Source organism: Adiantum capillus-veneris, chromosome 13 (assembly GCF_014529385.1).
Source record: "Adiantum capillus-veneris isolate H3 chromosome 13, ASM1452938v2, whole genome shotgun sequence".
Taxonomy (NCBI): domain Eukaryota; kingdom Viridiplantae; phylum Streptophyta; class Polypodiopsida; order Polypodiales; family Pteridaceae; genus Adiantum; species Adiantum capillus-veneris.
The window spans coordinates 68079697-68151785 of record NC_140943.1 but is presented as its reverse complement, the minus strand read 5'-3'; the positions used below and the strand labels follow the sequence as shown (position 1 = coordinate 68151785).

At 41.4% G+C, this 72089-nt stretch overlaps 1 protein-coding gene and 2 pseudogenes across 1 annotated transcript; 1 reads left to right on the top strand and 2 right to left on the bottom strand.

Moving 5' to 3' along the window:
* Positions 1 to 42032: 42032 nt before the first annotated feature.
* On the top strand, positions 42033 to 43866 carry LOC147444207 (cytochrome P450 77A2-like; annotated as a pseudogene).
* Positions 43867 to 43991: 125 nt separating this feature from the next.
* LOC147444206 (uncharacterized) lies at positions 43992 to 44760 on the bottom strand. Its single transcript, XM_086526907.1, has one exon. The coding sequence runs from the start codon at positions 44709 to 44711 to the stop codon at positions 44451 to 44453; it is 261 nt and encodes an 86-aa protein (XP_086383033.1). The 5' UTR covers positions 44712 to 44760; the 3' UTR covers positions 43992 to 44450.
* A 3305-nt stretch (positions 44761 to 48065) lies between these two features.
* Positions 48066 to 48870, bottom strand: LOC147444205 (uncharacterized; annotated as a pseudogene).
* Positions 48871 to 72089: the final 23219 nt, after the last annotated feature.

Genomic DNA, 72089 nt, shown 5'->3' with positions numbered 1-72089 from the left:
CACATGTAACTTTGGTCCCATAGGTCATATTTGCCCACCGAGGACGATAATAAAATCTCTCTCTCTCTCTCTCTCTCTCTCTCTCTCTCTCTCCCCAACCCCAATAGAAGTAGAGCACTCCTAAGTTTGTTGAGCAAGGGCTAGCACCTCATGAAAAATCTCGTGAAAAATAATGTCTATGAGAATCTCCCAAGCTTGTTGTCGAAGAATAATTTGTGGAATCTTACATATATTCATGTTTGTTAGAATCTATCAAGAGATTGTGTCATGCATCACTTTCAGGAATGCACCAGATTATACATGTAGTAAGAGAGTGATATTGTTCAACTTCAAAGAGAAGATAGTCCTAAGAGAGTAGAGGTTATGTTTCTCTGGCCGTAGCAACGCCTGGGTCACATAATAGTGTGTAAATATTATTTATTGCACATCCCTCTACATGTTGCTCACTTGCTTTGAATTTAGAGACAACACATTAGGCATTGTAAACCAAACAATACATTTCATGCTACCTTTTGTTAGCAAGTGTCACCAGACATTGTGGATGTACCCTTGTTAGAGAGAATAAACCTTATGGTAGCTTCTTTCACTATTATTGGAGGTGTGTTTTACATTTTCAAAATGCTATTTCTTGCTCTCTCTCTCTCTCTCTCTCTCTCTCTCTCTCTCTCTCTCTCTCTCTCTCTTAACTTTCTAGAGGAGAAACCTTGTATTTCAATCAAGCAAAATAATGAAGGTTGGAAAAATAAATAAGACATGTTTGTTTACATGGACATTCTCCATGGTTCATTCAGTGGTGAAGGGTTTTCTAGCCAAAACATGTTGGGAGAAAGTAGCACATCCCTTGTACATAAGATATTTCTACATCTCAAAGAAAAATACATAACCACATTCACCACGGATACATCTTGCAATGATATCCTTGGGCATGATAGTTACTCTTTTGGCATGAATGGAACACAAGTTAGTGTGTTCAAATAGACCCACCAGATAAGCCTTGACTACTTCTTAGAGAGCAAGAACAACATGGATTTGAAAGCACAAGTTAGTCTTGAAATTGTGGGCATGCCTCTAAAAGGGTAGCTTGCAAATCAAGAGCTCCGTACTTTTCTTGTACTAGTGAGTTTCCATGAGGACAATATTACCAAGTCTAAAGAAATGACTCTTATTAACATCACCAATGGTGGAAGTAGACTTGAGAGCACCCTTGGTAGAAAGCTGCTTGTGGGAATCCTTGCATTTTATCAATTTGTAGGCTCTTTTCTTGGTACGTTCCATTTAGCAATCTCTCTCTCTCTCTCTCTCTCTCTCTCTCTGTGTGTGTGAACATTGTTATTCATGGAATTCCTGAAGAGAAGTTAGAGACACCTTCTTCTCTTGCCATTGTTATAGAGTGGGTAAGCAAGGAGCTCCTCGCTCGAGAGAATGGCCAATTGTATGCACCATGCCGGATGAGACCAAACAGAAGATTATCCTTGATAATAGTAGGATCTATTTGAGGGATACAAAATGTTTTGTATGTGAAGATTGCACTATTAAGCAACAAAATATGCGTCGCAAGGCATATGAGAAAAAGAATAAGAAAAACAAGGAGATCTCTCATGAAGAAAATGTGCCCAAGGAGGAGGCAAGTCCCTTGAGAAAATAGGGAATATATGCAACCTATGAGGTTGAGCTACAATTGAAAATATGCTTTTGGAATTGCAATGGATACCCATGGAATGCGGGGGTTGACATTGATGAACTAACAAGAAAAGCCAATGTTGTACTTCTTGTTGAAACTTGAGAGCATGATACACAAAGGATTAACGGCTTGGAGAATTACAATGTACATTCATTGATGTGGTCAAAGAATCTCAAGCAACGAAGAGGGCAAAGAGGGGTACAATGTATGGTTAAGAAAGAATTGGAATATTTTATATCAATTGTGAAAGATGACAAGTATAAACATTATGTATGGCTGAAAATTATGACACCAGAAAGAGCACCCATTTTTGTAGCCGATTGCTATATTTCTCATCATGATTCCCCCTTTTATGGTTGCATGTATAGAGATCATCCTTTTTTTTATTTAGAAGAGGATGTTGCTTATTTCAAAGGTGAAGGTGATGTTATTGTATTTGGGGATATGAATGCTCGCACAAAAACATTGCAACATGATACTCAACAATTTGATATGCCATAAATTCAAGGAAGTTGGAGGAAGTTCACTTGTACAATCGTACTTCAATGGATGAGAAAGAGCCGGATCACTATGCAAAGTTACTTTTACACATGTGTAATAGCATGGGTATGATCATTGCCAATGGTGTATTCTTGTGGAGTGGAACCAATGGATTTACATATAGAAAACATAATGGGGATAGTGTGATTGACTACATGCTACTCTCTGAAGCCATCATGTATCGCATAAAGAGTTTTATGTTTAGCCAATGGATCCCGGAATCATACCAGTGGACCTTATGTATTGACCTTGCATGTGGAGAAGCAACTAAGCATCAAAAGCAACTATGTATATATTTCAAATGGGCACCAATGTACATTAAAATGGTTGAGAAAAAGTTATGACCCATTCATCGACATTGAGCCTTTGGCTCTCATATGCTATGGCATGCTCTTCTTGAATCAAAATTCCTCCAAGGCAATCACCACAAGCATCACATTGGACCTCAAATGACTTTGAGAGATCCGAAAGCATAAGCACAGGTTGGGAGGTAAGCTTCTCTTTGAGCTTGTCAAAAGCACTTTGTTCTTTAGCAGTCCATGAGTACTTAACATTCTTCTTTGTTAAGTCATGCAATAGTCCTGTTATTTGATTTTTTTTTTCTATGAAGCGTTTATAGTATGCACACATACCAATAAAGCTTCTTAGCTCATGTAGATTCCTTGGATTAGGCCATGATTTTATTACCTCCAACTTTGATGGATCCATACTGTGTCGTGCCGCTCCGCTTCCACGATGGAAAAAAGAGTAAAGAGAAGCAAAAAAAGTCTATTTGAAGCTTACACATTTATTGAGCAGTGACCAGGGCTCGAGAACAAGCGAGGAGATCCAAAAAGTGTATGCTTTATGTGGTTATGAAGGCCTAAGTGTAGAGATTTTATGCTTGAAGAAAAGGTTTTACATGTGAAAAGGCTCTTAGGACATATAAGGAAACTTGAGTAGAGGAAGACATGTGTCAGTGGTAAAACGGAGAGTGTGTGAGAGACTTCACATCTTTGCATGAGGGAGACTGAAAAAGTCCTATTCTGAAATTTTTTTGTAAAACAGGTTTTTGGACGTTGGTAGAAGGAAAAGGGCTTTTTGAGCATTTTTGCATCTCACGCATAGAGGCTACCCACTCTCATCCAATCTTCCATAGCCAATCTAATCAAAGCCACCATAGCCCACTCTAATCCTACCATCTCTCTTTCTCTTGAAGCAGCATGAGAAGAACGCAGGAGAGGAATATTATCAAGGCAAGCTTGACAGGCCAATTAAGGTGAAGGGGAAAGCATAACAACATCATCATCATCGATCTCAACACTATCATCATCGAGCTAGTTGAAGTGTTATTTTCTCTATTATAATCTAAATTAAGGCAGATTAAACGGATGTATGGAGCTTAAACTCCTCAATTAACATTTGATTAAAGCAGCGATATTGTTAATGATAATCAAGCTTCAGGATCTTGTTCAAGTTGTCAGTTTTAAATTTGTCTACATTCATTGTGTCTGCTACAACTGTCTTCCATACACCTCTCACAGCCAGAGGCCCCGCGCCTTTCCGGCTCACCTTTCGAACAAAAATCCCCCGACATTCTTGGTGAACCCGACGCACAAGGAGCCAGGGTGGGAGGTAAAGATGGAGATGCCATAACAGTTGATGCAGTTTATTGAAGATTACAATTCCAATGGATTTGATAAAACTCTAGCAGTTGCAGATCTGCCAAAAATGTTGCAATTGGTTCAGGGATGTTTACAAGAAGTTAAAGCCATGCAGGTAAAAAAGCAGATTGATGATGCTGTAGAGCTAGCACTTGATGCTGTTCGGGAGCAGTATTATATTTTTCAGGGATATGATCCAGAATGTTTTATTGCATGTTATGAAGCTGAGATGAAGAGCCGAAATGTTCCAGAAGATCGGATGATTGCAACTTTTGAAGAGGCTGTAAACTTGGATTTTAAAAAGCAGGTTCAAGAACTGGCAGAAGAATATCCCACACGGTGGGAGTATTTTGCAGAGGAATTTATTTACGAAAGCTCAAGGATTCTAGATCGGGAAATAAAGGAGATCACTGAACGAAGTAAGGTTGTCTTCAGTAAAGGTGAAGGGGATCAGATGAAAATCCTCAACTATGATGAATTCTGGGAGCATATTTCTGCAAGAAGTAAAGCCAAAGAAAATGCTAGGCTGGAAGTAGCAGATTCAGCTTTAGAGGAGCTTAATTTGAGCAACGAAGAAAAGGTACACAATGAATTTAATGTTGAAACATATTTATATGATTTTTTTTCAAAGATTGCTTGCATGGACGCTACCTCTAATAATGGTTCCAGTGAAGACATAGACTGTGAAGCAAGTGGTTCGCAAGTTGTTGACCTTGACATGGGCTATTCTGAAGGAGTTCATCAAGTAGATGGGCCTCTACAGGATATTACTGAAACTATTTGCACTATAGCCGAGCAGGATAACATGTCTGCTACAGATGATTGCATAAATAAAGCTATTATATATACATTGGCTGATGAAGTGACTAAGATTGTGGACCCAACATAGGATGAGCCTGAGGATGTCAATGAACCTATGACTGCTATTAACCATATGTTTGCAGATGCTATTATCATGGAAGAAGATGCCATAATCGATCATTTCTTGTCTAGATCTGAAGGAGATGGTTATGACAGTATAGAAGAGCTTTCTGATGTGTGTACCTCTTCAAGGGGGGTGCCAGATGAGCCTTTGCAGTGCTATGATGTATTGCTAAGTAACATGGATGCAGATGAGGAAGCAGAGAATTATATGGATGAGTATGAAGATTGCTTAGATTATGTTGATTATGAACAGGATATTGACATGGATTTTACATCTATGCTTATATATGGGCTGCAAGAGGAGCCAACTCCTAAAGCTTTGTTGAATGTTGAGACTTCTAAGGGTGATTTTTCCAAGGATGTTATGGATGAAGATCTTCATGATAAAGCTATTATTCATTATCAACCTCTAAAACCAAGTAAAAATCTCTCTGATGATACAAGTTCAGGAAGTCCTAAGGTTTTTCGTGATGGCTATGAAGCTAGAGGGGGTGATGCTGCTAAATCATCCCTGATACAACATAAAGTGCATAGGATTTTTTGTTTTCTTGGGTAATGTGCCAAATGTAGTTGGATTTGGATACTATTCCTAGTAATTCTTATGTCAATGATGTCCTGGCTACCAGTAAAAGGGAGTCATAATTCTTTAATTCTTGCTGGTAATGACCTTAAGTTACCAAAAGTTTGTGAGATGTGGCTGTTGCAGTATGCTTCAGGAGAAGCTCTAGTATATTACGGAGGCCAACAATGCTATGTGATCTTAATGGTGTTTGATCTAGGAGATTCGACACATCTTCAAAGGCAGGTTCATTATGGATGGGTATTTTTGAGTATATATTGTGGTTTCTTTCTGCTAGATCCTAGAATAGCATATTTGGAGCAGAAATTCTTGAAGTTGATTGATACAGGATGTGTGTGCTTATGTGGATATTATGCTGCTCCATTATTGGGACAATTTCTTATTATCCCATTTGATCCTAGGAGCTATTGAAGAGCAACTTGCAGATTCAGAGATATCATTTATTTTCCTATAGCAGGTTACCTGGCACTAAACTTCATGTTGGCAGCCATGCGATCAAACCATGGTGTCTCTAGGATAACATCCTGATGTTGGAGAGGAGAGATGAAGAAGTCTTCTTTGTCTACATAGCTTTGGACATGAAGCCTCAACTTCCCAATCAAGGGAGTAACGGAGGCTTGTTGTCCCTTGAAAGCTGCATCAGTTGTTACTAAATCTTGAATGCCCAACTTGGTGGCCAACTCTATTGATATGAAGTTGAGAGTAGAGCCTGGGTCAAACAAGATGAAGGCATCATGCTCTCTTACCTTTCCCCACGCATAGGAAAGTGATGATCCTTTGCAATGAGCATCCTCTTTTGGAGCTTCGATGGTGGAAGCCCTAGGAGTCTCATTGTGAGTATTCTTCTTGGGGCAAGAACGATAGCCATGTCCTTGCTCCCCACACTTGAAACACTTATGGTCCTTGCGAAAAGCTTCAAGCTCTTCAGGAGAGAGTTTGTTTTTACCTTTGTAAACTCCCTTCTCCTTGGACCGATTGTTGTTGTTGGAAGTGCCTTGGGAGTTATTTTGAGCATTGGATTTCCCCTTTGCATCATTTTTATCTTTGTTTTCCATGGTCTTGACATTACGTCTAGCCCCTTCATGGAAATTGATGTGTGAAGCAACCATGGTGTGGTGGATTACTTCGGTAATAGTACCGGGCCGTTGAGAGTTGATGTATTCGGCCATCTCTTCAGGTAATCCCACACAGAATTGTTGTCTTTTCTCAGCAAAGTCTATCTTTTGAAAGACAGTAGCTTTGAGATGTAAATCCCAAAACTTGTCTACATACTTGTTGATAGACTCATGAGAGAGGAGCTTCAAGCCGCGCCATTCGGTAAGAACTTTATCTTTAGTATCACTTGAAGAAATTGCTTCATGATGGAAACTCATAGAGTTTTCCATGTCTTTGGGGCTTCTCCATTGCCACGAAGGCTAGCCCACCATTGACAAGCTGATTTTTGGAAGTGCATAGCTACATGGCGTAGCTTCGAGGACTCTGTGAAGCCCTCGTCCCCAAAGGCCACATCAAATTGCTGGATGAAGGCCAACACTTTGTCGGTAGCACCAAAGGTGCCATCATAGGTGATAAAAGAGATACTCTTTCCTCCCTCCTTGAACTTCTTTAGATTTTGTGACCTTCGCCATGCAGGAAATGATTTTCGATGTCCTCCCCTCTTGTATTCTCTAGGAGAATAGCCATAACTTTCATCGCAAGAGGAGGAAGGTGAAGAAGAAGGAGAAGAGGGTGACCTCTTCCTAGCCCTTTTCTTCCTTTGTTTCCTCTCTTGCCTTTCAGAGTGATGAGGAGAAGGACTATGGGTTGCTCTTTTCCTCTTGGGAGGAGTAGGCGATCGTCTAGACCGCCGTCTTCGTGGAGCCACATCTTCAGAAGAACTTAGACTGTCATTGCTTTCTTTCTCTTTGGATTCCTCCTCTCGAATGGGAGAGAGTCTTCTTTTGGGGGTCTCTTCAAGAGGCCTCCTAAGCTCTCTCTCCTCAGGGAGAGGAAGGGAAATTCCATAAGCACGAAGTTGTTGAGTAACTTCGGCTTGCAAAGCAGGGTTTCCCATAGCTTGTTGCAACCTAGTGACGAGATAATTCACAAACATGGGAGCATCATCATTAGCACCTTCATGTGCAAAATCAAAGCTATCAATGTTCATTCTACTCTCTTGATTATTGTCAGCCATGTTAACAAAATTTATGTTTATACTTAGTGTATGCTTTGGCAATACAAAACCTTAGTTGCCACTCCTCTTAGCCTTTGAAAATCGGCTCTTAAGTATCTACACCCACGGCTCAAAGTGGTTAATTATAGAAAGTAGAGGAGTAGGTCTAACATAGCAGAGTTGCCAAGGGCTAGCTCCTTTCGGACTTCTTATGGCTCAATAATGGTAAAGCCGTAGGCAAGTCTAAAAAGACTCCATTATTAAGTCCAAAGCTCCCGAGGTGTGCACCATCCCCCACATAGTGGGCTTAACAAAACCGATATTAGATCCCAGTTCCACTTACTCTATTATAATTAACAACATCAACCATTTATAGGCTACTTAAGGACCTCTCTTCTTAAGCAAGAAAAGAGAAACCAAATGCTCTGATACCAATGTAATGGAATTTGCCTATTCAATTTGAGAGTAGCGGAATTTAATGAGAGTACTTTCAAGAAATGATTTTGTGAGCATAGCGGGTTGACATAATTGAAGATAGCAACATAATCATAGCAATTAGTTAACTTGGCATAGACAATACTTTTGCAAGAGAGAGAATTTAGAGAACATGACAACAGTTGAGGACCGGATTTATGTGGAGCCGGTCCCCCCTCCAATAGGCATTTGTATTATGATTTCTCCCATAAAGAGAGACTTGTTACAATACATTCTTTGTGTTCCTTGTGACCTAGGTGAAGCAATGAAGATGGAAAGCTTCATGCATCACCATCATAGCATAACCTAAACTTGAAGAAAGCTTTAACTATACCAAGCCTCAGTCCCAAGACCTCAAACACCTTCGAAGGTGGAGAGAGCTAGCAGGGAATGAGGGTAGGGAAGAGGAAGAAGAAACATTTCATACGAGAAAGAGCTAGTTCCTCACTTATCATAACTCTTGTGCTAGCATACATAATAGCATAGTAATGAAGAAGAAATAGATGGCAAGCTCAAGCATTGAAGCATGGATCTTGGATGGATTTGGACTCTATAGCCAAGAGTGTTGGTGTAGGCTCTCAACCTCTACTTGCTTGGAAAAAGAGAGGGAGCTCTTGCACTTTGCATAGTACACAATGAGAGTGTCTGTGAGTGTGTGTGGGTGAGTATACCCCCTAAGCACCCCCCTAGCTTGCTTGGGTCGACCCCCCCTTGTAGCTCACGCTTGAAGCTCATTGGACCCCTCCAGGCCTAGCCAATCACAAGCGGGAGCCATTACAAGCAACAAGGATAGCCTTGGAACAAGTGTCCCCCTTTCCCCTTTGAGAGAGAGGACTTGATAAATGCAAAATCAATTAATTAAATATCCTTTATTATCATTGGACCCCTTGGGTGGCGAACCAATAGGTTTCATGAACACCATGAGGGCAACATGAGGAGGAACTTGACAAGTGTCCTTGCTGCCTCTTCAAGCTGGGGCTTCCCTTGTGTGTGTGTGGTCTCTCTCATCCCCCCCCCCCCTTGTAGGCTCGCCCCCCTCCTTGTAGGGATCTTTTTGACTTTGGATGAGCAAGCCCCTTAGTCATCAAGCATGACTAAGCACTTGAAGTAGGGGGTGTTCCCACAAGCATCTCAGGCAAGCTTCTCAAGGCACCTCAAGCACCTTAATCATGCACCAAGTCAAGCACCTCAAGCATGGAGCCAGTCAAGCACCTCAAGCATCTTAATCAAGCACCTCAAGCATGACAAGCACCTCAAGCACGACAAGCACCTCGAGTTTGGGCCGGGTTCCCACCTCAAGCTCAACCCTAGCTTACCTAAGGTCAAAGGACTTTTACACACATTATTGGAGGTCTTCAATGAAGCTAACCCTAAGGTCTTATGCTCCATTGGTTAGCCTTGCTCTTGATAGACCATCTCCCATTTGGGCCCCTTTACTATTGGCCCCGTGTTGAGATAGATCTATAAGCACATATCTATATCTTAACACTTGTTCCCGTTTATTCTCCCACATTAAGTGATCAATTTAATATGAGAAAATCATTTGGGTTGGTTAGATATTAGATTTTATGACAGGCGCTCTTAGCTCTCAAAAATACGATCCAAGAATTTTTTCATTCTCCAAAAGTTCACTTCATTATATCCCTAGCCTCTCTCATCCTTAACCACCACTATCTCTCTTTTAAAGGAGAATTTTGGCACCAAACCAAAGGCACGGCAATGAGATCAAATTTTGCATTCGTTTATGCGTGCCTTTTTCTTTGTTCTTTAGAAGAAGGCATGAAGCTTCTCACCTCCCCTTCTCTTTTGTACTCTTAGAGGTTCATAGATGACGCTTTTGGCATTTGGAATGGCCCTTCTTCTAGTTTAAAATAGCTCCTTCAAAGCTATGGGCACCCTCTCCAAGAACATATCAAAATCTCTTCTTCCATCTCCTCTCAAGAGGCTTTTGTCTTGGATATCCATTTCTTCAAAGGAGACTCATTTACTTCATATGGTATACTTGACTCGCATTGCCACCAAAAAAACCTCAATTCCTACAACTACATACCTAGGTAGTCTTGGCATCCAACACACCAAAAGATTGCTTTCATTCTTTCGAAACTCAAAAGGTAGAAAACTCACTTTCGGGCTTTATCACTATTCATAACCTCTTCTTCACAAGGCTTAGAGCAAAAGGCTATCCCCACCCCCTTTTGGAAGCTTGCTTCCTTTTTGTCTCTTATGAAACTAGACCTTCTCTCCTTCAAAAATTGCAAGAAACCAAGCTTTCACCAACCATTGTAAAAATTTTCTTCTGCCCCCTTACCAGCACTCTAAACCTTTCCCACTCCATAAGCAAACCCCTCTTCTAACTTCTCGAAGATAATTCCGAGCTTGCACACCTTCCTAAACCGATCGTGCGTTGGCTTAATGCTCCAAAACTTGGAACCCTCCTCTCAAAAAAGCTTGATCCTACCTAACCCTTCTGTACCAGGGTCTCCTCCACCCCGCTTCTACCCTTCATATGTTTCCCTATCCTTTCCTAATCCTGGAAACCTTACAAGTCTCATTAAAGCTTTTTTTTTACTATCTCTTAACCAAGGCCCACAAAATCTTTAACTAGCCCATAATATCTTGTACTTCAACCCTTTCTTCTCACCTAATTCCTTTCCCTCCCTTTTTTGCATGTACCTCCTAGAGTTATGGAGAAATAACTCACCATCAAAACTAACCCTCTCCTCCCTCACTATAGTACTTTGTACAGTTTCTTGAACCAATACTCCCTACTTATATCCCCTCCCTCCCTCTTTTGTTTACACCATTGATGAGCTAATATAGTGAAACATGTTTGGTATAAACTTGGTATATTTGCCATTTTCCCCTTCCCCCTTTCCTCTCCAGTCCCGCCCCCGCCCCCCCAAAAAAAATAATTATCTAGCCTTTTGTCAATTACAAGTTTACCTCGCTTTTATTTGTTAAAATTTCAAGCCCATGGAAAACAAGGATCAAAATGAAGCTAAAGGAAAGAGAAATGCTCAAAACTCTTCCCAAGGCAACACCAACACCAACAACAACAAGGCCAAGGAGAAAGGATCTTACAAAGGTAAATATAAGCTCTCTCTCAAATAAATAGAGGCCTTTTGTCAAGACCATAAATGCTTTGTGTGGGGAGCAAGGACATGGTTATCGTTCTTGCCCCAAAAGAAATGTACTCAATGACATTAGAGCTTCCATGGTTGAAGATCCAGAAAAGGATACTCATTGCAAATACTCATCACTCTCCTATGCTTGGGGAAAATTAAGGGAGCATAATGCCTTCATCTTGTTTGACCCTGGCTCTACTCACAACTTCATATCAACGGAGTAGCCCACCATGTTGGGCATTCTAGCTTTTGAGATGGGAGATACTGTAACTGTAGACACAGCTTTCAAGCGATAGCAAGCCTTCTTCACTCCCTTGATTAGGAAGTTGAGGCTTCATGTTCAAAGCTATATCTTTTCTTATCTCCCCTCTTCAACATGAAAATGTTATCCTAGGGGCACCATGGTTCAACTGCATGGCTGCCAACATGAAGTTCCCTGAAAGGAGAATCTATTTCACCTACAAGGAAAAGAGCATGTATGTAGATGCTAATGATTCGAGGAACACCATATCCCTGGTAATACGCTTGCTGTTGATAAGTCAATGAAAAGATTTATTTTTGCATATATGATTTTTGTTAGAGAATCTATAAATGATTCTAATGTTTTCACAAGTAGCAATAAAGGGAATCAAGAGGAATTAATGTTTTCTAATTTCCTAAATGGATTCCAAGATGTTTTCATTAATGAAATCCCTAGTGAGCTACCTCCAAGATGAGGGGATGATGACCATGCAATAGAGCTTCTACTAGGAAGCTCACTGCCAAATAAACCTCTTTATTGAGTTTCACAAGCTCAACAAGAGGAGATCATGAGGCAAGTGCATAAATTGGTGGAAAAAGGGATGGTGAGGCCTAGCTCCTCTCCATTCTATTCACCAGTAATTTTAGTGCAAAAGAAAGATGACACATATCACATGTGTGTCGATTATAGAGCACTAAATAGGATCACTATAAAAAAGATTTCCTGTGCGCGGGTAGAAGATCTATTTTGATAAGTTACAAGTTTTGGCTTGACAAATGCTTTAGCTGCATTCGACCTCATGATAAACAAAAATCTTCAGGCCACTCAAATTCTCTTGAGGAGTATAAGTGACACCTCCAAGTAATCTTTCACGTTGTGAGAGAGAATAAGCTTTTCATTAATCAAAAGAAAAGTGATTTTTTCTTACAAGAGATTCAATATTTAGGTCACATTATCTCTCAAGATGGTATCCATATGGATCCATCAAAGTTGGAGGTAATAAAATCATGGCCTAATCCAAGGAATCTACATGAGCTAAGAATCTTTATTGGAACGTTAAGTACTCATGGACTGCTAAAGAACAAAGTGCTTTTGACACGCTCAGAGAGAAGCATACCTCCCAACGAGGCCTTATTCTTTCGGATCTCTCAAAGCCATTTGAGGTCCAAGGTGATGCTTGTGGTGATTGCCTTGGAGCAGTTTTGCTTCAAGTATGGCATGCCATAGCATATGAGAGCCGAAGGTTCAATGCCGATGAACGGGTCTTGGGCATATATGAAAAAGAGATTTTAGTTGTTCTACATGTCCTAGACACATGGAAGCATTATCTCTTGGGGGCTCCATTCATCCTACGAATGAATCATAAAGCTTCAAGAAATTCATGATGCAAACCAAGCTCTCCGCCAAACAAATGAGGTGGAAAAATTTTCTTTTGCAATTTAGATTTCATGTTGCTCACATTGCTGGCAAGCACAATCAAGTGGTCAATGCACTTTCACAACGGCCAAGGGTAAATGTGTGTCTATAGCAACTCACAATGATCTATCTTTTATGATAGATGAGTATGCTAATGACCAAGACTTTAAGTAGGTGATACAGCTTTTTCATTAGGGAAGAAAAAAATAACCATTCACCTTGGAGGATGGTTATCTTCCAAACGACAATAGGTTATGTGTTACTCACCCATACAATAAGAAAGTCAAGTATGAATCCCATGTGTGCGCGTCTATCGCACGTGTCAATGCAAGGAACTTGCCGATACACTGTGTGCGAGCCACAAATGGCTCTAAGTACGCAACTAACCTAAACTAGTAAGCTCAAATATGGCGATGGTGTGTCACTCGCCGCTCTACGCTTGCTATCGTGGAGGATTCCTCGCCACAAAGAACAAGGAGCCACTGTTGCACCGCACTCAACCGCTTCTCCGCCGCCGTGTCATCGTCGCAATGCTCTATCGCACACACACACACACACACACTCTCTCTCTCTCACACACACACATACACACACACACAAGGAGATGAAGAAGAAGAAGATGGAGATGGAGCAAGAGCACTCTTCAATTGCACAAATGAGAGAATGAGTGAATTTTAGGTTTAGTTGACTTTTATATGAGCTTGCCCCATTCACACTTGGGCACCCATGCTTAGCCAACTAATCCCTTGAATGTTCCAGTTAGAGTGCGCCTCTCATCGGCGATCACTCTTACCATTTTCCTATTGGACCGACAAGCCCGATACCTAACTCTACCAAATAGATTCCGTCCTCCAAAGCTATTGAGTTGAAGCTCGTTTGTTGAGGTGGAAGAGCATTTGAGATGAATGTCCTTAGCCTTCTTCAGTCTCACTGCAAAATCAAACAACATTGGCATAGTAATTGCATTCTCCTATACAATTAAAAAGCATATGCAGTTTTAGGCAGACAAATTGATTGGTAGCATAACTCTAAACCATTTTTCAGCAATAAACATTAAATTGCAATATAATCAAACGCATAAACCGTTGGGAAGGTAAAAAACTAAACAACTTCAAGGTCGCTAATTCAACGGTCGAAAGGCACTAAAGACCGACAATTAATACCATGGGTAAGCTTCTTAATTTTCTCTGGTCAATGAAGTTGTTTAATCATGAGAGCCAAGTATTTCATGTTCGAGGGCTGACTAGAGGCTATACCTAGAAGACCTTGTAGTTAAGCTACGATAAAAGGAATTTCTCATGAAATCATCGCCTTACTGATTACCTTTTCTTTGACCCCCAAAGTCTTTTCACAGTGATTCAATTTTGATGTGTGTGCTTATTGTTGGGATTAAAGCCCAAGTGGTCTCTTATGCGGATATGGCCGGCCGGCCGCCTAACTCACTTACCTCTAACTCTTTGTATATACTAACTTATACTTTGTGAATACTAAGGAATTGGGAGATAACCCTTCTAACAGTTCTCTGCATACTGTACTGTGTAAGCTCACTGTGTGTGTGTGTGTGTGTGTGAGAGAGAGTCGACCCACGCTCCGCTCCGCGACTTCAATTGGTATCAGAGCCTTGGTTCAGTGCGGATTTGCGCAATCGTGCGCGCGCGCACTTTTCCGGCAGATTCTGGATCCGGAGTTCGAAAATTCACACTCGGCGTTCCGGGAGCGTTTCCACAAGGTGACCTCAGGTGACCTGCGGTTTTACCCCCCTTTCGAAGCCGTTTATGCCCTCAGAATTTCGTTCTGAGCACTACAGCAAAAGATAGATTTCAGCCGCAAAGAAATCCGTCTTGTGTAGATTGGCAAGCAGGAGGTGGTCGACATCAATATCGGCATCGACATACATCAGAGCATCATCTATAGACCAAGTACACATATATATCATCAGATATATATATTACAGTCTGCATTGTTACTTCTTGTGCTTGCCAGGTTCCAGGGGAGGTGTGGCCATACGACGGCTTGACACCATTGGCATGTATTGCAGATTGATGTACTGTGATTGTGGGTCTGCTAGTTGTGAGTCACGCTAGCAGACAGACCGCCGCAGCGGTCATAGGACAGTGATTGGTCTATTATAGGATATATGCTAGTTCTGGGCAGTTTGCTGAGCCATCTGAGAGGGTCGTGTGTGAGGTTTTTTGAAGCCAAGCACTGGGGGCTGGGTTACCCAGTGTGAGGTGGATTAGGTTGCTGGAGTTCCCCTCTACACGCATCCTCTTCGGTGACTTTTATCCCTTAGGATGTATGACTTTGTGTAGACACTGGATTGCATCTTATGCGTCAGGCCGTTGAGGCATTGCTCAGGGTTCAGTCTTGAGACAGATACAGGTTCTGTCATCGCCCAGAGAGGAGACAGTGTATGCTTACAGGATTTGTCACTGGTCAGCTATTTATGACTGTTTTTTGAGCTATCTTTTGGTTCCCAGAGCTCAGTTTACAGGGGAGACTCTGTCAAAAATTTTCAAAATACTGACAGTTCCTGAGGAGAGGTGTTCAGCTTGTTGATTACAGCTTGTTTACTGTGTACAGAGGCCAGTTTACAGGGGAAACTCTGTCGGATTTTTCTCAGGAGTAAACAGTTTGGCAGATATGGCATCTTCTCAAAGTGAGACTCTTTACAACATAAAGAAGCTGGATGGCACAAACTTTCCATTCTAGAAGAAGCAGATTTGGCAGGTTTTGGTGCAGAAAAAAACAAGTGAAGCCACTGAAGCTCAAAGGGGAGAGACCAGAATTTATGGCCGAAGATGAGTGGGAAGAGCTTGACGAGTTAGCTTGTTCCACAATCATGCTGACACTGGCAGAAAATGTTTACTTCAACGTAGCAGAAGAGACTACAGCGTATGGCGTATGGAAAAATCTATGTGGTATGTACGAGAAACAAAGTGCTGCTTCTCAGATTTACTGGCTCAAGAAATTGGTGGATTTGAAGATGAAGGAAGGGACAGCCATGTCAAATCATCTGAATGAATTTCACACAACCAGTTAACAGCACAGGAGATAGTCTTTCCAGATTCAGTGAAGGCTATGTTTCTCTTAATCACTTTGCCAGACAGTTGGGATACTTTTCGTACAGCGTTAAGTAATTCTGTCGTGCCAGAAGGTCTTACAAGTGCCAATGTAGAAGGCAGCTTGCTCATAGAGGAAGTGAACAGGAAGAACATTGACAAAGGCAAAGGCAATAGTGCTTTGGTCGTTCGAGGGAGACAATAGTTTAAAGAGAAGAAGGGTAAGAAGGCACAAAACCGAAGTAAGTCTCGTGATTCGAAGTCAAAGGATGACATAGAATGCTACCATTGTGGCAAGAAGGGTCACATGAAGCGAGACTGTACGAAGTGGAAACAAGAAAAAGGAAAAACAAAGAGTTCTGAGCAAGATAAAAAGAAGAGTTCAGTGAAGATTGAAGAGGTGAATGTCACAGGATCTGGTTCAGACAGTGATTCTGCTATAGCAGCTGGTGACATCTTCCTTACAAGCAATCTTGATTCTGTTTTCTTGACTGCAGAGGATGGACATGCTATGAGTGATTGGATTATCGACTCAGGGGCATCTTTACATGTTTCTCCGCACAAAGAGTGGTTTACATCATATGTGGCTACTAAAGATTATGTCAGACTTGGCAATGAGCAGGTTTGTGACATACTTGGAGTGGGAGATGTGCAGTTGAAGTTGCAGAATGGCTCTTCTTTATGGCTCAAGAATGTCAGACATGTTCCAGCAATCCGAAAGAGCTTGATTAGTACAGGGAAGTTGGATGATGCGGGTTATGTGACAGTTTTTGGGAACAACGCTTGGAAGATCTCCAAAGGTTCGATGACTGTAGCACATGGCAGCAAGTCAGGAACTCTGTACACTTTACATGTTTCAGAGGTTAAAAACCATGTAATTAATGTGATTGAGCAGCCAAGTGTGTCACTGTAACATCGTAGGTTGGGACATATGTCAAAAAGAGGAATGTAAATACTTTCTCATTATGGTTATTTTCCTGGCTTTTCATTTCAAGATTTCGAGTTTTGTGAGCATTGTGTTTATGGTAAGCAAACACAGGAACCGCACAGATCAAAGAGGAATCGTAGGGACGAATGGTTAGCTCTTGTACACAGTGATCTATGCGGACCAATGCCTAGTTTGTCACTAGGGGGAGCAGCGTACTTTTGTACATTCATAGATGACTATTCTCGCAAAGTATGGGTTTACTTCTTGAAGCACAAGGATGAGGTGCTCAAGGTCTTTAAGACATTCTTGCAGCTGGTGGAGAATCAGAGTGGTCAGAAGCTGAAGTGCTTGAGAACTGACAATGGTGGAGAGTACGTTTCCAAAGCTTTTCAAGACTTTTGTGAAGCAAAAGGGATTAAGCGGGAACTTACTGCACCATATAATCCTTCACAGAATGGGGTTGCAGAACGTATGAATAGGACCATACAAGAGAAGGTCAGAAGCATGTTGTCAAATGCTGAGTTGCCTGATGGATTTTGGGCGGAAGCAGTGGCTACAGCAGTCCATTTGATCAACAGGTCTCCTAGTAGGGTTTTGGATAAGAGTGCAGTGGCCGAGATGCTATGGACAGGCAAGGCACCTTCGTATAAGCATCTCAGAGTCTTTGGTTGTGAAGCTTATAGCCATATTCCTAAGGAGTTCAGAAATAAGTTAGAACCAAAGAGCAAGAAGTGTATATTTCTTGGCTACGGAGAATCGGGCGAGATGGGTTACCGGCTTTGGGATCCTGAGTCCAGAAAGCTTATTCGTAGCAATGATGTGCATTTCAATGAAGCCAAGTTTCACGCTAAGCCAGAGAAGACAGAGGAGATCAGAAGAGTTGTCTTCAGGGAAGATGGACCTAGTGCTAGCACATCAAGATAGCATGGTCAGGCTCAGGAACAGCCTATAGTGGCTAGAGAGGCAGAATCAGTTGTGGTGAGACGTTCTAAGCGTGTCTCCAAACCACCTGATCGTTATGTGCCATCTCTAAATTATGTCATGCTCACAGATTGCGGAGAACCATCTTGTTACAAGGAAGCATTACAAGTGGTTGACTCGAAAAAATGGCAGTTGGCCATGCAGTCAGAGATGACAGCTCTGCATAAAAACCAGACATGGAAGTTGGTTAAATTACCACAGGGCAAAAAGGCTCTACCTTGTAAACGGGTTTACAGGTATAAGATCACCGCTCATGATAGTCAGCCAAAGTACAAAGCAAGGCTTGTTGCCAAGGGCTTTAAGCAAGAACAAGGCATTGACTTTGATGAAGTCTTCTCTCCAGTGGTCAAGATGACTACATTGAGATGCTTTCTTGCATTGGTTTCTATATTGGATTTGGTGTTGCACCAAATGGATGTCAAGACAGCGTTCTTGCATGGTGATTTAGATGTGGAAATTTACATGCAGCAGCCAGAAGGGTTTGTTGAGAAAGGCATGGAACATTTGGTATGCCAGTTGTTAAAGAGTCTTTATGGCTTAAAACAATCACCGAGGGCATGGTACCATAAGTTCCACCAGTTTATGCTTTCTCAAGGCTACAAACGTAGTGAGTTCGATCACTGTCTATATACAAAGAAGGCTAAGGATGGCAGTTGGCTGATCCTTATTTTGTATGTGGATGACATGTTGATTGCTGGCAAACACTTGGAAGAAATTTCAGCTTTGAAGTCAAAGATGGCAAAATCGTTTGACATGAAAGACATGGGTGAGGCAAGTCATATACTTGGTATGCGCATTGAGAGAGACAGATCAAAGAAGTTGATTTGGTTATCTCAAACAGAGTATATTGACAAGGTTTTGCAACGTTTCAATATGGAGAAGGGAAAGGCATTGAGTGTTCCATTGCCACCATATGTGAAACTTAGCAAACAAGATTGTCCTGTGTCTGAGGAAGAAAAGGCTGAAATGGATAAGATTCCATATGCGTCTGCAGTGGGTAGTTTGATGTATGCAATGATTGCTACACGTCCGGATATTGCATTTGCAGTGGGAGTGGTTAGCAGATATATGTCAAATCCCGGCAAGAAACATTGGGAGGCAGTGAAAGGTATCATGAGATACTTAAAACATACAAAGAGTATGCACGTATGCTATGGTAGTCAGGATTTCAGTGTCAAAGGATACACTGACTCAGATTATGCAGGAGACTTGGATAAGAGGAGATCTACATCAGGCTATGTCTTTACATTGGCTGGAGGTGCCATATCATGGCGATCTCGATTACAAGATTGTGTTACGCAGTCTACTACAGAAGCTGAGTATGTTGCAGCAAATGAGGCATGCAAAGAAGCTATTTGGCTTGGTAGATTGGTTGCAGACTTGGGAATCAATGCAGATATGCCAGAGTTATATTGTGATAGTCAAAGTGCTATACAATTGGCAAAGAATCCAGTGTTCCATTCGAAGACTAAGCATATTGATGTCAAATATCACTTCATTAGGGAAGTACTTGAAGACAAGCAGATACAACTGCTGAAGATCCACACCAAGGACAATCCTATTGATCTACTCACAAAGGGACTTCCAGGAGAGGGCTTTGTGCATTGTCGTGAGTTATTGGGCATTGGATAGATGGCAGCCATGTAAATCTTTGTACATTTATGTTCATAGATTTACAGTTACTTAAAGTGCCACATTGGACTTTAAGTGGGAGGTTGTTGGGATTAAAGCCCAAGTGGCCTCTTATGCGGATATGGCCGGCCGCCCGCCTAACTCACTTACCTCTAACTCTTTGTATATACTAACTTATACTTTGTGAATACTAAGGAATTGGGAGATAACCCTTCTAACAGTTCTCTGCGTACTGTACTGTGTAAGCTCACTGTGTGTGTGTGTGTGAGAGAGTCGACCCACGCTCCGCTCCGCGACTTCACTTATTTTGTATGCCTTGGGTTTTTTGCTTTTCAAGGAAAAGCGCCCACACTGGGAACCTCTAGGGCTCTAGTACCATAGGCGATACATGTGAGTGAAGTACCCAGTCAAACTGAGATTTCTCTTCCAGCTTAAGATTTTACATTGTGGCACTTTGATTTTTTTTTTTGTTCGTTTTCAGCATTTTAATTTTGTAACTTTGGGGGGTCATATAACACTGTTACACCTCCCCAGGCTCATCACACTAGTAAACTCCCTTTATAATACTTAAGCTAAAGGTCAATAGGGACTAAGCCCACTAGAAATCCCTAGTACATTTCACACAATGCTGCCTAAATCGGATTAAGAACCTAAGTAACCATTGGTTATTAGGAAGGCATTCCCCATTGTATCAAGAGAAGATCTCTAACACCTAGCTTGGTCAAACTAGCTTAGTCGGACTGCTTGATTTTTAAACCTAGACAAGTGATATGACAAAAAATTACATTGAATTTATTGTTTGATACTAAGCAAATGTGTTGAATATTATGCTACCAATCACAATTAAAGCAGACAAACATGGATGCAAAAAGAGAAGGGGAAATGCTAATGGACAAGAAACACCTGCTTGTGTTGATGGTCATGCTTGATTTGAAGTGTGAACGAGAGAAATATTCCATGAAATTCCAAATCCTAACAACGGGAACACGTTCCTGTACACACTAGGAAACACAAAGAATACCTCTAGGAGGCACATCAGTGAGGGAAGAAAGAACTTTGCTATGCACTAAACTCTAAAACAGAAACATTCCTATCGTACTAATCCTACCTACCCTCCATCACTCAAGTGATGAGGATCAAAGGTGTTTTATGACATAGGTTTCTGCTTCACTGTACGGGATGTGAATGTGCAGGTCTTGGTCAATGTTTTGACTTTTATTGTGCATACTAGTTTACTAATTGCTCTTGCTCTTTATTATTTTTGTTTTTTGTGAGTATAAGGCTTTATATATAGATTCCCTAAGATTGGGAGATTGAGAGGTCAAGGAGGAAGGTTGAGAGGGAAGCAAGTGAATGATGGATGTCAACAAACACTCCCCCCTTCCTTGGGTAGATCATACCTTTTGGAATGATGTCGTCAACTTTTGAAACCAATTGTTCCAAGTTGTTATGAGTGAAGGCTTTCACCAATAGTTTTTGACTGCCCTATGCATTTCATCTAGTTGCAAGGGTGGTAAGGTACTATCCCATGATTTTATTTGCAAAATTGTTGTAGGTGGTGAACTTACAAGGGGAGGTGCAAACTCTTCCTTGCTTGTATGGATATGTACAATGGTAGGTGGAGGTTGTGTTGAAGCTTCTACTTCCGTATAGGAACTACACGAAGAGCAAGAAGCTTCATTTGTTTTCATTGTTCCTGAGCTAGGTGGAACAAATCGTCCTTTCTTCTGTACCCAAACTAGCTCTGGAGTGGGTGTGTAGCATCCTGTGATTTTTTTCTTTCCATAATCGTCAATTTGTTTTGGAGCTACAAGATTGGGCACACATGGGTCAGGTGACAAGTAAGAACATAATCTATGTTTTGGCACCCAGATTTAATCATTTCCTTGATAGTAGCCTTGGGCTTCCAATAGTCGTTTAGGAATCCACCTCCATGTTTCCTTACTTTTCTTGGAGCGAGTGGGACATTTCTTACAAGGCTTCTGTTTTTTAGCATCAACTATGGTCGCTAAAGAAGCTTTAGGGACCCACTTGTATGTTTTCTTCGTCCTATTAGGATGAGTCTTGTCAGAAGCTATATGCATTGCTTGTAGCATATTTAAGGGTACGGGCATTTCATCCCCCTCAGGTGTTACCCAGGTCGTCTCCCTATTTCTCCAAGTGTCTATGGTTGCTACTAGGTGGATGGACCCAATCCACATTGTCCGACTCAGTCATCCCAAGTAGTACATCCATATAAGGAGAATCTTCCCCAACATCAGCGTCCGCTTTACACGTGTAACAATACTGCAATGGGGCCATGTGAACTATTGTGTCAGATCTATGATCAATTATAAACCTATTTCCTAGAGGATGTGCTCAACCAGTCACAAGATCCACTCGAATGACAGAATCTTGGAATTGCAAGTAGACATGGTTTTAGACCAGTCATGCACCATTTTTGCTTCCCTCATGAAAGGACGTCCTAAGATCATCTCCGATGCCATAGTGTGTTTGGAGAAATTCATAACAATAAAGAAAATCCTTATTTTATGTCCAAAGACATTGATCTTGAGATCTTCTAGCATCCCAATAGGTTTAACAATAGACCCATTGGCCATCTTCACTACTATGGTTGTGGTTGCAAGGTGAGGTCTTCCCATAGTTTCCCATCAATTTTTAGTCACAATGCTAACCCCAGTGCCACCATCAAGGATTCCCTTCACAGTTAATCCCTTAGTAGTGATTGGTATGGACGCATTGGATTGATCACCCTCAAAGTATTGTCCCAACTTTTTAACAGGTATTTCTATAACAAGGTTCTCATCTAGGTTGGGTTGTGGATCCAAGTGTTTCTCCTCTATTGGCATCTCCCCAACTCCATCCATATGTGAAAATTGTGGTAGCCCAAACTTCAGTTCTCCATTGAGGAAGGCTCGAAGAGCTGAGACTAGCTCAGGGTCTTTATATAGTTTGGACATGATGGTGGTTCTAACTTCTGAAGACATGAAATCCATCAATTTAGCAATGTTTAACGGAACCTTTTGGGCTTCAGTCCCTTGACGTGGGGAAGATGGGATCTCCATTTCTTTGATAGGATCAAGTAGTCCCTCTGTAAACCTTTTTTTCATAAAGAAGTGAGTACGCCCACTTTCCCATGACTTTAAGTCACTTTCTTCTTGGATGACACTAGGTATGGCTAAGGGTCTATGGACTTGGTGAGGTGGTTGTTGCGTAGGGAACACGGTGTCTACAATCTAGATCTGCCTAGGTGCTAATTCTACATCCCTTTGGATATCTTCTACCAAACTCCTTAATTGCTTGACTCGCTCAATCTCCTCTGTAGGGTTTGGATAAGTTCCTATCTTCTTCTTGGATCCTGGTCATTGTGGCTCATGAAGATCTTTCTTGTTGGTTTCTATCTTAGTGGTCATTTTGGTCTCCATGGTTTCACATGAATCAGAATCCTCTTCACCGTCGTTCATATATACGGGGTCTTTACCAGTCCCTATGTTGGTCTTTGAATTGGGGTCTGACTTCGCTTCTTTTTGCAATCTCTTCCTTCATATTTTCTTCTTTTTTTTAGGTTGGGCAATTGATGCCGTGTCTCTTTCCTCAAGAATACAATTTTGTTTTTGGAGCATCGATGTGTGAGTACGTTTACTGGTACCACAAGTGTACTTTGTGATGGCTCCTCGGTAACTTCAATCAAGTTTAATGGCGTGATCTTTGGTGCATTTGGATTATTTGGACATTGGGCAATCAAATGATCTATGCCACATCCATTACACAGGAGTATTGGCATTGTAGACGTGCTCGCTTGATTGGTTTGCATTAGTGTGGCGTTCTTTTGTAGCCTAATAGGACACTCGGCTACACGATGTGGACCTCCACACTCATAGCATTGAAGAGGTGGTCTCTTAGCAGTGTAATTGATATTTTGGCCTCTTTCCGCAAGAGTAGCTACTTGATAGATAGGTTTGACTTGTCCCCAATAGTCCTCCATGTAGTATTGTGGACTTTCTTCAAGCACATCCATCCCATAGGCAATATTAGGATCCATATCTTCCTCATAGCCTTCCAAAAAAGCAATAGATGACTCACAGCCCACTTGATTCACAGAAGTGATTCTCGGATGTGGTGGTTGCGGTCCTAGCACTGGAGGTGGTAAGGGTTATGTTTGAACACCATTTTGGGCCCTAGGGACCATGTGTTGTGCTGTTTGTTCAAGAGGTGGGGCCGGCATCAATGCAGGCACTCGAGGTGCGTCTGTCCATGCTAAGGTTTGTCTATTGGCCATCGCGCGCTTAAATACTATGCAATCCTTAGCTTGATGACCATACCTCCCACAGGCATTGTAGTTCCCATTGAATTTTACTCTAACAGTAGGGCATTCATTGGTACTATACGGTCCATAGCATACTGAGCACGATTGTTGGTCTCTTCTTGGATACATATGATTGTTTTGCGGAGCATGATTGTCTCTAAGGCTCTCTTGAATAGCCTTGGTGAGATCTGATAAAGTCATATCAGATATCTTTGGCTCCTTAGCAATAGGCTTTAAGGTCATTGGTTGATGCCATGATGCTTGCGAGCTAATAGATTTAGGCTCAACAGACACTCTTTCTCCTTGAATCATTAAATTATCCTCCAATTGGATCACATTGGTGGTGACTGCTTCCCAAGTGCTGATACCTCTAATGACTAAGCCATTGTAGATAGCCTCATGTCGTAATCCCCTAATGAATCTATCAAGCAATTGGTTATTGTTGAAGCGTACATTTGGATTACAATGATAATTCAAATGCTTCAAGCGACTAATAAAATCTCTCACCGACTCTCCTTCCTCTCGTTGGGCTTTTTGGAGCTGAGAGGCTACACCCCAAAGCACTCCCTCTTGTATGTATTATTTCAAGAACAGTCTCCTAAGAGTAGGGTAAATCGTTTTTCTTCCACCCTTAGGGTTCTATACCAATCCCTTGCCTTCCCACTTAAGGTTAGGCTTGAAGCATTACTCTTATGCAGGTCATTGTGTTCTCCTAGAGAATCGCATATTTGTTCAAACACTTTGATATGCTTTCTCACATCCCCCTCTCCACTAAATTTTTGTGTGAGCTTGGCTATTTGTAGTGCCTTACTTCTAGTCTCTCTATCAGGCGTGTTACGCATATTCTCAGCAGTAGATCGACCAATAGCTTGAGCAAATGTTGCCAAGTCACCTAAGTGAGCAAGCACCGTGGGTGAAGGTGCTCCAGAGACTATATGTGGAGTAGGTATTGGCATTGGGCTTGGCGCATAGGAAGCCCTTGGGTTCCACGTTTGGTATGGTGTTGTGCCATGTGGTGGCCAAAAGTTCATATGTGTGGCCCTAGGCATAGCAGACGTCGGATGTGACATGCTAATGCTAGCCGGTATAGTCCCATGGAAATAAGAGCTTGGGTGTTGTGGTTGTGGAGCATAGGTAGTTGAAACAATGGGAGGGGTAGGGACTACATGAGTGCGATGACCCATAGGTGCATACGATTGGTACACACTTGTAGGTATTGTTGCACGCATTGAGCTACCACGTAGTGGTGCTTTACTAACAAATGAGGTCCATGGCGTGTTTCTCGGCATGCCCATCATTGGGGTAGGCATGGTACTCGTGGTGTCATCAAGAGAAAGATAAGCTAGACTTGGAAAGGTAAAGCTATCACTTGTGGGCTCAGATTTCACCAAGACCCCTGGCAAAACAACATATGGGGGATCCATCTGACTTACCGAGGGAGTCTCCATTTTTGATAAGGTCGGTTAGCCTTTCCTGTATCCAAAAATCTCATGAGACCCGTTGGAGGCATGTTGATCCCCTTGTTCTGTCTCTCTAACTCAATGACCCTATGGATAACCTCACAAACTCTTTCTTGTTGATCCTCCATACTAGTAGCACCCATTGTGGATTGTAGGAAATCTAACCAACCCACGTGATAGGTGTGACTTGTGTATAGGTCGGTGAGATTTTTGGTTTGTAGTTCGTACTCCCAGTTCTCATTTAAGAATGCTCCATCTAGAATTGAGGTGCTAGGGGTGTCCTTTGAGCTAGATGCAATGTTTCTTTCTAGTCAGGAGCACTCGATTGCTCTCTTAGCAAGGATATTGACACACGGGCTTTCGCTTTTAACTCTCTTTGTTGCTCCGCCTTGCGTAATCTCTCGACTTCCTTATGGCTGCTAATGTAGCTGAGACTTACAAGAATGTTTTCCAAAGATTAAAAAGGGTATATCCATCTCATAGAAAAGGCAAAAAAGGTTGCTGCTAATAAGCACAGAAGAGCCCTAGTCTTTAAGGGAAATGATTGGGTCTTGCTAAATTTTTGCAAGGCTCGTTTAAGGCATACTATGGGCAAGAATCCTACGGGCCACCAAGAGTATTATGCTAAACTAGCAAAAAGATACTATGGTCCTTTCTTTTAAAATTCTTAAGCCAATCAATGAGATGGCTTATTAGTTAAAGTTGCCCAACCATTGGCTCATTCACAATGCTAACCATGTGAGCCTACTCAAGCCTTACAAGGAGAGCCACAAAAAGAACCAATAATGAAGGACTCGCTAGAAATTGAAGATCAAGAAGAGGTGTTGTAGCCCGAATCAATTCTTTGACACGCAAACAAGGTACTAAGAAACGATAACGTTATCCAATGATATCTTGTTAAGTTTAAGAATTATCCTTTTAAAGATGCTAGATGCATGCAAGGAACCTAGCTTAAGGATAATATGAACCTTGTCAATGCTTACAATGCTACACTAGAGTAAGCAAATGAAAATACATTTTAAATGAACAATGTTTTTGTCTTATAATACTCATTCTCTTTCTTTTATTGTGCATAAAATTTAAGAAGTATGCATGCTTAGGATCATGTTTGTGGTGATGATGTCTCCCAAACACCAAGTAGAACTTGTCACTTTACTTTGGAAGTATGATATGGACTAAAGAGCATACATGCTTGCGGTAGCTAAGTCTCTCGAGCACCAGATGGATTAGTCACACATTCTAGAATGATGTTGTAGGGTAAAAAGGGATCCTCTGCCCGCTAAGAAACATGGACTAATTAATAGGCTTTATCTTCTCTACCTCATAATCAAGGATAACTATGATTTCAAGAGAGAGGTAATGTCATAAAATATAATATCTAACTTTACCAAATGATTTTCTCATATTAAATTGACCATTTAATATGGGAAGATAAAAGGAGAACAAGAGTTAGGATATAGATATGTGCTTCTAGACCTGTTTCAATAGGAGACCAAAAGGAGAAATGGTTGCATTACAATAGGGGTCCCAAAGGAGACGGTCTACCAAAGAGCAATGTGAAATAGTGCTTCTAGATTTACCTCAGCAAGAGACCAAGAGGAGAGATGGTTACATCTCAATAGGGGTCCAAAAGGAGGTCATCTATCAAAGAGCAATGTGCATCTAATGGAGCTTAAAATACCTTAGGGTTAGCTTCATTAAAGACCTCCAAAAGTTAGTGTTAAAAAGTCCTTTGACCTTAGGCAAGTTATGGCTGACCTTGAAGTGGGAATCCTACCCAAGTATGAGGTGCTTGTTGGCTTGCTAACTAAAGTGCTTAAAGTGTTTGTGGGAACCTTGCTTAAAGCTTAAGGTGATGTTTATGCTTAAAAATGACTAAGGTTCTTGAAGTGTTCAATTCAAAGATAAACTCTCAAGAGGCATGAACGGTTTCCATGCTTCATTGAGTGTTCAATTCAAACCAAAAGACTTAAGCATAAAAGACGCATGGAAAAATTCTCATGTGGCCCTCATGATGTGATTGAATCCTATTTGATAGGCTTTAAAGGGGTTTGATGAGAATTTAAATGCATAAAAATAAATAATTAAGTTCTTTCTCTCAAAGAGGAAAAAGAGGACACATATCCCAAATGATATAGTTAAATATTACTAGAGAGAGAGAGAGAGAGAGAGAGAGAGAGAGAGAGAGAGAGAGAGGTGGGCCGAGCATGAGAGGGGGGTATAATCTCCCACACACACACACACACACATTCTCTCATTGTGTGGAGTGCAAATTGCAAGAGCTCTATATCCTTCTCTAATCTTGTTGAGAAGTGAAGAGCCTACACCAACACTCTTGGCTATGGAATGCAAATCCAACCAAGAGCCATGCTTCAATGTTTAAGCTTGCCATCTTCTTCATCTTCATTACTTTGCTATTATGCTATGCTAAGCAAGAAAAGTGATGATAAGTAAGGAACTATTTCTTTCTCCTATGGATAATTCTTCTTCCTCTTTCCTACCCTCATTCCTTGCTAGCTCTCTCCACCTTCGAGGGTGTTTGAGGCCTTGGGGCTGAGGCTTGGGATAGTCGATGCTTTTTGCAAAAGTTTATGTTATGCTTGTGATGCATGAAGCTTTTCATCTTCATAGCATCACCAAGGTCACAAGGAACACAAAGATTGTAGTGTAACAAGTCTGTCTTCATGGGAGAATCTATAATACAAATGCCTTCTGGAGGGGGAACCGCCGGCTCCAAGTAAATCCGGTCCTCAACTATTCTCATGTTCTCTAATACTCTCTCTCTTGCAAAAGTATTGTTCATGCCAAGTTAACTAAGTACTATGTTTATGTTGCTACCATCAATTAAGTTCACCCCCTATGTTCTCGAAGTAATCTCACATAAATGCTCACTCTAATTCTCTTAATTCCGCTATTCTCAAAGTTCATAGGCCATTTCCATTACATTGGTATTAGAGCAGTTGCTTTCTCTTTTCTTGATTAAGAAGAGGTCCTTAAGTAGCCTATTAATGGTTGATTTTGTTAATTATATTAGGGTCAGTGGGACTAGGATCTATTACCGGTTTTGTTGAGTCCACTGTGTGGAATACGGTGTACACCTAGGGAGCTTTGGTATTAATAATGGGGTCTTTTTAGACTTTCCTACGGCTTTACCGTTATTGAGCCATAAGAAGTCCGAAAGGAGCTATCCCTCAGCAATTTTGCTATGTTAGACCCACCCCACTACTCTCTATAATTAACCAATGCGAGCCGTGGGTGTAGATGCTCAAGTGATTATTTTCAAAGGCTAAGTAAAGTAGCAACTAAGGTTTTGAATTGACAAAGGATACACTAAGTAAACACATAAGTATAATTAGCATGGCTGACAATAACCAAGAGAGTAGAACGTCGAACATTGATAACTGTGATTTTGCACATGAAGGTGCTAATGATGATGCCCCATAGTCCTTCTCCTTGTCACTCCAAAAGGGAAGAGAGGAAACAAAGGAAGAAAAGGTCAAGAAAAAGGTCGCCCTCTTCTCCTCCTTCTTCTCCTTCCTCCTCTTCCGATGAAAGCAATGGCTATTCTCCTAGAGAATAAAAGAGGAGAGGACATCGCAAATCATACCCTCCATGGCGAAGATCACAAACGCTAAAGAAGTTCAAAGAGGGAGGAAAGAGCATCTCTTTTCTCACCTATGATGGCACCTTTGGTTCCATTGACAAAGTATTTCCTTCATCCAACAATTTGATGCAGCCTTTGGAGAGGAGGGCTTCATGGAGTCATCCAAGCTATACCATGTAGCTATGCACTTCCAGAAATCTACTCATCAATGGTGGGATAGCCTTCATGGCAATGGTGAGGCCCCAAAGACATGGAAAACTCTACGAGTTTTCATCATGAAGCAATTCCTTGTAAGCAATGCAAAGGACAAAGGGATTACCAAATAACGGAGCTTGAAGCTGCTCTTCAACGAGTCTATCCACAAATATGTAGACAAGTTTTGGGATTTACATCTCAAAGCTACGGTCTTTCAAAGAATAGACTTCTAGGAACAAATGTAACAATTTTGTGCAAGATTACTTGAAGAACTAGCCAAGTATGTCAGCTCACAACGGCCTAGCACTATCATGGAAGTCATCCACCACACTATGGTTGCTTCAAGGATCCATTTCCAACAAGGGGCGTGATGAAATTTCAAGCCCATGGAAAACAAGGATCGAAATGAAGCTAAAGGAAAGAGCAATGCTCAAAACTCTTCCCAAGGCAACACCAACACCAACAACAAAAAGGCCAAGGAGAAAGGATCTTACAAAGGTAAAAATAAGCTCTCTCTCAAATAATTAGAGGCCTTTTTTAAAGACTATAAATGCTTTAAGTGTGGGGAGCAAGGACATGGTTATCGTTCTTTCCCCAAAAGAAATGTAAATGACACTCCTAGAGCTTCCATGGTTGAAGCTCCAGAAGAGGATACTTATTGCAAAGTCTTATCACTCTCCTATGCTTGGGGAAAAGCAAGGGAGCATAATGCCTTCATCTTGTTTGACCCTGGCTCTACTCACAACTTCATATCAACGGAGTTGTCCACCAAGTTGGGCATTCAAGATTTTGAGATGGGAGATAGTGTAACTACTGACACAAATTTCAAGGGATAGCAAGCCTCCATTAAACCCTTGATTGGGAAGTTGAGGCTTCATGTTCAAAGCTACGTCGACTAAGAAGAATTTTTTTATCTCTCCTCTCCAACATGAGGATGTTATCCTAGGGGCACCATGGTTCAGCCGCATGGCTGCCAACATGAAGTACCCTGAAAGGAGAATCTATTTCACATACAGGGAAAAGAGCATGTGCATAGATGCTAATGATTTTGAGAAACACAATATCCCTTGTAAATACGCTTGATTTTGATAAGTCAATGAAAAGCTCTATTTTTGCTTATATGATTTTTGTTAGAGAATCTGTAAATGATTCTAATGTTTTCACAAGTAGCAATAAAGGGATCAAGAGGAATTAGAGTTGTCTAATTTCCTAAATGGGTTCCAAGATGTTTTCATTGATGACATCCCTAGTGATCTATTTCCAAGATGAGGGGATGATGACCATGCAATAGAACTTCTACTAGGAAGCTCGCCGCCTAATATACCTCCTTATTTAGTTTCACAAGCTCAACAAGAGAGATCATGAGGCAAGTGAATGAATTGGTGGAAAAAGGGATGGTGAGGCCTAGCTTCTCTCCATTTTGTTCACCAGTACTTTTAGTGCAAAACAAACATGGCACATATCACATGTGTGTCGACTATAGCGCACTAAATAGGATCACTATCAAAAAAACGATTTCCTATGCCGCGGGTAAAAGATCTTTTTGATAAGTTACAAGTTTTGGCCTCACAAATTCTCCAGTTGCATTCAAACTCAACATGGACAAAAATCTTTAGGCCACTCAAATTCTCTTGAGGAGTACAAGGGACACCTCCAGGTAATCTTTGACATTATGAGAGAGAATAAGCTTTTCAATAATCAAAAGAAAAGTGTTTTTTTCTTACAAGAGATTCAATATTTAGGTCACATTATCTCTCAAGATGGTATCCGTTGTCGGGGGATTTGTGTTCGAAAGGTGAGTCGGAAAGGTGCGGGGCCTCTGGCTGTGAGAGGTGTATGGAAGACAATTGCAGCAGACACAATGAATGTAGACAAAGCTTAAAACTGACAACTTGAACAAGATCCTGAAGCTTGATTATCATTAACAGTACTGTTGCTTTAATCAAATGTTAATTGAGGAGTTTAAGATCCATACATCCGTTTAATCTGCCTTAATTCAGATTATAATAGAGAAAATAACACTTCAACTAGCTCGATGATGATAGTGTTGAGATCGATGATGATGATGTTGTTATGCTTTCCCCTTTACCTTAATTGGCCTGTCAAGCTTGCCTTGATAATATTTCTCTCCTTCGTTCTTCTCGCGCTGCTTCAAGAGAGAGAGAGAGATGGTAGGATTAGAGTGGGCTATGGTGGCTTTGATTAGATTGGCTATGGAAGATTGGATGAGAGTGGGCTATGGAAGCTGGCTTGTGATTAGAGTGCTCAAAGCTTTTGGCTTCCTCCCTGCTAATACAGCAGAGCATGAAAACTTGAATATCTCCTAATCAGTGCAGAATTAGCCTTTGTGCGTGAGATGCAAAAATGCTCAAAAATCCCTTTTCCTTCAACTTCTAAAGCCCGTTTTGTCTAGAAACCTGTTTTTTTTTTTTTCAAGAATAGGACTTTTTCGGCCTCCCTCATGCTCGTGTCTCCAAAGCATTCAATTATGAAAAACTTGTTTAGTGAACCCTACCAGACTCAAGTGCTCCAGTTAATGATGCACACGACTTGACCATCAAGCTCTCTTTAGGGAACCCTGTCAAGCTCAATTATGCCTTACTCTGTCTGCACACGGAATAGCTGTCAAGTCCTTTACTTCAAGTTCTGGTAGCAGAACCAACTCAAAAGGTGAAGATACTTTATCAAGTGTCCAAAGATGTCAACTAGAAGCTAGTCGTATAAGATTACTGACCACCAATTCCAATACTCTTTACTTGATAGTATAAATCCAAAAACACCTGAAAGGAGAATTTACTTCACCTACAGGGGAAAGAACATGTATATAGATGCTAGTGAGCGTGGTCGCACTATTCCACTTGTAAATCCTCTTTCTTTTGATAAATCAATGAAGAGCTCAGTTTCTGCGTACATGATTTATGTCAAAGAGTCCCTAAAAGCTAATAATGTTTCATCAAATGAAAATGATAGGAATCAAGAAGAGTTAGACTTGTCTACTTTTCTAAAAGGATTCCAAGATGTGTTCATCGATGATATCCCTATGGACCTACCTCCAAAACGAGGGGATGATGACCATCGTATTGAGCTCCTTCCAGGAAGCTCACCGCCTAACAAACCTCCTTATCGAGTCTCACAAGCTCAACAAGAGGAGATTATGAGGCAAGTACAGGAATTGGTAGACAAAGGGATGGTGAGGCCTAGTTCCTCTCCCTTTTGTTCTCCAGTCCTTTTAGTGCAAAAGAAAGATGGTACATACCGTATGTGTGTGGACTATCGAGCACTAAACCATATCACTATCAAAAACAGATTTCCCGTGCCTTGGGTAGAAGATCTGTTTGATAAGCTACAAGGCTCTACCTACTTCAGTAGGATTGACCTTAAGAGTGGCTATCATCAAATAAGGATAGTGGATGAAGATATCCTAAAGACCGCGTTTCGCACAACATTTGGTCTTTATGAATATCTAGTCATGCCTTTTGGCTTGACTAATGCACCAGCTACTTTCAATCGTCTCATGGAGAAAATTTTTAGACCATATCGTAAATTCACTGGAGTGTTCTTTGATGATATCATCATCTACTCCAAGTCTTTGGAGGAACATAAGCAACATCTCCAAGTGATTTTTCAAGCCTTGAAGGAGAACAAACTTTTTCTCAACCAAAAGAAAAGTGAATTCTTTCTTCAAGAGATTCAATATCTAGGTCATATTATCTCTCACGATGGTAGTATGGATCCATCAAAGTTAGAGGTAATAAAATCATGGCCTAACCCAAGGAATCTACATGAGCTAAGAAGCTTTATTGGTATGTGTGCATACTATAGACGCTTCATAGCAAAATTCTCTCAAGTAGCAGGACCACTACACGACTTAACACAGAAGAACGTTAAGTTTGTATGGATTGCTAAGGAGCAAAATTCTTTTGAAAAACTCAAAGAGAAGCTTACTTCCCAACCAGTCCTCGTGATTCCGGATCTCTCAAAGCCATTTGAGGTCCAATGTGATGCTTGTGGTGATTGCCTTGGAGCGGTTTTGCTTCAAGAAGGGCATGCCATAGCATATGAGAGCCGAAGGCTCAATAGTGATGAACGAGTCTTGGGCATTTATGAGAAAGAGCTTTTAGCTGTTCTACATGCCCTAGACACATGGAAGCACTACCTATTGGGGACTCCATTTATCCTACAAACCGACCACCGAAGTCTCAAGTATTTCATGACGCAAACCAAGCTTTCCGACAAACAAACGAGGTGGGCAAATTTTCTTTCGCAATTTAATTTCCATATTGCTCACATAGCTGGTAAGCACAATCAAGTTGCCGATGCACTTTCACGACGACCAAAAGTTAATGCGGTGTCTATAGCTACTCACAATGATCTATCCTCTATGATAGATGAGTATGCTACTGACCCTGACTTTAGAGACATAATGTCAACCCTTGCTTTGGGGAAGAAAGAGGAACCATTCACCTTGCAGGATGGTTATCTTCTCCACGGAAATAGGCTATGTGTTACCCATTCCCTTCGTGAGAAGGTTATGTATGAATCCCATGCTCCTCCATATGCAGGGCATAGAGGTATTCAACCTACACTCCGAGGAGTAGAGATGTATTTCTATTGGCCTACCATGAAAGTGGACATACAAGAGTATGTTTCAAAATGTGTAGTATGCCAAAAGACCAAGTATGATAGAGGGAAGCAACCTGGATTACTCCAGCCATTGCCTATTCCAAATTCACCATGGGAGAGTATATCCATGGATATCATCTTTGGATTACCCAATTCTATCCATGGGAATACAGGAATATGGACAATAGTCGACAGGTTTAGCAAGCAAGCACATTTTATTCCTGTCAAAAAGACTATTAAGGCACATCAAATGGCAGCTCTCTTCATATCTCAGATTTTTAAGAACCATGGATTACCCACATCCATCGTGTCAGATAGAGATCCTAGAATGACCAGTAATTTCTGGAAAGGTCTCTTTGAAAATCTAGGAACAAGATTGAATTTCTCTTCGGCCTATGACCCACAAACGGATGGCCAAAGTGAGATAGCCAATCTTACGATACTCGATCTACTCAATACTTATGTTACCGAAGTAGATCAACTCTCACAATGGGAAAAGTATTTACCTCTAGTAGAGTATGCCTACAATAATACTGTCCATACTTCTACGGGGAAAGCACCTTTCGAGATCATAGAGGGAAGACCTAAAAGTCCCTTGCTACTCAAAGTACATGGGAAGATCTTCGCCGCCAATGAGTATAGCCGTGACCTACAAGAATCTTTTCAAAAGATTAGGGAGGCTATAGCCATCTCTCAACAAAGGCAAAAAGATGCTGCTGATAAGCACAGAAGAGCCTTAATGTTCAAAGAAAATGATTGGGTCTTACTCAAGTTTCCTAAAGCTCGATTAAGACAAATGACGGGCAAAAATCCTACGGGCCATCAAAAGTATTATGCTAAACTAGCAAAAAGATACTATGGTCCTTTCCAAATATTGAAGCCCATCAATGAGACGGCTTATCAACTCAAGTTGCCCAACCATTGGCTTATACACAATGCCTTTCATGTAAGCCTACTTAAGCCCTACAAAGGAGAGCCACCAGCTGAACCAATTATTGAAGACCCTCCCAAAGTTGAAGACCAAGAAGAGGTGCTACAACCCGAAGCTGTCCTTCGGCATGAAGACAAGGTACTACGACATGGTAAGATAATCCGACGGTATCTTATTAAGTTCAAATATTATCCTTTTGAAGATGCTAGATGGATGCAAGGAGTACAACTTAAGGATAGTATGAACCTTGTCAATGCTTACAATGCTACATTAGAGTAAGCAAATGTACAAATTTCTTTTAAATGACTCATGTTTTTGTCTTATAAGACTAGTCCTCTTTTTAATTGTGCACAAATTTAACTAGTATGCATGCTTAGAATCATGTTTGTGATGACGACGTCTCTCAAACACCAAGTAGAATTTGTCACTCTACTTTGGGAGAATGAAATGGACTAAAGAGCAGACATGCTTGCGGCAGCTATGTCTCCCAGGCACCAAATGGATTAGTCATCCATCTTGGAAAGATTAGGGTAAAAAAGGGATCCTCTACCCGCTAAGTACGATTGACTAATGACTAAGGCTTTATCTCTTCTACCTTATAGTCGAGGACGACTATGATTTCAAGAGAGAGGTAATGTCATAAAATCTAATATCTAACCAACCCAAATGATTTTCTCATATTAAATTGATCACTTAATGTGGGAGAATAAACGGGAACAAGTGTTAAGATATAGATATGTGCTTATTGATCTATCTCAACACGGGGCCCAATAGTAAAGGGGCCCAAATGGGAGATGGTCTATCAAGAGCAAGGCTAACCAATGGAGCGTAAGACCTTAGGGTTATCTTCATTGAAGACCTCCAATAATGTGTGTAAAAGTCCTTTGACCTTAGGTAAGCTAGGGCTGAGCTTGAGGTGGGAACCCGACCCAAACTCGAGGTGCTTGTCGTGCTTGAGGTGCTTGTCATGCTTGAGGTTCTTGTCATGCTTGAGGTGCTTGATTAAGATGCTTGAGGTGCTTGACTTGGTGCATGATTAAGGTGCTTGAGGTGCCTTGAGAAGCTTGCCTGAGATGCTTGTGGGAACACCCCCACTTCAAGTGCTTAGTCATGCTTGATGACTAAGGGGCTTGCTCATCCAAAGTCAAAAAGATCCCTACAAGGAGGGGGGCGAGCCTACAAGGGGGGGGGATGAGGGAGAACACACACACACACACAAGGGAAGCCCCAGCTTGAAGAGGCAGCAAGGACACTTGTCAAGTTCCTCCTCATGTTGCCCTCATGGTGTGCCTGAAACCTATTGGTTGGCCACCCAAGGGATCCAATGATAATAAATAATATTTAATTAATTGATTTTGCATTTATCAAGTCCTCTCTCTCAAAGGGGAAAGGGGGACACTTGTCCCAAGGCTATCCCTGTTGCTTGTAATGGATCCTGCTTGTGATTGGCTAGGCCTGGAGGGGTCCAATGAGCTTCAAGCATGAGCTACAAGGGGGGGTCGACCCAAGCAATCTAGGGGGGTGCTTAGGGGGTATACTCACCCACACACACTCACAAACACTCTCATTGTGTACTATGCAAAGTGCAAGAGCTCCCTCTCTTTTTCCAAGCAAGTAGAGGTTGAGAGCCTACACCAACACTCTTGGCTATGGAGTGCAAATCCATCCAAGAGCCATGCTTCAATGCTTGAGCTTGCCATCTATTTCTTATTCATTACTATGCTATTATGTATGCTAGCACAAGAGTTATGATAAGTGAGGAACTAGCTCTTTCTCGTATGAAATGTTTCTTCTCCCTCTTCCCTACCCTCATTCCCTGCTAGCTCTCTCCACCTTCGAAGGTGTTTGAGGTCTTGGGACTGAGGCTTGGTATAGTTAAAGCTTTCTTCAAGTTTAGGTTATGCTATGATGGTGATGCATGAAGCTTTCCATCTTCATTGCTTCACCTAGGTCACAAGGAACACAAAGAATGTATTGTAACAAATCTCTCTTTATGGGAGAAATCATAATACAAATGCCTATTGGAGGGGGGACCGGCTCCACATAAATCCGGTCCTCAACTGTTGTCATGTTCTCTAAATTCTCTCTCTTGCAAAAGTATTGTCTATGCCAAGTTAACTAATTGCTATCTTCAATTATGTCAACCCGCTACGCTCACAAAATCATTTCTTGAAAGTACTCTGATTAAATTCCGCTACTCTCAAATTGAATAGGCAAATTCCATTACAGCGCCTCCATGATGGGGATGCTAGGGTAGAGAGATTCAATGTCAAAAGAAAAAAGGATAATATGGGGAGGAAATGGGGTAGAACTGAGGTCCAAGAGAAGGGAGTGGGAATCTTTGAGGTGTTGGTTTTTGGATAGGAGAATAGGGTAGAGTTGTGCAAGGAGCCACTTAGAGACATTTTCCAAGATGTAGCCTTTGTAAGAGAAAATGGGGCTGCCTACAAGGGATGGTTTATGTATTTTAGGTAGGAGAAACAAGGGGCAAGGTTTCGGTTGGGAGGTAAGCTTCTCTTTGAGCTTGTTAAAAGCACTTTGTTCTTTAGTAGTCCATGAGTACTTAATGTTCTTCTTTGTTAAGTCATGCAATGGTCCTGCTATTTGAGAAAATTTTGCTATGAAGCGTCTATAGTATGCACACATACCAATAAAGATTCTTAGCTCATGTAGATTCCTTGGATTAGGCCATGATTTTATTACCTCCAACTTTGATGGATCCATATGGATACCATCTTGAGAGATATTGTGACCTAAATAATGAATCTCTTGTAAGAAAAAATCACTTTTATTTTTATTAATGAAAAGCTTATTCTCTCTCACAATGTGAAAGATTACTTGGAGGTGTCACTTCTACTCCTCAAGAGAATTTGAGTGGCCTGAAGATTTTTGTCCATCATGAGTTTGAATGCGGCTGGAACATTTGTCATGCCAAAACCTGTAACTTATCAAGTAGATCTTCTACCTGCGGCACGGAAAATCTTTTTTTTCATAATGATCCTATTTAGTGCTCTATAATCGACACACATGTGATATGTGCCATCTTTCTTTTGCACTAAAAGTACTGGTGAACAGAATGGAGAGGAGCTAGGCCTGACCATCCCTTTTTCCACCAATTCATGCACTTGCCTCATCATCTCCTCTTGTTGAGCTTGTGAAACTCAATAAGGAGGTTTATTTGGCAGTGAGATTCCTAGTAGAAGCTCTATTGCATGGTCATCATCCCCTCATCTTGGAGGTAGCTCACTAGGGATGTCATCAATGAAAACACCTTGGAATCCATTTAGGAAATTAGACAACTCTAATTCCTCTTGATTCCCTTTATTGCTACTTGTGAAAACATTAGAATCATTTACAGATTCTCTAACAAAAATCATATACGCAAAAATAATGCTTTTCATGGACTTATCAAAAGCAAGCATATTTACCAGGGATATGGTGTTTCCCGAATCCTTAGCATCTATGTACATGCGTAGGTGAAATAGATTCTCCTTTTAGGAACTACATGTTGGAAGCCATGCGCTTGAACCATGGTTCCCCTAGGATAATATCCTTATGTTGGAGAGGAGAGATTAAAAAAATCTTCTTTGTTAACATAGCTTTCAACATGAAGCCTCAACTGCCCAATTAAGGGAGTAATGGAGGCTTGCTATCCTTGAAATCTGTGCCAACAGTTACAGTATCTCTCATCTCAAAATCTTGAATGCCCAGCTTGGTGGCCAACTCCATTGATATGAAGTTGTGAGTAGAGCTAGGGTCAAACAAGATGAAGGCATTATGCTCCATTACTTTTCCCCAAGCATAGGAGAGTGATGAGTCTTTGCAATGAGTATCCTTTTCCGGAGCTTCAACCATGGAAGCTCTAGGAGTGTCATTGAGTACATTTCTTTTGGGGCAAGAACGATAACCATGTCCTTGCTCTCCACACTTAAAGCATTTATGGTCTTTACGAAAGGCCTCTAATTATTTGGAAGAGAGCTTATTTTTACCTTTGTAAGATCCTTTGTCCTTGGCCTTGTTGTTGTTGTTGTTGGTGTTGCCTTGAGCATTGCTCTTTCCTTTAGCTTCATTTCGATCCTTGTTTTCCATGGGCTTGAAATTTCGTCACGCCCCTTGTTGGAAATTGATCCTTGAAGAAAACATAGTGTGGTGGATGACGTGATAGTGCTAGGATGTTGTGAGTTGACATACTTGGCCATTTCTTCAGGTAATATCGTACAAAATTGTTTCTTTTGTTCGTAGAAGTCTATCCTTTGAAAGACGTTAGCTTTGAGATGTAAATCCCAAAACTTGTCTACATATTTGTGGATAGACTCGTTGTCAAAGAGCAGCTGCAAGTTTCGCCATTCGGTAGCACTTTGTCCTTTGCATCACTTGTAAAGAATTGCCTCATGATGGAAACTTGTAGATTTTTCCATGTCTTTGGGGCCTCGCCATTGCCACGAAGGCTAGCCCACCATTGACGAGCAGATTTCTGGAAGTGCATAACTACATGGTGTAGCTTGGAGGACTCCGCGAAGCCCTCCTCTCCAAAGGCCGCATCAAATTGTTGGATGAAGGACCAAAGGTGCCATCATAGGTGAGAAAAGAGATACTCTTTCCTCCCTCTCTGAACTTCTTTAACTTTTGTAATCTTTGCCATGCAGGGTAAGATTTGCGATGTCCTCTCCTCTTGTATTTTCTAGTAGAATAGCCATAGATTTCATTGGAAGAGGAGGAAGGAGAAGAAGAAGGAGAAGAGGGTGACCTCTTTCTTGACATTTTCTTCCTTTGTTTCCTCTCTTCCCTTTTGGAGTGACGAGGAGAAGGACTATGGGTTGACCGTTTCCTCTTGGGAGGAGTTGGCGATAGTTTAGACCGCCGTCTTCATGGAGCCACATCTTTAGAGGAACTTAGGGATTCACTTATTTCTTGTTCTTTGGATTCCTCCTCTCTTATGGGAGAGAGTCTTCTTTAGGGAGTCTCATCAAGAGGCCTCCTAAACTCTCTTTCCTCTTGGAGAGGAAGGGAAATCCCATAAGCACGAAGTTGTTGGGTAACTTCAACTTGCAAAGTACGGTCGCCCATAGCTTGATGCAACCTAATAACAAGATAATTGATAAACATGGGGGCATCATCATTAGCACCTTCATGTGCAAAAATCAATTTTCGTTCTACTCTCTTGGTTATTTTCAGCCATGCTAATTATACTTATGTGTTTACTCAGTGTATCCTTTGGCAATTCAAAACCTTAGTTGCTACTCCTCTTAGCCTTTGAAAATAAGCACTTAAGCATCTACACGCACGGCTCGAATTGTATGGCTCAATAATGGTCGTAGGAAAGTCTAAAAAGACCCCATTATTAAGACCAAAGCTCCCCAGGTGTGCACCATATCCCACATAGTGGGCTCAACAAAACCGATAATAGATCCCAATCCCACTTACCCTAATATAATTAACAAAATCAACCATTAATAGGCTACTTAAGGACCTCTCTTCTTAAGGAAGAAAAGAGAAACCAAATGCTCTGATACCAATGTAATGGAAATGTCCTATGAACTTTGAGAATAACGAACTTAAGAGAATTAGAGTGAGCATTTTTCTGAGATTACTTTGAGAACATAGGGGGTGAACTTAATTGATGGTAGCAACATAAACATAGTACTTAATTAACTTGGCATGAACAATACTTTTGCAAGCAAGAGAGTATTAGAGAACATGACAAAAGTTGAGGACCGGATTTACTTGGAGCGGGTCCCCCCTCCAAAAGACGTTTGTATTATAGATTCTCCCATCTCAAGAGAGACTTGTTACAATACAATCTTTGTGTTCCTTGTGACCTTGTGATGCTATGAAGATGGAAAACTTCATGCATCACGAGCATAACATAAACTTTGTAAAAAACATTAACTATCCCAAGACTCAGTCCGAAGGCCTCAAACACCTTTGAAGGTGGAGAGAGCTAGCGGAGAATGAGGGAAGGGAAGAGGAAGAAGAATCATCCATAGGAGAAAGAAATAGTTCCTCACTTATCATCAATTTTCTTGCTTAGCATAGCAGAATAGCATAGTAACGAAGATGAAGAAGATGACAAGCTTAAGCATTGAAGCATGGCTCTTGGTTGGATTTGCATTCCATAGCCAAGAGTGTTGGTGTAGGCTCTCCACTTCTCAACAAGCTTGGAGAATATCGAAGGAGATGCAGCTTTTGCACTTTGCACTCCATACAATGAGAGAATGTGTATGTGTGTGTGGGAGAGTATACTCCCTTCTCATGCTTGTTCCACACCTCTCTCTCTCTCTCTCTCTCTCTCTCTCTCTCTCTCTCTCTCTCGTAATATTTAATTATATCATTTAGGATATGTGTAGTCTTTTTTCTCTTTGAGAGAAATAACATAATCATTTATTTTTATGCATCTACATTCTCATTGGACCCTTTTAAAACCTATCCAATAGGATTCAAGCACATCATGAGGGCCACATGTGGAGAATTTTGCCATGTATCTTTTATGCTTCTTAAGTCATTTGGTGTGAATTGAATACTTCAAGCACTTAGTCAATCAAGCATGAAATCTTTTATGCCTCTTGAGAGTTTATCTTTGAATTGAACACTTCCATAACTTTAGTCATTTTAAACATAAAAATCACCTCAAGCTTTGGGCAAGGTTCCCACAAACACTTTAAGCAAGTTAGAAAACCAAAACGCACCTCATACTTGGATAGGATTCTCACCTCAAGGGTAGTCTTAACTTGCCTAAGGTCAAATGACTTTTTAACACTAACTTTTGGAGGTCTTTAATGAAGCTAACCCTAAGGTCTTTTAAGTCCCATTAGTCTCTGAAGGTGGCCGAATGTAATGTTGTAACACCAGGTTTGATGGCCACGATACACACGAAATTACAAACGAGCAAGTGGTGCAGCCTCCGTCTCAAGCGCTGACTGTTAGACTTCTACGCCCATCATTTCTCTTAGCGTGTGAAGTTTTGCAGATGGCCGTTGCCTTGGGAAGTTGGCCGAGGATGTGGAACCCCCCCTCTGACAAAGGCTGTAGGCCAAGTTTCACTTTTCCCTCCGCAAATGAAACGTCGTCACCTCAGCATGACAAACATTTCTCCGCCCCCCTGGGGACTATCTAACACAGGCATTGAGGGGGTGGGATCTATGGTGGGATGAAGGAGAGCCGTAGATCGTGGCAAAGTAATCTCGGGCGCGGCAAAGTAATATCGGGTACCCGAGATTACTTTTGTAATTTCGGGTACACACCCGAAATTACTTCGCGGCCGACCCTCGAACCCTTGACCTCACCTTTGCGACTCTCATGTCCTATCCACCAGCACCCGCGGGTTTTTTGTGATGGTATGGGCCCGAGATTACTCTTATACCAAATGTGACCAAAAGTAATCTCAGGTACAAAAAGTAATCTCGAGTACCCGAGATTATTTTTTGTGGTGCCGACAAGATCTACGACGCTCGATGCTCTTACCATAGATCCCATGCCTCCATGCCCGTGTCCTATAATCTTGAGGCCCCACCCCCTTAGTCCCATGGGGAAGCCTTATCCATCACACACTAATAATTACAGCTGCGTTTTCCACCAGAGCCATGGAGTCAGCTTTGTTGGAAACAAGAGAGGGCCAAGCAGTTGGAGTGCTGGGAGTGCTGGGTGCGCTTGTGGTAGTCGTTCTGTGTCTTCTCGCTCTGCTTCTACGATGTCGTCAGGGCATGCTCCATTTGCCTCCCCGCCCTTTCACGATACTACCTCTCCTCGGCGATGTCCTTCATCTTTGTTGTAGCCAAATCTCTACTTCCATACAACGCCTTCGCAGTCAACTCGGCCCCATCTTTACCCTTCATGTCGGCAGTACCCCCATGATCTTCATCACCTGCACCACCCTTGCCCACGAAGCGCTCGTTGAGAAGGGTCTCCTCTTTGCAGCTCGCCCTCAGTTACCCTCCCGTGCCCTCTTCACCAGCAACTTTCGTAGCATCAGCTCTGCAACATATGGTCCTCATTGGCGCATCATGCGCCACAATCTCGTCCATGAGATGCTCAGCATGCCCAAAATCCTGTCTTTTGCGCCGGTTCGCAACTGCATCCTTCACGGACTAGTTTCCCGCATCTCTGCTGAAGCCCAGCAAAATGAAGGCACGGTTGAGTTGTATCCAAACATTCGAATTGCCATGTTCGGGCTTTCATGTGTTTCGGCTTTCAAATACCCCTGGATGTACTCCTCGAGATCTCAACTTTCCTAGATGAGTTGCTTGTGCTGTCAGTAGGGGATCTGGCAGGAGTATATCCTTTTCTTCATGTAATTTACAAGAAGAGGCAGCGACAGGCGCGCACACTAAGAGCCAAACAGGTGCAACTTTTTACATCTCATATAGAGAAGTATAAAGAGCTTGACAAACTTGGGCAACTTTGCCCAGGGAGCTATTTAGAAACCCTCCTTTGCATGGATGCGGAGACGGCGCTGTCCATGGATGACATTGTCTCTCTTTGCACAGAATTCTTAGTTGGGGGTATCAATACCACGGTGACTACACTTGAATGGATCATGGCATGCCTGGTCGCCGATACACAAATCGAAAGCCAGCTTTATGACCAAGTGTCAGAGTTAGTTCGAGATAGGCTGGTTGAAGAAGGAGATTTACCGAACCTACCCTACCTTCAAGCTGTTATCAAGGAGACTCTAAGGCTTCACCCACCGGGCCATTTTTTATTGCCACATGCTGTCTCGGAGCCTTGTAAGCTAGGAGGCTATGACATTGCGACAAATGCAATTGTCCAGCTCCATGTTGCATCCACGTAAAGGGATGGGGAGGTATGGGATGAACCCTTTAAGTTTGATCCGGAACGCTTTCTGGTGGAAGATGTGGATATAACAGGGACCAAGGGATTGAGAATGATGCCCTTTGGGGCAGGTCGCTGGATTTGCCCTGGTCTGGGTCTTGCGTCCATGCACTTGGAACTCTTTGCGGCTGCACTTGGAACTCTTTGCGGCTCGTCTGGTGCAGGCTTTTGTGTGGGCCCATCCATCAGGAAGTACAATTTTGTTGGATGAGAAACCAGGCTTTACCGTGCGCATGAAGAGTCCTTTGAGAGCATTGGTGAAGGAAAGAGGTCCAAGCAAGGTCCTTTGATTTAAGGTATGTATCTACACTATAGTGAGCATTTTTGTATAGCATGATCTCATTGACATGAACGATATTACTTGTATCATATATATAGCATAGGGGCAACAAAATGCTGAATAGTATGGCAGAATTGATAATAACATTGATTCACCGGTGTTATGTGGTCGCAACAGTTATTATGGGGAAAGGACACTAAAGGTTGTTCCCCTACACCTTAACATCCTGAAATACAAAGGATAATGGATCTGTTTGTTTTTTTGTTTGAAAATGGAATTTTTTTTTTAATCCCCCGGTTTTTATTGCATACTTTCACATCATTTCTGATGTTTTTGCATGACAAAATATGTGTTTATTTGTGTCAGAGTCAATCGAGGTGCCCTTGTGAACTGAGTCAGGGTCTTTACTGTTAAAGTTTAGGCATCTCAAGTGAACTGCCCAATGTGATCCCATTATTTAGTTTGGCTTTTAGATATTTATTTTACTTATTTGTCAAAGTCTTGGGTAGGGCAATTTACTAGGCTTGCTATATAAGCAACCCCTTGCCTCCATTGTATACACATGCACTTATTCATTGCCAAGGTTGATTGGTTTAGGAGACTCTCTCTCTCTCTCTCTCTCTCTCTCTCTCTCTCTCTCTCTCAGCCCTAACAGTCGACCTTCCTCCTCTGCTCCCCTTGGCCTCCCCCTGGGGCGAGGGGCTGCCCTGTGGGGAGGTACCAAGCCACAGCCCCGTCCCCCCCACCAACACGAACTCCTGGCTATCGCCGTGCACAGTTGCCGAACTACAGACCTTGCACAGCTGCCGACCTTTAAACAGTCCTTAGCCAGCGCGCGACAACTCACACAGCTCGCCATTGAAAGCCTTTGATCTTACTAACTTCGGATCCCCTTTCGAACACGAATTTGTCAAACTCATTTCTGTCGAGCCCAAAGTTCTGAGTAAACCCATCTTTGGCCGACTTACTTACTGAGTAAATCCTTTGAAAGCTGTCGATCCCATCCTCTTTCGAACCCAAATCTTGCAACCCACCTCCTCTTTCAAACCCAATCTCTGCATTCTCTGTTGAATCCACTTTGGCCGACTTATTGAGTAAATCCATTTTCCACAGTAAACTCTCTTCTCGAGTAAAACCATGGCCACACGAGCTTCATCCCAAAACAAGCTTACCTTTGCTGGGGTTGTGGCAACACCCCCAAAAATGGACAACATCAGTCGCCTTCAAGGTGAAGTTGAAAGACTCCGCAAGGAGAATGACGAGCTAAAACAAAAGCTCATCGCCATCGAAACTCGGCTAGTTGCAGTGGAGAACTACCAGATGGAGGAGATGGAACAGATACAAACCAAGCTCGCCAAAACAAAGGAAGAAGTGGAGACTACCCTTACAAAGGCGGTCAAAAATCAAGTGCAAGAAGCTATCATCTACAAAGTTGACGACCGTGTGGCGTCAACGCTACGTGAGCAACAACGGCAAAAAGAGATCGCCCTCAATGTTCGCATTGGTGGGCTGCCAAGTGACTGGCATGGGGAGGGAGACCTCAAGTTCCAGGAAGCCATTGCCCGCATCTAGACAACAACTCACATGATCGAGTGGGATCCAACAACAATCGACTTCATCACACACGAGCATCGCATCAATCATGCGATCCTCACTTTCAAAACAAAAGTGGACCGAATTAAACTCCTTGAACAATCAAGGCTTCTCAAAGGCACTAAAGTTTGGTTCGCAGACGATCTTACCCCCGGCCAACTCAAGCAGAAGAAGGCAGAACTACAAAAGGTACGAGCAGCACGCACGGCAGGAAAATGGGCAGTCTATCGAGGAGGAAAAGCCATCATTCAAGAGTTCCGAACTCCTAAAATGGTTCCCCTCTCCCCTACCACCCCTTAGGTTTTAAGTTTTGTTCATCCCATTTTATCTTTTGTTTACCCCTCACTGGACCCTCAGTCCTTAACTGAGATGTATATGCCCTTCACTTAGAAGGAATCTTTGTAATGCGTTTTTTTTCGGTCCCATAGGTCATATCTGAACTCCGTGGACGATAATTCAATCTCTCTCTCTCTCTCTCTCTCTCTCTCTCTCTCTCTCTCTCTCTCTCTCTCTCTCTCGTGCTCACTCCCCTTGGTCTCTACGCTTCCGCATCGTCGACTTTGACATGGTATCAGAGCTTAGTGCTTGAAGCCGTTGGTAGGGAGGAGCAGCCGTGCAGAGCCTGAGAAGAGAACTGCACACCATGGGTCAACAACATCCTTTTAAATCCCACAACATTTTTGGCTCCTTCACCGGCGTTTGAAAATTTTGCTTGCTATCGCAGCGTTTTAAAACTCTGGCAGCAGAGGCAGCGCCCACTCCCGATCGCGTTTTGAGACGCCCGCAGCCCCGCCATACAACGCCCTACCCCCCCTCCTTGGGCGTTTTGAGACGCCCCCCCCCCCCCCCCCCCCCCGACAGGTGACCTTCCTCTTTTTCAGCGTATTGAAACACTGCTGTCAACAGCGTCCTGTTATCTCCCCTTGCATTTCGATACGCAGCCATTGACAATGCCATCCCAAAGTCCCCTTTTGCCACCTCTTGGCCAGTGTTTTAAAACGTTGTTTGGCAGAGAGAGGGTGCCCCTAGGCACTAGGCTAGGGGTTGTGTTGGCCTTGCCTTGGAGAACAGAATGCAAGGGGCGGTACCTTGTGGAAAATGTCTTTCGTAGCCTATTTGGAAGAGACCTTCAGAGAATGGCTTGAGAACACTGGAAGGAGTAACCTTTCATGGCTTGAGCGACTTGGACGGGCATTGGAAGGAGCTTTAGAAGGTGACTTGCGAGGAGCAACGGAGGATCTTTGGATGAGACCCTTGATGCGGCTTGGGAGATCGGAGAGTTTTGCTTTGGCGATCGACTTGGAGATCGTGCGGCCAATTATTGGAGTGCAAGAAGGCGATGGTTCAACAAGACCTCCCCTTGCTCAAGCACGCCCGACAACAATGACCAAAAACAACCAAAAGCTATGGATAACGGATCGTCAACCATCCATTTAGCGGCTTCTACACCGGCACAGTTCTCAAGGAACCCGATAATTTATTTGGCTCGAGTTTATGAAGTCAAAAGCAAATGGAGGAGTTCGTTAGAGGACATCGGCAAAGGTCAGTTGGACAAGGATGGCAGTACCAGTACTCAGTTAGCTGCCTCGGTACTTGGGATGTACGACCACAATTGTTATGATTTTGATTCGACGCTTTGTTTGGCTCGGGAGTTGGAAGCCAAAGGCAAAAGTAGGAATTCACTTGAAGACAAAGTCAAAGGCAAGCTTGACATAAATTACGGTAATAAAGTTTTGACAGAAGAGATCCACATGACACACGTGGCAGTGGCCACAGTGGCCTTGACATCAGATTTCTAAGCAAAAGGAAAGTGTCACCACTAGCTTCAGCCAGAGAGAGGCTTGTGAGTGGCTGAGGGGCAATGACTGCTCTCTATAATTAATTTGCACCCTTGTGTTCGAGTTCAAGTTATTGGTGTTTGGACCTGTAGGTCGGAGTTCAATGCACATGCATCTGGCAAGGAGCCAATTAGATGTCTAAAACACTATGCATGGGCACGCCAATTCATTGTTGTTGGTCAGATTATGGACAAGATGTGCTCCAACAGTTCATTATCTTGGAGTTTTATATTTTGGACATGATATGTTCACAGTTCACGAATGGGGATTATTGGATGTAATATAGTCTACAGTTCAAAGTTTCTACAAAGGCAATCGATGCTCAAGATGGCATTACTTTCAGGTACAAAGCTGAGGAGAGAAACAACGAAGTGTATCCAGTTGGTGGCCACTTTTTGGTGTGTCCATGGTAGCTTCTTCATCGACTTGGTCTCACTATTGATGTCCACTATGAGTTGCAAAGAGGGTGTTAAAGTTAGGCATCTGAAGTGACACTACAAGAGGTTGTGTGCTCTTGTGACGCTTTTAGCGATGGAAATACACTGGGTTTTTATAACCCCCGGCGTCGCTAAGAGCGTTGATACGGGAACGTCGCTATAATTGTCGCTATAACAGTCTTTATAAGCGTCGCTATAATCGTCGCTATATAGCGATGCCTGTAGCGACGATTATAGCGACGTTGCAGAGCCATCGATAGCGACGCTTCAGAGCCTTATATAGTGACGTCCGAGAGGAAAAAAATTTGGTGGCAGGGCATTCAACCATCAACCATATTGAATGTTTCATTAATTGATTCAGCTTTGAAAAAAAGTGCAAAGGTAGATATAGACCCAAAATAGTCACCCACAAGACAATATAACCATTAACTCCATCATCCATAGTACGTATTTTGCAAAATAAAGATACAAAACTGAGAAGCCTGAATTGATGAAAGTAAATCAATGACAATTGTACACATAGGCAAAATCACTTGATTGTTAAACTTTGCAAATGTAATAGTTACAAACCATTGTCATTATTTAAAAAATATGCATGGTTTTCAAAAAGACGTATAAAAGTCGTCTCATGATACATAAGCTATGACAAAAAGAAACTAATGCTATCTAGCTATGGCTAAACTGACGTCGTCTAATCAGACATCTCATCGCGTCCAAACGGCGTATCTGTCGGGTTCTGCGAAAAAAAAACAATAAGACAGCTTTTTGTAAGTATAAACATATAGCAACGTTTATAAAATAATACAACAAATAGAAAAGAATAAACCCTAATACTAACCATGCCGTCGCGAGAACTCAGAATGTCCATAAGGGCGTTTAAGCCCTTCCTGCATGCGTACTCACGCTCGTACGGTGTGGGATCACGTCCTGTCATCGATCACTGCCAAAACATACAAAGAATCCATTATGTTAGAATTTAAAAACCCATAAACCCTAAACTATCAAACATAGAGAGCAATGCGAAAACACTTACAAAATCGGACTCAAATGATACCCACCCTCCGCTCCTCAAGTGGTGCGAGTGCCCTGCCTCTACTCGCGCTCTGGCTGCCTCCTTTTGTTGCTTCCACTTGTCGAGATTCTCGCGCGCTTCTTTCTTCGCATTCTTCCAATCTTCTTTGGCCAGCTAATCTGGTCTGTTCCACCCATGCTTGATTGCTTTTTGCACTTCGGAACGCTTGTGCTTGCAGTATTCGCGCATTCGAACCTTTCATCACGTCTTCATTGAAGCGGTCATCCCGTGTTGGAACAGGAAACTCTTCATGAAGCATGCTGATGACTCTGTCTTTTAAATCATTCGGTACTCCATGATTATCTTGAACCATTGCACGTCGAACAAGTTGACAAAAAATCCTCTATAATCGATCCTCAAAATCTCTTGTAGCGTGCCGAAGTAAGTGAGTTCCGTCACCAAAGGATCTGCATTAGAGGACTGTCATCAACTAGACTGTTCAAATTTTGCCATGATTCCATAATCTTGATTAAAACGTTTTTTGTCGATCCGTTCCACCCTAAAATGTCGACCTTTACACCATGCTGCTGTGTATGACTTATACTACAACCAACGAAGATTATGAGTGGCCGTTCAAACATCTAGAAAGTCACTAGTCATACATTGCAAACTTACCTTGGTCGTGCAACCCCGGGAGTACTCCCACTCTTCCTCAGTCACTTCTTCACCGCACTGTTGTGCACTTTTCAATTGGTTGTGCAACCATCTTAAGCTCATGAATGTTGTCAGGCTCTCCAGACCCGTCGGATAGTGCATCGGTGGTCGTCTTCCCCGTCTCCACTTGATTTGTGCCCTTTTGTCGCTCTTGCTTTGCATCCTCATATTGTGACATCCACTTTTGCATCACTGGATTGTGAAGCATGCAAAATCGGTTGATTTTAGCCTTTAGATCTTCCGTCATCTTCTTCTCAACACCGAGATTGCACATGACAATCCCAGATATGCGCTCATCATCTATGGTTCGACATAGCGTATCCCGGGCCTTATCAAATCCGTCTAGCCACTCTCCAATGTACACTAGGAACTCTGATACCAACCAACCTTCTGCCAGGCTACCCTCCGGACGTGCCTTCCGACACACATATCCCTTGAGCGTTTTCATGAAACGTTCTAAAAAGAACATCCATTTGGAACGTACTGTGCCAGCTATTTCCACCTCATCAACTATGTCAACAAGAAGATGTACTTGAATGGTTAGCATGGTAGTAGGAAAATGTTTCTCAAACATGCACACAACCTCCGCAGTGTTTAGTTTGGCGAATGGTATGGAGTCTACGTTGATCTCCTTTTGTGAGATCCATTGCACCAACTTCGCAAGTTTGTAGATTGTGTTACGGACGTCAAGAGACAAACATCCCTCAATGACAACCGGTAAAACAAACTGCAAAACACGTGCAACAATGATATTAAAGTCCACACACGAATTTGTTACACAATTCCCACTATGATATATTTCACTATGAACATACCTGACACATTTAATGCCAGTCATGTGACTTCAAACCTGTAAGCTTTCCTTCTTTAGTAAAACACGTTCGGAGCGAGTGCATTACGCCAGTGGGGGTCCGCAAAGATCTAATGGTCTCTTTTACTTTATGTTCTTGGGCTCCTGTGAAAATCTATGGTGCTTTAGGGAGTTTTATCGATCTATCGGACGCTTTTTGCGGCCAATATTGCTCCATATGATCCACATTTCTAAGGTCAACCCTGGCTCCCAAAGTATCTTTCTTGCCGGTCAGACACGTTTCTTTGCATCACATTATCAGCTGGTAGTATGTGCTCTTTGAGCAATCTACACAACATAAAAACACGGTACAATTATGTAAAAATCTATCAGATCATTATACATTTAGAGTTTTATTAAAGTAAACTAATTGTAATAGATCACCTGAAAAGCGCTGTGACGCTAGTGTCACTCCATCCAAACTTTGCCTGCATGTTGAGAAGAACCAAGAGCGCTTTCAATCTAGACACACGTGCTCCATTATACAATGGCGGATCGGCTTCACTTTTCATATCATCATAGATAAGCCTTTCTGAATCCATGATCGTCTCGATCATTTCATCAATCTCGGGCTCAAAGATTGCCTCGTTGGGAATGTGGTTTGCATGATCATCCCCCGAGCAGAAGCTACATCTTGTGGCCACACATATGCTGCTTGACCAAAGTCGGTTGGACGGCCCCACATCCTCGTCACTACTCATAATGAGAACAAAAATCTTATAATTTGGATAACAAATTTAATCTTCTATTGGCATTCTTCATCTTTTATCTCTCTCTCTCTCTCTCTCTCTCTCTCTCTCTCTCTCTCTCTCTCTCTTTTCACATTGTAAAGTACCTCACATCTCTAGTCATGTCCAATCCTCGCACACCTCGGTCTAGAGGTGCACGGAGATCAGAACCACCGGGTTATAATCTCGTCTTTATTGGTCAATGCCTATATTTGTGGGTACAAGAAATCTACACACCCACCTCTACATAATAGTGCATGTAGTGGACAAAACCTCTTTGCCTCTTCTCTACCTGTAGCATTTCACAGCATCTTAACATCTTTTCACAGTAGATCTTTTCACCGTTCGTCCAACTCTAATTTTTTACCGTAATCTTGAAGTTAGACTCTAATATAAAAACTCAATCCAAAATCTTATCTTAAATCTAACCTAATTGAACATGTGGTGATTCGCTCCATTGAAGGGTAAAAGACATATCAATAGGGCTACTAGCTTTGTAGATGTGAATGGGCCTCACATATACAAATACTTCAATGCAAGAGTTTAATACTAGCTTTGATGGGACAAAATCCTCCTCGAAGCTGGTCCAACCGTCACTCCCCGTCTTGATGCAAACTCTTGCTATGTCACTTTGCTGCCATCGGACATACGATTGATGAGGTAGGCGTATCACTTTGGCATTGATCCCGACGTAGTGTTCGAGTCACTCCTAAGCATCTCCGACGCAGTGACCGAGACACCGGCCACTCTCAAACGCGTAGGCAGTATAATCCTTCGCTATACTCAAAATAAACCTAAATCTAATCTAATCTAACTTAAATAAACCTAAATTTAATTTAACGTAAATCTAAATCCAACCTTATCTTAAACGATAAAAAGAGGAAAATGGTATAACCTTTCTATCACCCAAGTGTGGTAGATTGGTTATGCCATTTCCCTCTTCGATAACAGGTAAATAACATAAATAAACCTAAATCTAATCTAATATAACGTAAATCTAAATCTAACGTAAATAAACATAAATCTAATCTAATATAACATAAATCTAAATCTAACGTAAATAAACCTAAATCTAATCAAACGTAAATCTAACTAAAAATAAACCTAAATTTAATCTAATTTAAGTTAAATAAACCTAAATCTAATTTAACGTAAGTCTATATCTAACCTAATCTTTAACGTCTTTTGGGATAGTTTCTTACGACGTTAAAACTCTCTTCTTCTTGTGTGTGTGTGTGTGTGTGTGTGTGTGCCAATAAAAAGAGAAAAATGGTATAATCTTTCTATCACCCAAGTGTGGTAGATTGGTTATGCCATTTCCCTCTTGAATAATAGGTTTTGAGTTCAACTCCTTGTCGGCTAGATCTTTAGGTCTCTTTAATTAGTTTCCTACGACGTTAAATTAAACTCTCTTCTTCTCGGGGGTGTGTGTGTGTGTGGGTGTGTGTGCACACCAATAAAAAAACGAGAAAAATGGTATAACTTTTCTATCACCGAAGTGTGATAGATTGGTTATGCCATTTCCCTCATGAATAACAGGTCTTGAGTTCAACTCCTGTCGACTAGATCTTTAAGGTCTCTTGGGATAGTTTCCTACGATGTTAAGACTCTCTTCTTCTTCTTCTTCTTCTCTCTCTCTCTCTCTCTCTCTCTCTCTCTTTTCCTCTCTCAATGTGTGTGCATTCTTTGTTTATGCATGTGTGTGTGCGTTTTTAATTTATGCATGCTCTCTCTCTCTCTTTTCCTCTCTCAATGTCTGTGTGCATTCTTTGTTTATGCATGTGTATGTGCGTTTTTTGTTTATGCTTGTGCTCTCTCTCTCTCTCTCTCTCTCTCTCTCTCTCTCTCTCTCTGTCAAAAACACAATGTGTGTGTGTGTGTGTGTGTGAGAGAGAGAGAGAGGGAGAGAGAAAGAGGGGAAGGGAACATGAGAGTGAGGAGAGGGAAGGAGCATACTTGGCTCTCCTTCCTTTCCTCGTGTGTGTGTGTGTGGAGAAGAAAGAGAGAGAGAGAGAGGGAGAGCGCGTGTTACCTTGCTTGCTTGAGCGCGCGCCGATCTGAGTTTTCGGACGCTCTTGGTTATTTTTTTTAGCCCTGATGGCGTCGCTAAGTTACTTGTAATTAAGCGACGCCCATAGCGACGCCGTGGTTTTTCACATTTGAGTGTCGCACTGCGAGCGTCGCTACTATTAAGTACCTCTTGTAGTGTGAACTGCCCAATGTGATCCCATTATTTAGTTTGGCTTTTAGGTATTTGTTTTACTTATTTGTCAAAAGTCTTGGGTAGGGCAATTTACTAGGTTTGCTATATAAGCAACCCCTTGCCTCCATTGTATACACATTCAATTATTCATTGCCAAGGTTGATTGGTTCAGGAGACTCTCTCTCTCTCTCTCTCTCTCTCTCTCTCTCTCTCTCTCCCCCCCCCCCTTGGTCTCTACACTTCCGCATCGTCGACTTTGACATTTACGCGGTGGCAACATAAAAACTTCACCAGAGCACAAGAGCTGATCTTTTTACTGGGTGTGTATATTGCTTGTGTCTATGTACAAGGTATGAAGTTTTTAGCCGAAGCTATGCATGATGCAGCTCATGGTTATATTCTCTTATAGGTGTGAAATCACTTTTGAGTCTATAATTTGCACTAAAACGTGCTTTCACACTAGTGTTGTTATCTGACAATAGATGCCATACTTAGTTACCAACTTTTTCACAATGAGTTGTGAAATTGGTAGTTTCTCTTTGTCCGAGATTAGGGTCATGCTGGAAAGGTTTGAATGAAAGAATTGGGCTGTGAGGTTCATAAGAAACTTCAATTGAGTCAAGGGGAGTTGACCTAGCGGTAAAGGCCGATGGGGATTTAAGCACGCCCATATGGTTCAACCACTACGTCATGCGGATGTGGATGTGGATGTTGGGGTGGGTGCAAATCCGGAAGCATCAGATTGCCAAAAAAGAAAAAAAAAAGGAAACTTCCATGGAGATTTTTACCAAATGTTGTTGTTTGTAAATTGTCCAACTTGTAATTACGCCTTTAAAACATCTATAAAGCCATGATACAGATGCAAACAAAAGATAGAAAAGTTAAATTACAAACAGAGAGCTTGAATTAAAAAATGCTGGAAAAATGGACCATTATGAGTAAATCAGATGTCAAGATTTACTTCAAAAGCTGGATGCTATTATACAATTTAGTCGTAATTCATCAGTATTTTCAAAGTTTTTTGATGCTATAGCCTGTCCACCAGTCTAGCCGACGATGAGGAAATAGGGGTGACAATCGTAGCCAAGTGTGGTGTATTGGTGGATTCAACAAGAAAGTTCTAAGCACCTATCAAGTACATAATAAACATGGGGTCGCCCACATAATTCAAGCCCTTACTCTGGTCAATTAATTATAAACTTGCGCGCACCCACATAACTCAAAGACCATGGATTTAGCTCCCTACCGACCAATCAACTAAAATCCATAAACATGGGAAAAATTGCAACTTATGGGTAAGGACAAATTTCATTTTTCATATAGTATTGGCTTGCACACGAGGTACAATTTGATTAACCACCACAAAATAGATAGCGTTGAAGAGGTATATAGCTAGTGTAGGATGGAGAAAACGAAGGACTGAACTACTAGGATGGAGAAAAGAAAGAACTAGCCTTACGGCCTCTGATGGGTTCGGGTGGATAACCAACTGAATGGTTCTAAAGGGAAATATAAAAAATTAAACATAACTTGCATCATTGAAAAGTTTGTACAAGAAGGCCTCTTATATAGGGGAAGCCAAACATTAAGGGCTTACATCAGGTTGACCAAGTTCAGCTAGCATCATCTTACAAGTCGAAAAAATCGACACATGACTCTATGTTGTACATTTGTTCCTACATATAAAGACGTTTGAAAATGCTCCAAGGTAGGGTACACCCAAGGCTCATAGGACATAGCTTATGCCCACGAACAACCCTCTCCTTGGGCGTTAGACTACGACATAATAAAAAGACACTCCAATATTTAGTGCTACTGGTGTTTATTAGGATATTGTGGTAGTGATGTGTGTGAAAACACTTAGGACTTTCCCTGTTTTTTTTCCTCCATGGTTTGTATATACGCCCATCACTCTACGGCAAGCCTTATCTTTATATTGGCTCACTCAATAATACTACATTTTATGTTGTGTGCTCTTGAGCTTTTCCTTTTACCTTTTCCAACTTTGCGTACAGTCTTGCCATCATAATTTTAACAATTTGTATAAGGGCGAGCTTTAACATCCAGGGCAACGTCGCCATCAACCCTCTGGATCATGTTTTCTGTTTGAGGTCATTTTTTTTGAGTGTTCATTGGGCACCATAACCTTTAGGATAGATCTTTGATCTTGGGGCCGTTATAATTTTGATTTGGGCTCATTTTGACCTCCCTTTTAGTACTAGCACTACTACGCAAACCATTTCATCCTTTTGTGCAAAAAAAAAGCACTTTGTAGTGTAGGTGTGCTATATAGCACACATTAGTTTTGTGAAGCTTTTCCTCCATAGGTAACTTTTGCATCATATTGAGTCACTGGCCATGGTTGTTAACAATGCAATTTTTCGTATGCTATTTGTTGACTACAAATTGGATGTGACAATTACCCACTCTTGGCATACATGATGTAACATCCCCTTGTTGTAAAGAGCGTTTGGAACATCGTGCAGAGTTATGCTGTAAGACCAATTTTCTATGGATACAAGTTCTAGCAGTGCTATTGCTAGAGTTTTTTTTCCTATTATTGATCAGGTACATTGAGATGCTAAGGAAGCACAAGCTCATGCATTCATTGCCACTTCCAGTCATTCTACAGGCAGTAAGCCTATCCTCGTAGTTTTTGCTTCTGCAAACATCAATAGGTGGGTCTAAAAAGTTTGGCGATAAATATCAATAGGTAGGCCTAAAAAGTTTGGCAATAAAGGCAAGAAGAAGTTGAAATGTCCTTACTATAAGAAAAATAATAATATTATTAAGAAATTCTCTAAGATTAAGGTTAAAGAGGCTCAAAAGAAAGAGGGGAATGCAACCATACCCGACGCTTCTTCCAATGGACTTTTGGAAAATGTTGTGAAAGATACATGATTGGCTTTTAGTGCATAGTGTTTGTAGTACCTATCTGTTTATCATGCATGTATTGCAAGATCTGTGGAATATGTGTAGGATTTTTTATAGTAGAATTTGAGGAACATGTGTGATATTTTGACAATGGTGTAACTAAGCACATTACATATCATCATGATTTTCTCACTTCTATTTAGACCGTCTCTAACCAGAATACTATCATGTGTGCCAACAATTCTTCTTATCTATCTTGAAGAGTTGAAAAGATTGTGATTATTGTTATAGATGGTAGCTCTTCTATAATTTTAGATGCTTTGTATTTACAAGGGATCAAGAAGAAGCTTCGATCTATATATGCACTTGCAAAACTTGGTCTTGTAGTCAAGTTTGTGGATATGATAGATGTATTATGCATCATCTCAATTTTGGTGATACTATTGTGACATCAAATACTTTGTTTCATGGGCTATATCATCTCAAAGTGTACAAGAAATGCATGGAAAATTTAGCATGCATAGTCTCTCATTCAAAGACTTTTTTATATGCAAAACATTAGCATGCACACTTTTTCATGTGAATTTTGCGAGTTTGCAAAAATCTGATATGGCCATTTTGTGGTTTCCTCTTGACGCACCATTGAAACATGTATGTGAAGGCTATTGTTGGGCAAAATGAAGTGTTTCAAGTTTTGTAAGGACGGTTCTCTATAAGGCTACTCATAAATGACAGCTTGTCCATAGAGATTTTTGTGTTTCAATGCATACTTGATCTTTTGGGAGTCATTTGTACTTCATGACTTTTATTGATGATTACTCTAGACATGCATGTGTGTATTTGATTAAGGCAAAGTCTGAAGGGTTTACATGCTTCAAGAAATTTCTGCTTATGGTTGAAATTATGCTTGCTTGTAGTGTGGGCACCCACCACTCTGATGGCAGGGGTGGGAGGTAAGTCATGGGATAAAACACCAATATATAGTTCCATAAACCACACAACATAATACTTTGGCTGTGAGAGAAAATAGGCACTTGTAAAGATGGCATGATGTATGATAAAAAACCAAGCTTTGCTACTTGTGTTTTGGTTTGATGCTATCATACATGTTGCATATGTACTAAATAGGTGTTTGTAGATGTTAGTACCAGTTTTTTAAGAGTGATGCTTCACACTGGTCTTCTTTGGGGCTACATATTGAGGCTTTTCAAAGTTACCACTAGTGGTAGACAAATACCACATGGAGGAGTAGTGAAGCAATTCCATACTCCACGATTGTGCAGATCAATCAAAACCTAGTGCCTACACCATATGACCCATTAATCTCATTTTAATTCTCTTGATTCTCAGTTCATGACTCTTGCTATATCACTCAAGAGAGCCTAGGATTTCTTATGATCACTCAATGTTGATCCTTTGTATCATTTTTACTTTTTAAGCAAGAACATGATTTTTAGGTTGTCAGTCAATCATTCTAGAGTCTTGTAACTTTGTATCTGAATCTGAAAGTTGTTATATGCTGAACTGCATTTTGTAGTCTGAGCTACATTCTAAGTTGTCTCTTTTAGTGCCTCATAATCTGAGCTAAATCTCTTTACAAGAACTAGTCTCCCAAGTTAGAGTGAGTCAGCTATTCAAAATGTTTGTATGATGTTCAACACGAGGAAGGAGAGCCCTTTGAGTGTTCACCCAAACATTAGTGCAATTGCTGAAGAATCAGAGCCGGACTATGAGGATCTTCAATCATGTTCTCAAGGGGAGGAGACATGAGCAGATCTAGGCCCAGGCATACATATTGATCCTTGTCAAGATTATGAACAACTAGAATATTCAAGGAGAAGGCATTCAAAAAGTGTTGAAAGACGTTCTCTTTCACACATTTCTCGACTTATCGAGGAAGGGAAAAGTTAAGGTCACTATTGAAGCCCGCGATGCAGGGAGACATAAGCACAGCTAGTCGGAATCAATAACAAAAACTCATAAAGGAAAGGAGGCAAAAACAATGATCGAGATGTCCATATCCAAGCCTTTGAAGAATATGGTGATTTCAAGGACATCGACAAGGATGACAAGGTAGAGTACTTTCCTCAGATGCTGAAAGGTGCAGCTAGGAAGTAGTACTATCATTATCCAGCGTATAAGCTGAGAACTTAAAGCAAGTTGAAGAAAGATTTTATTTCAGAGTATAGCAAGAATAGAGGGGATGCAGATATGCTCTATGAGTTAGTCAAATTTTAGTAGGGGAGATTGTCGGTAAGGATCTACGTAGAGAAGATTAAGGAGCTCACTATCCTCTATGAGTTAGACAAAAATCCAATGGGGTAGATTGTCGATAAAGATCTATGTAGAGAAAGAAGCTCACTAGACAATTACAAAATCCACCCTTTGAGAAAAGGATGTGAGCTTGGTTTTTAAATGGATGTCGAGCAAAAAGTTAAGAGAGGCAGAAGTACCACCACCAACTAGAGAATTCAACGACTTATTTCAAAGAGCCCTTAAACTAGAACAAAAAGCTAAGAAGGAGAAATATCAAAAAGCTAAAAGTAGCTCAAATTCCATTGAATCTTCTCTAGAAGACAAATCGTCAAATTCTAGTTGCTCTAATGATAAACATTTTGAAGAAGTATTCAAAACAAGAGAAAGGATCTTGGATAAAGATAATTGAAGAACTGTAAAAATAGATATCTATCTCTCAAAGATTAGAACGTGATTGTAAAAGGTAGAAACGTGTCAAAGTCAACAATGCGGAAGCGTAGAGCAATAAGGAAAATACACGAGAGAGAGAGAGAGAGAGAGAGAGAGAGAGAGAGAGAGAGAGAGAGAGAGAGAGAGAGAGAGAGAGAGAGACCGCTGAACCAACCATCCTTGGCAATGAAATTGATGATTATACAATGGGAGCAAGGTGTACTTATATAGTCACCTTAGCAAATTACCCTTCCCAGACTTTGACTCCAAGACTTTGACAAATAAGTAAAATAAATACCTAAAGCCAAAATAAATATTGGGATCACATAGGGCACTTCACTTGAGATGCCATAACTTTTAGCACCCTCTTTGCAGCTCATAATGGACATAAATAGTGAGACCAAGTCGATGAAGGACACCCTAGCACCGGCTAGGATACTGGATACACCTCGATTATGCTACTCTCAACTTTTTACCTTAGAAGAATGCCATCTTGAGCATCAGTTGCCTTTAGAAAATTGAACTATAGACCACACTACATCCAAGAGTCCCCATTCGTGAACTGTGAACACATCACATCCAAAATAATGGATTGATGTGCACTCATCCATAGTGTTTTAGACACATTTGATTGGTTCCCTGCCTGATGCATTGTTTGCGGGTCGCCGTGACGGACGTCCATAGCATAGCTCTCAAGCATCAACATAAATTTATCGATACAGGGGAAGCGACTCGGATGAGGCATGGAAACTCACTAGGGTGTCAATCCTAATGAAGTAAACTCGAAGAGATGCAACTACTAACTCTACACGCAAATCAAACGCACTAAAGCCAAGTAATCTGCCTATGTCCTTCTACACAGCTCTACAGTCATCACGTCCGTTCACCATGCAAATCATATCGGAATCGCACGAAACTTGAAGGGAAGCTACATGGGACTATCAGGAACATATCCTATCACTATCACAGCATTCTGGAGAGGTACAACGATCGCGATCGTTCATCTCACAATACGCAAAAACAGTAAACGAATGATCCTAAAGGGTCGTTTTTAGGTCCCTAAAGCCTCTCCTAGGGTTAAAACAACATAAAATACACATATAAACACTCAAAACAACGATTTAAGGCCTAAACGGATGCGTCTAAAACCTTCACCGAATCTTGAATGCTTACACTTGAATGTAAGAGCAGAGTAAGAGGAACACAATGCAAGAAACAAAACTGAATTTGGATTACCGTAGCCATAGAAGCGATGATTACAAGTTGGAGCAAAGAGGTAGCTCTCTGTACGTAACGCAGTAGTCCCTTATCTTCAAAAAATGATCTCCCCTCTCCCACTAACCTTAGTGTATTATATACCTAGGGCTTTCTAAAGTGGCCGACGGCCAACTTCTCATGGACCTTTACATACATCATTGGAAAAATTACATCTTTGACTTAGACTTGACATAGGCAATTGTCATTAGACTTTTACAGGATTTGATGTATTAAACATCGGAAAAAAAATGTGACCACATCAAAACTTTGGCCGGCTGACTCAACGGCGCCTTGGCTAGGTAGGCACTTGTATGTTGTTATCACCTCCAAACACTTCCCCCTTCCTAGCTCGTGTCGTCCCTTGACACGACCTTGTGCAGTCTTGGCATAGGGTTGTCTTTAGCTTTGTCTTCAAGGTTGTTCTTCATCTTGGGAAGCCCGTTGTCGTTGATGACGCTCCCCCCTTCTTTGAGTGATGCATAGCTGTCATGTTGTTGATACATGATTTGAGCTTTGATTACCGAGGCAACGTTTCTTTTTGTTGTGAATTCGCCTCTTGGTTGTCAATCTTAGTTGCTGTAAAGATGGATGTTGAAGTGTTTGATCGTGTAGAACTGATCCTCCTTGTGGCGTGGACTTTATGATAGATTTTCATTCAAGGTCCACTGCAATTTGAGCTGTTTGCAATAGGTCACCAATGTTGAAGCACTGTGTGAGCTATTTTTTATTGTTGTGGATAGCTCGCTTGCTAAATTTCTCATTGCTTGATGTAGTAGGCCATTCTTTGATTTGCCATTGTTGGATGGAGCTTTGTTGTCACCCTTGAAGATAAAAGATGCTCTTGATAAGCATATGGAGACTTGCTATTTTTGCTCCAAGTTGTTTATGGATTGGGTAGCCCTTTCCTTATTGTTCGATGTAGAAGGAATATATACAAGAAGTTGATGATGAGGTCTAGATTAGGGTCTTAAAACGTGGATGACCAAAGGGAAAAACCCAGTGGGAAAAAAGTGCCTTTGGTATACGTTCTTATTGGAATTGAGCATTTGACTCGAAGTACCTGTCATGCAAGGTGAGTGTTTGGGAGAAACAAAGGAAGAGTGCCTAATGTAAGTGCCAATTATGGGACACTCTATATGCTTATGAGAAGTTTTCAAACAAAAGCATGTAGTGTAAAAGATGGAGTTGATGGGTGCTTCAAGGAACAAATGTAGCACATGTGACATCAAAGGACGTCTCAATAGCTTGCACGTTTCCAAGAAGGTTTTTCGATGTAGAAGCTTCTCCACTCATTCCTCACTATGCATAGTGTGTGAGTGTTTTTTGGACTCTCTTCTTCACTATACCAAACTTAAAATACATAGACTTGGACTCTTATGCTCACCTATACCAGCATGAGCGACACAACATAAATATTCTCAACTCCTCCACCTTGAGCAGTACCTAGAATAGTTAAGACTGTTAGACCACAGAGAATATTACTTGAAGATTTGGGACTAATGCCTTGCTCATTTAGTGGCTCAGCTGCCCGACTCTTGACTTTTATGCCATGTACTTTTAATGGCGACTTGGACTTACCTGTTCATGGCGTGAAACCCAATGCCATAAGTTCTTGAGATTAAGGCCTCTATCATTGTGTTGGTCTTTGGATGCCACCATTTTGTCGAGTAGGTTGGCATATTGTGGCTCCTCTTGATTTTCTTGTTGTATGTTGATACTTCTTTGTAAAACAAGTCCTTCAGCTCTGATAGGGCTTGATGTAGCCTTTGCATTAATTTCCATGAGAAGCGATTGTCGAGATGTGTGGGTTCTCTGTGATTGAGTTTCCACTAGCAATTTTGGAACCCGTCTTGTTTTTGGTCCTTGTGTGACCCTCTTTGGCATTTTATCTTCTTCTATAATTTGATGGACATTAGGCTTTGGTATCCAAACCTGATGATTTTCGTTGTAAAAGCCTTGATTTTGTAGTAGAAGACGAGGGATCCATTTTGAGGTTGTTTCTCCCTTGGTTGTGCTTAGTCCCCATTGGCTCTTTATTGTTGTTGATTGTCTTTGTGTGGGGTCCTTTGCTACTTGGTTGGTCTTAGTGGCTCTAGGTTGAGCAACTACTTTGGGTAACCATATTTGGGTGTTAACTTCATAGAATCCTTGTGCTTCAAGTAGCTTCACTGGAATCATCCGCTGATTCTCTCGTTTGTGTTGGGTATCTTTGTTGAAGTTTGATTTCGGTACCCAAACTTTTCACGTTGCCCGTTTGGAAGGTCTTTTTGTTTGCCTTTTGTTGGTGTTCTTTCGCTTCCCTGAGTATTTTGTATTCCGTTGATAGCATGTCTTGTTTCTTGTAGAACTCGTTGGTTAAGGTGGGTAGGTCCAGGCTATTACTTTAGGCTTTTTGGCCCAAACATTAGTGTTTCCTTGGAAGTAGCCTTGAGCAGTGATTGACTCATTTGATGCTATCCACCCTGTCACCTTTTGTTGTTGTGGTTGAACCCGTGTTTCATGTATCCAAACTGGGTCTTTGACTTGGATGTGCTCTTTGGATACCAACACTTGGTTGACATTCTTCGGCTTCTTCTGGATGGTTTTTTGTGATGGAAACTTTGGTTGATAGACTTTTTGCTTTGGTTTCCATTGCATTGTTGATGGTGTGGCTCTTGATGTAGAGGCTTCGTGGGAAATTTGATGGAAGCTCGTTGAAGATAAATTCGTCTGGCGAGGTTGATATACTTCAATGTTTACCTTTGCTTTATCTTTTTCCACGATGATTGGTGATTTCTTCTCTACATGGATTTGAGAAGCTCTATGGAGTCTTATAGTTGTTGTTGTTGAAGCTTTTGATTGTTGTCGAAAGAAGATGTTCCTCCAGCTTTCTGTCAGGACCAGACTCTCTTTGATATGATGGGAGTTGATTATGTGGAAAGTATCTTTATACTCTCCGGTACTCAATTTGAGTACAGCTTCTGCCACTCCAAAGCTAGGAATCGGCATTTTTAAACTTGTGTAAACTGTTTCTTCTAGCTCATTGATTGGTGGCTTTCCCATCATGATCCACGTTCCATAAGTTATTAGATTCTTAGTAGCATAAGGATCAATCGCGGCCGAACATGTAACCTTGAGCCCTGTTTGTCCGCATAAATTGAATTTGATCATCGTTGGAGATAGTCCATCTTCTTCCTTGTCCCTGTTCTTCTTTTGATCTTGCGTTTGTTGAAGATTTGCCGTTGAACTTGGAAGATTTTCTCCTTCATCTACTTTCAGTTGCACTTTTTCTGGACTCGGCTTCTTTGAAATAGCTTTTGTCGATTCTTCAGGTATGTCAATGATGACATATTCTTGTTGTTGCTCTGCTTTCTTCATGTGCACTTTGAAATCATGCTCCATGATGTAGCTATCTGTCTCACTTTTTCTGCTTTCACACTCACAAACTTCATTAGCTTCCTTCAACACTTTCAACATAAAACATGAAACTAGGTCGTAGCCTTCTTCATTACAAAACTTGGTTGGAGTTAGCTCATTTACACACACATCCAAGGTTGCCAATATTTGAGTCCATCCAAATGGCTCAAATAATTCCTCTGGAAATAGTTCCAGTATGTAAGCTTTATCGTCCATTGATCTTTCTAGGATGCAATCCTCCTTCACTGAGCTTCCACACTTCGGAGCACCACACATCCAAAGTTCTTGTTTGGTTTGTAGCCATGCAGGTATCTCTTTCCCATTGACTATAGAAGAGTCAATTTCTTCTAAAGGAGTTCTATTCACATCTCTATAGCTATGGTCTTTTATGATTATTTTTGTGGTGATCTTTTTATGTCTCAGGTAGATAGAGTCATAGCCCCAATCTTGAACCATCTTAAGTTGACGCATGAAAGGCCTTCCTAAAATGATATCAAAATTGTTCCCTTTTCCAAAATCTACTATTGCAAATGTATGTTCATATTCAATTCCACAAGAAGTCACAATAATTTGCTCTAGGATACCTAGAGCTTTTTCCGTGTATCCATCTGCAAGTTGCAGCTTCATTCTAGTTTTCCTAAGCGCTGGTCTATCCCATTTTTCCCAAATGTCTTTTGTGGCTATGGCTACTCCAGCCCCACTATCAAGTATAGCCAATGTTTTAACTTCTTTGTATTCCACAGGTAAGGTGGTGTTTCCTTCTTCTCCTTTGCAATATCCCCCCACCTTGTTTATTGGCACAGGTTTAGCGTTTGCACTTTCTTGTTGAGTTTTGTTTGATTGTTCATTTGAGGGTAGATCTTGAAGAGGTATCTTTAATCCCATCTTTCCCAAATTGTTGCCTACTTCATCCCATACGTGTGGTCTAATCTTAAGTAGTTCAGATAGAGTAATGGTGCACTGTATTGGAGCTGACATCAACTCTTGCATACTCTTTGTATCCATCATCTTGGATATGGCTTTCCTCTGAGATGTCACCACTCTAGTCTCTGAGTGTGCCTCATGTTCTCCTATGTATGAGGGTAAGGTCTTCAAGGACTCTGGTTTGCTTTCAATTGAAACTTCCGTCCCTGCATCTCCATTTAGAGATTGAATGTCTCCCCGATAGACTTCATTCCCTGTATTGACCTCAATTATGGGTGCAGATTGGAAAGTCGCACTTCCATCTTTTGCACTTCTAATTGCTTCCCACAATTCATTTAGCCATGGCTCATCTATCTTTGGGATAGGTGCCATAAATTGTGATCTTGACCTTGCATCATTAGTGGTGTTGACCACTACTTGATCATCTAGTTGAATTTCTAGGTTGTTGGTTTCTTGTGTTGCAGTCTTTGCTTGGATATCCTTTTGTGATTCTAGCTCAATGTTTCTTTGAGTTAATGTTTCAACAACCTTTGCCTTAGGCATTTCAAATCCAACACTTTTTGGTTTTGTTTCTGGAGGTGGAATTGGTGCTTCAGGCTCCATCATTGCCTGTGCAGTTTTTACCAATTCCTTACACATTTTCAACCTCTCATGCTCTACCTCAACATGAGGATATTTCATCACTCGTTGCTCTAGGGTTTGGTTGGGTTTCAATCTAGCCTCATATGCTTCCAGTACAGCATCTGATGGCTCTAGGACTTTGTCTACCAACATAGATCCTCCAGAAGACGCCTTCCTTGGTTTCTTATCGCTCACCATCTTTTTGTTTTCCCGTTCTTGTTTTAACTTCTCCTTTGTCTCTTGTAATTCTGTTTGTAGTGCATTTTGATTTGTGATTATTTTTGCTTTAATTCTGTCTCTTTTGGCTTTCCGGGATTTTCTCCCAGTCCTTACTGACACGCTAGTTGTCTCCCCTTGTTTGGGTTGTTGATCTTTCTCCTCATTAGCTTGGTCCTCAGCATTTTCTTTTGCTTGGGCTCTCGTCACTACCTTCACAGGAATTTTGGGTTTTGCCTCTGATCCACTTGGAGAAGGTAGCACTCCCACAACATTCATTGTTGTTTTCCCTTGTTTGTTTGGGTGTTTTGGACAATTAGGAACAACGTGTGTAATGGCACACTCCGAACAATATCCAATTATCTCTACACGAGAACAATTCTTGGCCCAATGATTACCTCCACACTTGTAGCATGGTCCATCTTGTTGAGTCACTGGTGGTGCATTTGATGGTTGTTCTTGATTAGCTAGAACGGTCTCTGGTCTATGCTCTTGATTGGCTATGAACATCAACGTATTTGTATCCATGAAGTATTGGTTTCTCATGGGTTGTGGCACATATGCTGGTTGAGTGTAGTTGACTATCCCTCTCCCATCATTCAAAAGATGCGGTTGTTGTTGCCCTACCACACATTGTGGCTTTGGCTGAGTGTTACACTATGGAGTGGGGTGATCCCCTCCGCAAGCATTGCATATCCTCAATTGAGGATGTCGTACATTTACGTTTTTCTTGTAGCCTTGGTTTATTTTTCTAATCACCCCCTCGACCACTTGGTCAATGATTGGTTCCCAAGGAGTTCGCTTTGTGGTGGGTTCGCTCTTTGGAGAAGAGGCACTACTAGTCGTGTTGTCTATATCTTCAGTCACCTCTCCATAGGCCTTGCAATTGTCAACTAGATATAGAGCTTATCTAGTGACTTGCTCAAACGTCGTGCATCCTTTCAAATGTAGGTCCTTTTTGAGAGTTTCATTCCTCAAGCCCTCTATGAAGAGAACTGATTGCCTCTCATCTTGCGGTAGCTCTCTCCTAGGACATCTCTCAATTTATTGTTTGAAGCGAAGCAAAGCTTCCTTCACTCTTTCATACTTTTTTTGTTTGAAAGCATAGATTTGGGACACTGTGTTGTGTTTGATTCCTCTTTTTGAAAAATCCTCTACAAAATATTGTAAGAGTTGTGCTTTGTTTGGAAAACCATCTCTATTTAATGGTTGGAACCAAGTCAAAGCTGTTCCTTCTAATGTTAACCCAAATCCCTCATACTGAGTATGGAAATCCGCAATTTTTTCAGCTCTCAAAACTTGTTTGAAGAGTGAGACATGAGAATATGGGTCCCCTGTCCCATCGTACTTTGTTTTGAAAAATTGAGCCACTTGATATGGTCTTAATCGATGTGGTTCAGTCACCAATCCAACCAATTTGTGGTCTCTTGCACAGTCGGATCCCGCTCTTTCCTCTCTTCTCAGAGAAAATCCCAGTGGAATCCTCTCTGATGTGTACTCTGGCATCATTTTTGGCTGAAAGTAAGTGGAGATCAGTGTACCCTTGCATGTGTATCGTTCTAAGTCAATTGGATTGACAAGTTTTTACTCACGTCCATACTTATCTACCATTAGAACTTGCACTCCCTGGTCATCTGTGTATGTGAAAGCATAGAGGTTCTTGTAGTCTGTCAACTCTTCAATGATGGAATTTAAACATCTATAGAAGTTGTTTTGATCCCCAATAGGTAACCTATAAAGGCCATCATAAGTGTAATCTGTTAGAACTTTCGCAGCTTCATTGGTTTTGATGAACCTCACGTTGGGTTTGTTGATTAGAGGATGCTTCTCCTCTAAGTCTCCAGCAATTTCCACTTTTGCTCTTCCAAACTCCCGCATTTTAGTTGATTGGTTTGGATTCCAGTGAGCTACATGATCACTTGAAAAATATCCATGAGCCATGCCTTGAGGTTTGGCTTGATATGATTGATAAGCCTCATGGTCTTGTCTCAACCCTCTTGTTATACGTGTTGCAGTATTTGTGGTTGTTTGTGTAGGTGGCATAGCTCTGAGTTGAGTGGGAAACCCTAATGATGGATGAGTTGTCATGTTTAAGCCTCACTCAATACTCTCAAGATGGTCCTTGATAAGAACACCTTGGCTTAGTGCACACAATCCCTTTTTGCCCCTGGTCAAGTCTCTAAAAAGTCAGGAATTTGTGACTTTTTGGTCTCTGGAAATTGGTTCTGGGTACCCTAAAAGTTTGGATTTAGGAAATTGATTCTGGGTACCCTAAAATTTTGGTCTAGGTGTGTGCTATTGCCCACAAGCTTTCTTCCTAGCTATACCTAACTCAGTTTGGAGTTGTGTATCAAAAGTTAGAGCACTTTTGGTGAACTGCACTTGAAACAGCACTCAAAACAGTTTCAGGACCAGAACACAGGAACTTTGGCTTGTATCTTGGCTTCCAGAGGGTATTTTTCACTCAAACTTGAGATTTGAGATGTACTCAAGTAGGTCTACAAACTTATGAAGTCAGATCCCCCCACTGTGTAGAGGTACACCGATCGCGATCGTTGACCCCATGTCACAGATTTGGAAGATTTTTGCACAATAGCTAGCCCTTGATGTCCTGATACCAAGTGTCTTTGTATTTTTGAATTTGGAGATGTTTTGACCAATGAAAACCCAAATCCCAGGTGGTTCTGCGGTTATTGGCCTGATTGTGTAACTGGGACTTTTGACCACTTTCTTTTGCTTTTTTGACCTTGCTCCTTTTGGAAAATATGTTGCACTAGATGTCAGCTACCTACTCAAAAAATTTCAGTCCAAAATGTCACTGAGGTACACCGATCGCGATCGTAGTTCCAGCTCCTTTTTGCATGAAATTTTAGGAGTTGATAGACATGGGTATGATTAGTCTATTCCCAAACCCACTTTGCATTTGGATCACAAAAACTTGAATTTTCTCAAAATTTTGGTATGAAGGATCAGTGATCAGTGTTTGCTCTATTTGACAACTGTCTTTTGGTTTTTTGACCCTGGTTCTTTTGAGAAAGTTGTTTGTCTAGTCATTAGCTACCTACTCACCAAGTCTCAACTCAAAATGTCAGTATGGTACACCGATCGCGATCGTACTTTTGAGCCCAAATTGGATGAAACTTGTGGATATGGTAGACAATGATGTGTACAGTCTACTCCCCAAATCTTTTTGATATTGGAGAAGAAAAAGTCATGTTTTCACCAGATCTTGGTCTGCTGCAGTGGTTTTCTGTCTGTCTGCTATTTTTGGCTATTTTGGTCACTTTTTTGAATTTTGAAAACTCTTGGTATCTTATATAACCTAGGTGTATGTGTGGGTAAAGTCTGGTCAAAATCTGGGACTGAGGTACACCGATCGTGATCGTAGTTTGGAGCCCAAATTATATGAAACTTCACCAGCTTGTTCACTAGGCTATTTTAAGACTACCTGTCAAATCTTTTTGAATTAGGACTTAAAAAAGTCAAGAATTTACAGTTTCTTGGTCTGAAGTGCCTGATTTTCTGAATCTGTCAATTTGACTTGATTTTGGTGTTTGTTTTGGCATTTGAAAGCTATTTGGGGTTGTCCTGTGTACAGGCTATCCCTCTGTATGGTTTCTTCCCAGTCTTGATGTGTTTTGGTCTTCTGAAAGTCAATTTCTATGCCAGTTTAGCAGTTTTTGACTCGGATCTGTATTCATTGGTTTTGACCTGTTTTTTGTGGTTTTTGACCCTAGGTCCTTTAGACTTTTATGTTTGTATACACTTGGGAATCCCACAGATGAAATTTGGTCAAAATTTGGGACTGAGGTACACCGATCGCGATCGTAGTTTGGAGCCCAAATTAGACCAAATTTGGCATGCTTGTAGACACTGATGTTTTAAGGCTATCCCCCAAGTCTTTTTGCATTTGGATCACCAAAAGTCAAGATTTTGCAGTTTCTGGGTCTGTCAGGCTAGTTTTACCCAAGTGGCCTGATTTCCTTGATTTTTGATGTTTTTGGGTGTTGTTGCTTTAGACAAACTGGTTTAGAATCTTATCAGGAAGGCACATGTCAAATCTTGTCCAATTCTGGCATTGAGGTACACCGATCGCGATCGTAGTACCTAGGCCAAATCTGATGAAATTTTGTCTACTTCCTCTGACAAGTGTTTCCTAGTGTTTGGTGCTACCACTTTGTGATTTGAATCAATTTCAGCTTTGTTTGGTCAGATTTTCAAAATTTCAGAGTCTTATGGCCTTTTTGCCAAAGTTATGGTTTTCTGGTTTCTCGACTCTAACTTTTACCCCAAATATGACTGGAATGTGATTTACTTATCCTACTCCTAAGTACAGAAATGAAAGAACATAAGAAAATGAATCGAACAAAACAAACATGATGAAAAACGGATGATGGATCAGTACTCAATCGATACAAAGAAATTTGAAGAGAAAAAATGCTTAAAGCAACCTCACTCACAACTCCTTATATCTCTCAAGAGTAGATCACCGACCCTAGACTCCATTAAGCACTAAACTCCTGTCTACATGCTTCACTGAAATGTAAATGGAATGGAAATTATCTTTTGGAACAATAAGAAAACTCTGAATACGCACTCGGTCACTCATCACCTAAGATTCATTCCCCGGCAGTGGCGCCAATGTTTGCGGGTCGCCGCGACAAACGTCCATAGCATAGCTCTCAAGCATCAACATAAATTTATCGATACATCGGAAGCGACTCAGATGAGGCATGGAAACTCACTAGGGTGTCAATCCTAATGAAGTGAACTCGAAGAGATGCAACTACTAACTCTACAAGCAAATCAAGCACACTAAAGCCAAGTAATCTGCCTATGTCCTTCTACACAGCTCTATAGTCATCACGTCCGTTCACCATGCAAATCATATCGGAATCGCACGAAACTTGAAGGGAAGCTACATGGGACTATCAGGAACATATCCTATCACTATCACAGCATTCTGGAGAGGTACAACGATCGCGATCGTTCGTCCCACAGTACACAAAAACAATAAACGAATGATCCTAAAGGGTCGTTTTTAGGTCCCTAAAGCCTCTCCTAGGGTTAAAACAACATAAAATACACATATAAACACTCAAAACAACGATTTAAAGCCTAAACGGATGCGTTTGAAACCTTCACCGAATCTTGAATGCTTACACTTGAATGTAAGAGCAGAGTAAGAGGAACACAATGCAAGAAACAAAACTGAATTTGGATTACCGTAGCCATAGAAGCGATGATTACAAGTTGGAGCAAAGAGGTAGCTCTTTGTACGTAACGTAGTAGTCCCTTATCTTCAAAAAATGATCTCCCCTCTCCCACTAACCTTAGTGTATTATATACCTAGGGCTTTCTAAAGTGGCCGACGGCCAACTTCTCATGGACCTTTACATACATCATTGGAAAAATTACATCTTTGACTCAGACTTGACATAGGCAATTGTCATTAGACTTTTACAGGATTTGATGTATTAAACATTGGAAAAAAAATGTGACCACATCAAAACTTTGGCCGGCTGACTCAACGGCGCCTTGGCTAGGTAGGCACTTGTATGTTGTTATCACCTCCAAACATGCATGTGCCTTAAACACTGACCCACGAGTTCAAACATCGATAAATTGAACCCCAACACAAGAGCATCAATTTTTGTATGCGTTTTTTTGAATAAAATCACCCAACAAAACTTTGCAAATATTTTGTGCGACAAGGTTTGCAACCGCATACTATGTTCTTGCGACCTTGCAAGAAGTGAAGTCTACATTGATTGAAACGATAGCCGATAGACGATGGGATGCTTGGCTCAATAAGTATCCTAGCCACCAAGAGGTAGCTACAAGATGTGTAGAGCTTGTGAACTCGCAAGTTTTTTGGTGCAATGTAGAGAGAATTATCACCCTTGCCAAACCATTTGTAGATCTTTTGCGAATAGTCAACAAAGACTCTTTTGTCTTTGGTCGAGTCTATTGGTATATGTCAAAGGAATTACGCAAAGTAAGAGAGCATGCTGGATTTGATGCAAAGGACAAAGCTTCCATAATCACAACTGCCAACAAGCGATGGGTGCAATTGCATACGCCGTTGCATGGTGCTGCATTTGTATTGGATCCTAAATTACAAACGCACCAACAATCGGCCAATAAAGAAGTCATGAGTGACTTCCAAACAGTGTGCTCTCAAATATTAGGACAAGAGGATGGGAAGAATGCTTATCCATAAGCCAATGAACATTGCTCCAAGAGCAGCAAAAAAGCACTATGGTGTCTTTCAAACATTTTGCTATAGCTGCGGAAGTAGACGATGACGATGAAGTGGAATGTGAGATAGCTTCAAAATGCTCTGATATGGATGAAATAGATGATATGATTGGTGTGTTTGATGGAGACAAAGATGTATGACTAAAGGCCTATAAGTAATTATGACACATCGCCATTTTACACTACAAGATGTTCACCTCTCTCTCTCTCTCTCTCTCTCTCTCTCTCTCTCTCTCTCTCTCTCTCTCTCTCTCTCTCAAGTTACTTTTGCAATAAGAGTCATAAGTACAGCTAGATGAAATACAATACAATTTGTTTGATCAAGAATACAAAAATAGATAGCTGAGGGGATAAATGACAAGACGCGATTACAAAAATTGTAACCCTTTGCCAAAATAGATAGGGGTAAAGTGAGCGAAATGCTCAAGCCAAAGATTAAGTCAGCTCATTGAGTAGTTCATCTCTATCAAACTTAGTACTTGCAAGTGCAAGAGATGGGCCTAGAGGTTCTTGTTGCAAAGGACCAGCCTGATCTGGCAATGGTCTGTAGAGTGTTGCATACTGTTGCAGCCTTGCTTGGGCCTCTGATAGCTCTATCTCAAGCTCAAGGATTCTATCGTGCAAAATATCAGGTGTCTCTCCTTCACTTGCAATATCTTGCCCTTGGCTTTCCAATGCAATGAGAGTCTTTGATTCTTTGGGAAGCAAAACTATGGGACGCTTGCGTGCAAGCATTGAATTATTAGCATGACTTGCTACCACTTTCTTTGCAATCCGACCATGCCCAATGCCAGAATTTTTGGGGGGGTCTGACCAATCTACATGTCTCCCAAGGATCTCATAAACATAGCATTGTTTTATAAAGTAGAGTTC

What these genes read in the sequence shown, in the direction of transcription:
- LOC147444206 (XM_086526907.1), bottom strand. Translation starts at nt 44,711, where the DNA reads ATGGATTTACTCAATAAGTCGGCCAAAGTGGATTCAACAGAGAATGCA.